The sequence below is a fragment of the Vigna unguiculata genome, chromosome 10 (genome assembly GCF_037176805.1).
Source record: "Vigna unguiculata cultivar grain cowpea cultivar isolate G323 ecotype 2 chromosome 10, ASM3717680v1, whole genome shotgun sequence".
In the NCBI taxonomy this organism is placed as follows: domain Eukaryota; kingdom Viridiplantae; phylum Streptophyta; class Magnoliopsida; order Fabales; family Fabaceae; genus Vigna; species Vigna unguiculata.
This window is the reverse complement of record NC_140801.1, coordinates 5172039-5244127: the sequence shown is the minus strand read 5'-3', so window position 1 is coordinate 5244127 and position 72089 is coordinate 5172039. Positions and strand designations below refer to the sequence as shown.

The 72089-nt window shown below is 32.9% G+C and overlaps 6 protein-coding genes and 1 long non-coding RNA gene across 13 annotated transcripts; 4 read left to right on the top strand and 3 right to left on the bottom strand.

The window, feature by feature from the left end:
• Nucleotides 1-8036: 8036 nt before the first annotated feature.
• Nucleotides 8037-10830, top strand: LOC146882036 (uncharacterized). 2 transcript variants are annotated; one of them, XR_014985322.1, is made up of 4 exons: nucleotides 8037-8621; nucleotides 8727-8840; nucleotides 9675-9723; nucleotides 9845-10830. It is a non-coding gene; the product is annotated as an uncharacterized LOC146882036 (long non-coding RNA). The 2 variants fall into 2 exon arrangements; XR_014985321.1 differs by having other exon boundaries at nucleotides 9675-10830.
• Nucleotides 10831-29774: 18944 nt separating this feature from the next.
• LOC114167595 (putative mitochondrial-processing peptidase subunit beta, mitochondrial) lies at nucleotides 29775-34271 on the top strand. Its single transcript, XM_028052698.2, has 9 exons — nucleotides 29775-30564; nucleotides 31118-31282; nucleotides 31688-31825; nucleotides 31920-32071; nucleotides 32180-32288; nucleotides 32468-32566; nucleotides 32925-32990; nucleotides 33158-33265; nucleotides 33382-34271. Exons 1-9 carry the CDS (start codon nucleotides 29935-29937, stop codon nucleotides 33466-33468), a joined length of 1554 nt encoding a protein of 517 aa, XP_027908499.2. The 5' UTR covers nucleotides 29775-29934; the 3' UTR covers nucleotides 33469-34271.
• A 6581-nt stretch (nucleotides 34272-40852) lies between these two features.
• On the top strand, nucleotides 40853-43590 carry LOC114189038 (uncharacterized). Its single transcript, XM_085667580.1, has 2 exons — nucleotides 40853-41515; nucleotides 41603-43590. Exons 1-2 carry the CDS (start codon nucleotides 41050-41052, stop codon nucleotides 43588-43590), a joined length of 2454 nt encoding a protein of 817 aa, XP_085523706.1. The 5' UTR covers nucleotides 40853-41049.
• A 1163-nt stretch (nucleotides 43591-44753) lies between these two features.
• Nucleotides 44754-58521, top strand: LOC114167629 (disease resistance protein RUN1-like). Of its 5 annotated transcripts, XM_085667597.1 has the most exons (9): nucleotides 44759-45320; nucleotides 46403-47504; nucleotides 47658-47933; nucleotides 48060-48821; nucleotides 49308-49956; nucleotides 50297-50594; nucleotides 51365-51453; nucleotides 51562-51771; nucleotides 58051-58521. In XM_085667597.1, the coding sequence occupies exons 1-5, from the start codon at nucleotides 44830-44832 to the stop codon at nucleotides 49776-49778; spliced, it is 3102 nt and encodes a 1033-aa protein (XP_085523723.1). In that variant the 5' UTR covers nucleotides 44759-44829; the 3' UTR covers nucleotides 49779-49956; nucleotides 50297-50594; nucleotides 51365-51453; nucleotides 51562-51771; nucleotides 58051-58521. The 5 variants fall into 5 exon arrangements, with proteins under 5 accessions (XP_085523725.1, XP_085523723.1, XP_027908543.2 ...); XM_085667599.1 differs by lacking the exon at nucleotides 58051-58521 and having other exon boundaries at nucleotides 44754-45320; nucleotides 48060-48677; nucleotides 51562-52060; XM_028052742.2 differs by lacking the exon at nucleotides 58051-58521 and having other exon boundaries at nucleotides 51406-51453; nucleotides 51562-52060.
• LOC114167630 (TMV resistance protein N-like) lies at nucleotides 51290-58263 on the bottom strand. The gene is made up of 5 exons (XM_028052747.2): nucleotides 57767-58263; nucleotides 56447-57545; nucleotides 55871-56152; nucleotides 55016-55780; nucleotides 51290-51862 (listed from the first exon to the last, which is right to left on the bottom strand). The coding sequence occupies exons 1-5, from the start codon at nucleotides 58261-58263 to the stop codon at nucleotides 51290-51292; spliced, it is 3216 nt and encodes a 1071-aa protein (XP_027908548.2).
• Nucleotides 58522-61916: 3395 nt separating the features above from the next.
• On the bottom strand, nucleotides 61917-62273 carry LOC146882035 (uncharacterized). The gene has a single exon (XM_085667247.1). It carries the CDS (start codon nucleotides 62271-62273, stop codon nucleotides 61917-61919), a length of 357 nt encoding a protein of 118 aa, XP_085523373.1.
• Nucleotides 62274-62883: 610 nt separating this feature from the next.
• Nucleotides 62884-66673, bottom strand: LOC114167395 (disease resistance protein RPV1-like). Of its 2 annotated transcripts, XM_028052485.2 has the most exons (5): nucleotides 66126-66673; nucleotides 64943-66026; nucleotides 64619-64849; nucleotides 63770-64495; nucleotides 62884-63434 (listed from the first exon to the last, which is right to left on the bottom strand). In XM_028052485.2, the coding sequence occupies exons 1-5, from the start codon at nucleotides 66623-66625 to the stop codon at nucleotides 62970-62972; spliced, it is 3006 nt and encodes a 1001-aa protein (XP_027908286.2). In that variant the 5' UTR covers nucleotides 66626-66673; the 3' UTR covers nucleotides 62884-62969. The 2 variants fall into 2 exon arrangements, with proteins under 2 accessions (XP_027908286.2, XP_085524452.1); XM_085668326.1 differs by having other exon boundaries at nucleotides 64619-66026.
• Nucleotides 66674-72089: the final 5416 nt, after the last annotated feature.

The following is a 72089-nucleotide window of genomic DNA, read 5'->3' as shown; positions in this document are numbered from 1 at the left end:
TTTATTTTAATTTCTTTCCTTTTTGTCTCAAGAATATTTATAGAGAAGTTTGTCTAATTTATTGTGTTAAATGGCTTTTAATTTTTAATTTTATTTAAAATAAGATATTATCTTTAGGTAAAGACAATTTTTTTAAAAGAAAAAAATTCGGTTGGGGAACACAGAGCCATAATATAAAATAATACTCGAGTTTATTGAAATAATTTAAGAACATAAAATAGAAAATATCTTTACATGGAAAATATTTAATATTTTTAAGATTTAAAATTACAAAATGAAATTACCTATTTTATATTTAACCATATTATTTTCACGTGTTTCACTAATTGTATTTAAAATATCAAATGAAAATAAATTATGTTAATAGGTTAAGTAAAGAAAAAATTTCTTTTAGATAAATGAAAAATAGATAGAAAAAAAAGTATTATGTCCTAGCAAAGACCGTAACTCTTAGAGTAAATTATGACAAACATCGAGTGTAATTCAATATCCAATTCACTTTCTTAAAATTTATATAACAAATAAGTTTTGACACCTGCACTTGAAATAAAAAGCATCCTGAAATTTAAGAAAGACAAGAAAAACAAAAGGAATATAAAAAAGAAAAAACAACAAAAAAGATTAAATTTTTTGATGTGCCTCAAAATTTAGGTTGTCAAAGTCATATACAGTGGTTGTAAGTTCAATTCCTGGATGTTAATGTATAACTTTTAATTCTCAATTTAATATAACATTAATCTTAATTTTATGGTTATAATCTACAATAATATATAATCCTTAAAATAATTATAATAACAACATATACTTAGAAGAAAAGCTATTTGAAAAAGACTCGTCAAGAAAAGAAAAAAAAACATTAATATCCCTACATTAAACATCTATGGAAAAATATATTCTATTAACAAATAAAAAGGATAAAAGTAGGTATCTATGCATGACAAAAATAATAGAAAACGATTTTACATATGTTTTTACACTTCTAAGTAAAAATAATTATTTAGTGTATTATTTTTAATCTTATTTGTTCTTAATAATGGTTAGGAAAGGGTAATGAATGATGAAGTGTAGTAAGATTGAAATCATACATACCTCAGTTTGGAGAATGAAAAGTGAGGCTAACTCCATTAGAACTCTCTAATATTTTAGAAATAATACACTTTAGATATTGAGAGAATATTTTATTAATCACTTTCATTTTACCATTTGTTTAAGGGTACGGGAAAGACTCAAATTTTACTCATGGAACCTTTGTCAATTATCAACAAAGTCTTTTCTCTTGTCCTTCAAGAAGAATGATAATTGACTGTTGGAAATAACAATATCGAAGGAAAGTAAGGTGGTTGGAAACAATCACAATAAGGGTCTTGGAAATCTCAAGGTAGAGGAACCAATTGGTGTGGACAAGGAACAACTAGAGGAAGAAATCCAAATCAAGGCAATCAATGTTCATATTGTCACAAGATGAACTATGCTATTGATGAATGCTATTCTAAACACGGATATCCCTCGTGGTATAAGCATAAAGGAGATTCTAATAATCAAGAAAGAAGAAATCAACAAGTGTGCAATCTCAACACAAGGGAAGATTCTTTACAAACTACTCAACAAGTTGCTAAACAAGAAACAATTTCTTTTACACCTGAGCAAATGCAAAATTTGTTAAAGATTTTAGAAAGCATGGATAATTCTCCTTACAAGATTAACCATGTCCAAAGAAATCCTAAAGCTATGTCTAAATCTGATATTCAACAAGGTAATATTTCTTGGATAAATGATATAGGGTGATGGATCCTTGACCACACATGATGCCACAAAAGCTCTCCCTAGAAAAGTTACAAGAAGCGTGACTAGAGGGGAGGCTTCTAATCCTTCTACTTTATCTTTGTTTAGCATTTCATTGTGTTGAGTTCCCTAACTTGACTTGGTTGACTTGACTTTAGTTGACCTTTGATTAGGGTTGACTAGTTGACTAGAGTTGACTTGTATTCTTTGCTTGTTTTATAGGTTGAGATTAATTAAAAGAGGATGAACACTAATTGGAATGGACTAGAGTATTCCTATGTGGCATGGTTTAGGTGGTGCATATGAGGTGGAAGAGAGAGGAAAGCATAAAGCAAAAAACATAAAGCAACATGTACTACCACGGTACATGTAGCTTGGTCATCCAAAAGCATGAAGGAGGAGGCAGAATCAACATGTCATCTTACACCAAAATGTGTCTCATTCTTAACCTAAATTCTAGAAGTTAGGGTTTCTTATTTGTTGACATGTCCATGTACACTTTTACTTTTGCATAGAGGCCATCAAAACTCATTTATATAAGGGGTGTTCTTTGTATTGTAAAATGGTTGATCAATTAAAGTTTGTTATACACATTGTGTAAACCGTTTGATGTGTGTTTTCCTCCATTGGAGAGAAGCTCCTCCTTGCCTTATCTTGAACAAGCTCAATGGTCGGCTTCACCACTCATCTTAAAGGTTGGATAGCCTTTTGGCCCCCCTTCAAGTGGTGGGCTCCCTTGCTTCCATTTCCATTTCATATCTTCCATTTATTTACTTATTTCTTCTCTATTTTTATTTGGAATTTATGTTCTTGTTTTGTTTTCTTGTTAAAATCCATCCCTTCCTTCTCTAGAACGTCTTGAAGTGAACCTTAACATCTAGATAACTTGCTCTCTTAATGTCTAGTAAGAATCTTCATTGGGTTTTCTTAATGAACTCAATACCATATTTTCAAAATATAAAAAGAACCTACATTATCCTACATCAGAGGGGCTATTGACCAAGTCACTTATGTAACATCCATACTTTTAATAAACTGTATTATTTATTTTAAATAAAATATTTAGAAAATCTTCTACTTTTACTAATGTTTCGTATTTTATTATGATGTAGTTTAAACATTAAAATATATTTTATCAAGATGTAGTTTTTACTTATTGAAAATAACAATAATAAGAAGAAAATAAAACTAATAAAATATGTATATATATATATATATATATATTAAAAAAAAAATTAGTTAAAAATATATAAATTAAAATATTATTAAATATGTGTGTATTAAAAAAAATCTTCTAAAGAGATAACAAGATAAGGAGAGAAGATAAGAAGAAGAAAAAATAGAAAAGAAAAAAAAAGGAAAAGAAAAAAAGAAGAAGAAGATAAGATAAAGAGATAAACATTATCTTTTCATTAATGTAGGTAATGATGATTTTGAAAAAAAAAAGAGCACATGCATGGCTTTTTTATATATATATATATATATATATATATATATATATATATATATATATATATATATATATATATATATATATATATATATATATATATATATATATATATATATGAGGGAAGAAGTTGTTATGTGAGAAAGAAAGAAAGAAAGAAAGGAGGGAGAGAGAAAGAAAGAAGAGAGAGAAAGAGAGAGAAAGTTTAGAACAAAGATTCAAAGACATCCTAAACCTTTACAAATATTTTTAGTGTGCCTTCAATCAATAAGGTAAGGGGGAAGTGATGTTAAGCTCTTTTTATATTAATCTTGATAAACTCATGAGTATTATATTAATCTCTTATTTATTTTGAATCATATATTATTTTATTTACTTTCATTTAACTTATTTTCATTTACTATTCTCTTATATTTATTTAATTTATCTTCAGTTATATACTAATTTTTTATTTATTTATTTAATTTAATTTATCTCTAGTTATGCACTATATCCTATTTATTTATTTTATTTAATTTATCTCCAGTTATGCACTGGTCTTATTTATTTATTTTAGTTAATTTATCTCCAATTATGTACTGGTCCTGTTTAGTCCTGTTTATTTATTTTATCTCCAATTATGCATTGATTCTGTTTATTTATTTTATTTAAATTATCTTCAGTTATGCATTGGTCTTGTTTATTTATTTTATTTAATCTTCAGTTATGTACTAGTCCTGTTTATTTATTTCATTTTATTTATCTTCAGTTACGTACTGGTGCTGTTTATTTATTTCATTTAATATATCTCTAATTACGCACGGGTCCTGTTTAATTTATATTTTTGTTATTATATTTATTTATAACGCTCTAATCCTTATCTAGTTATCTATTTAAAGTTCTTGCTTTGATTCTTATTTTATTAATATTTTATAATAAAAATAAAGTAAAAGTAATATTATTTTATTCAGTGAGCTTGGATAAAAGAAAATTACATGTACATTTTATTGTTATTTTATATTTTTTGTGTATAGTTTATACAATGACATGATTGATAGTCATCACATTTTATGACCTTTGAAAATATCCAAGTGTATGTCAATTAAGTAAGAGTTAAGTCTAGTTTCAATAAGTTGAGATTAAACTAGTGTTAGAGTGTTTGTATTTGGGAAGTCACAGTTTGTTACATTGCGAGATGAAAGACAAGGACCATGGTGGGGTCTAAGGAAGTTTTACCAAGTAGGTGAATATCTAGATAGTTCAGAATAGTGCGCTAGACTAGGATATTCATAGGCCAAACTTGGGACTATCCGATACCTGCTCGGCATCGCCAAGGTTAAGTAGTGAGTATATATCTCTTTTATGGGCCTATAAATGGCTAATATTCTCGAGAAAGAAATAATTATGATTGTACCAATGTTTTATGAGAAATACTCAACTACCTAATCACTTCCTAAAGTAACTTTTGATGTTCATAATGGATCATCAGATTTGGAATATGGATCCATATATCTGGTAAAACAAGATCAAGTTTTTTGGTTGTAGGTCTAATTTTAGGCCCAATGTCTGTATTGTTTGTTGAGTTTATTAAGATTGATATTTAAGGCTTATAAAGACCTCACTCCTTTCATATTTTTTCTTTCATATGTACCTGTTGCATGAGTAGAAGGGGAACCTGCTCAGTGAGAGTTGTTCAGAATATTATTGGTGGATCTTCTGAAGATTTATTCGGGGATAAATTATATTAATATCTTGATGAGATATTAAAAATATAGATAATCTTCTATTCTGATGTAGGACTCTTAATATTATACAAATATATATTTTTGTAATATTTCATGAATAATTACAAAGATGTAAATTATATATATATATATATATATATATATATATATATATATATATATATATATATATATATATATGAATATGAAGCTATGTTATTGTTGGTATCCTCTCAAGCAAAATCTTATTGTAAAAAAAAAGTAATTCCATTTTTTTGTCAAATAATAATTATTTAATATAGTAGTAGGAGCGTCACAACTTAGACTAAAGAAAATTATGTTACTTTTTACAAGATAAAACATGTGTGTGTTAAACTACCTAATAATACTTTTGTCACTATATATTATGCTGGAACAATTGAATTTTCAAAAGATTTAATTATTTTTAATGTTATTTACATTCTCGATTTTTCTTTAAATCTTATTTTTGTGCAAAATTTGATTAAGGATTTAAACTGCCAACTAATTTTCTTTTCTGAGTTTTGTCAAACAGTACTTAATTGAGGATGATTGGGCAAGCTAGCATGAAAAAAAGATTGTATTACTTGGATGATTTCACTTATATTCCTGATAATAATTTTTCTTTTATTAATTATGTCCTAAGCTCTAAAGAATTTGACAATAATCAATGACATCATAGATTAGGTCACTCGACAAATAAAATAGTTGAACAAATTTGTAAAATTTGTCCTTATGTTCAGGCTAGCTGTAAAAATGTTTGTGATATATGTCATTATTCCAAACAACATAAACTCTCATTTCAGAATAATACTAATCGATCATCTAAATTTTTTGATCTTCTACATGTTGACATTTAGGGTCCTATTGTTATACCTTATATATATGGGCATAAATATTTCTTGAGTATACTTGATGATTATAGTAGACACACATGAATTTCTTATGCATGCCAAAAGTGAAAACAAAAATTTATCGTTGAAATTCATTATTTATGCTAAAAATCAATTTGGTCAAAATATAAAAACTCTTAGATTTGATAATTGCCAAGAATTTCAATACGATAATTTATACAATAATGTTGGTGTCATATAACAAAAGGGCTGTGTTGAAACTCCCCAACAAAATTCTATTGTTGAGCCCAAACATCAACACATTTTAAATATTGCTCGAAGTCTTATATTTTAGTCTAACATACCTAAATCCTATTGGTCCTAGACTGTTATTCATTTAATTAATAGATTATCCACTGTTGTTCACCTTGGAAAGTCTCCTATAAGTTCTTTTACAAAAAACCTCCTACATATCTTGATCTAAAAGTATTTGGATTTTTATGTTTTGCCTCTATCCTTAAAAATAATAGGAACAAATTTGACCCAAGATCCAAAAAAGTGTATTTTTCTTGGATACAAAACCGGTATAAAAGGATATACTCTTCTTGACATTAAAACCAACGAAATTTTCATTGTCATTTTTTATGAAAACATTTTTCCTTACAAAGATGTTATTACTCAAAATATTTTTGACACTACTGATCAAAATTATTTTAGTTTTCCTTTTGGATATTTTGAGTAAATTCACAACAAAAATGAAATCGATAATAGTGATGATAATAATATTATTGAATCCTCTACAAATGAAAACTTGGATATTATGGCCACTAATCATGACAACAATGAAGAAGAAGATATTGAAACTGCTACCCTAGAAAATACCCAGGAAGATTATCAAAATCAAAGGCGTTCTAGTAGATTTAGAAGAACATCAAAATATTCGAAAGATTATTTTCACCAGGTCAAGTATTCTTATATTTTGTAAAGATAATTTTATTATGAATAGGAATATTTTAAAAACACCTTATCCCATTTCTTTTATTCTATATGATTCTCTATTTGAGAAACATTTACATTTTACCCTTACTATATCCATTACAAATGAGCCTCAAACTTATAGTGAAGCTCGTCAAAAATATGTATTGGTTGAAGCTATGGACAAAGAAATTAAAGCTCTCGAGGACAATAACACTTGGTATTTGACAGATTTACCAAATGGAAAATACCCATTGGATGTAAATGGGTATATAAAGTCAAACACAAATAAGAGGGAAGTATAGCAAGATATAAAGCGTGTTTGGTAGCAAAAGGATACACATAACAAGAGGGAATTTATTATCTTTATAGTTTCTCTCCTATGGCAAAATTAACTAACATGAGGATTTTGTTATCTCTTGCAACCATAAAAAACTGGTACTTACATCCACTGAACATGGATAATGCTTTCCTACATAGTGCATTGGAGTGGGAAATCCATGTAAAGAAAGCTAACTAATTTTTTTTTTTATCTTTGAGTATGTTTTGTTTGGTGATTTTATGGGGTTTATAAAAGAAAAAAAAATAATTATTGTTTGGACTATAATGGATAAGCAGTAGCATCGAGGTATACAAAATTATACATGTGATTTAAACCGATATGGTTTTTGTTTCTGATTGTTTATCCTAAAGGTGTAATGGCAATTATATTATAATAAACAAGTTTGGGAATTTTTGGGTATGGGTGTTGCGGAAGTGAATTGAAGCAATTCAAGCTTGGTGATTGTTTTGGTTTAGGGCTAGATGAAGAGTATAACCGGAGGTTTTTTATATGTATTGGACTTAAACCTATTTGAATTGTTTTCTAAAACTATTGAAAAGTTGCGAGATTGGTGGTTGATTATAAATGGTTGTTTTATCATATGAAATTGGTGTGATTCTATTAGCACAAATGTTTTGTTTTTTTCGTTTTGGTTCTGATATGCGGCATAACCAAATTTTATGTGAGAAAGAAAGTGGATATTGTATTTGTTATATTTTTATATTTTATAAATTTATAAAACACATATACAAAGTGTGATGGATATATCACCACAAAAAATCTTAATTTTACTGGGGGTCTTTTAAGAGAGGTTATAATAATCTCTGGGAAAAAAAAATTGTGTCAGGGGTTTTGTAAGCCCCAGGTAATTATCTGGTTTTTTTATTAAACCCCAGTTAAAATGCGTAGAATTTTGATTTTTCGCTTATCCCTTTCATCTTTTCAGACTTTTTACCTTTATTCATATTTTTCCTTACCTCTCTTCTCTTCGAATAGGTTTCATCTTCTCCGTGATCATTCACGATTCTTCTTCCATTTTCTCCGACCACTATTTTCATTCCTAAATCCTTCTTTCTCCATTTTTCTCCTAGCCCTAGTCTCACTATCTATTCACGAGCTTCATCGTCGCCGCTGACTTTGCCCTTGTCCATGTTCGTTATTCGCATCAACCATTGGTAATTCCTCCTCTACGAGCACCTCCTTGTTGTGCCTCACCATGAGTTCGAACTATTGAGTGTCTGCCCTCGTTTAGGTCTTCTTTCGTCTTCGGACGCTCACGTACTCCAAGTCTTCAATCTCGTTCTCTCATCGTTGGGATTTAACTTTGTGATTTTTTTTATTGAACATTTGCTTAGATTTAGGAAATAATAATTGTGATCGTTTTCGTAAGTACATAGCAGGATGGAGCAAATTTTGTGAACTCTAGATACACCAAGGGCGATGAATTTGGAGCTGAGATTATTGGCACTTTTGTTCTTGTCTGCATCGTTTTCTCTGCAACTGATGCTAAGAGAAACGCCAAAGACTCTCACGTTCCTGTATGTGTGCTCTTTACACTGCATTCATTCAATTAACTTGGTTTGTAAATGGGTGTGTTCCAAATTTGGCACCAATGTGGCTAATTTATGGTGATATAATTGCAGATTTTGGCTCCACTTCCCATTGGATTTGTTGTGTTCTTGGTCCACTTGGCCACCATTCCCATCACAGGAACTAACATTAACCCTACTAGGAGTCTTGGAGCAGCCATTGACCAAGTATGTTCCTTTCTTACATAATTCATTTCACACAATTCAAGGATTCATTTAACATCAAGCACGCCAAATTAAACCAGCGCATTTGACTCCAAATATAATAATATTTTACATATACTAAACAATTTTTTAATCAGTGCATTAGTGTAAAACTACGCAAAAGTGTGTATTTCACTCCTAATTGAAGTGTTGTTGTGTGCTGAATTTGACTCATCCATTAGTTTATTGAATTATGGACCAAAACTGGAACTTACACGGTGGCTCTATGTGAATGATAGAATTGGGGTGTCCATATCTGTAATAAAATAGTAAAATAATGCAAAGATGAAAAGAGTTGGAATCAACCAAATCACGAGATGAACAATAATAAGCCGTCTGGTAGTGAAGATCACTATTGAGATCATTTTCCTCTGCTGTTTAAGACATGTAGGGTCCATAAACACCATCGCTCTAGTGTCCTCCGTCTGTTTCCTTTCAACCATTGATAAATACCTCTCTTAGTTCAATCATTCATTCCTTCATTCATATACATTTCTGTCACTTTCTTTCTTCTCATAACTTACTTTCCACTCACTTCCTACCTCATCTTTTGCCTACCTATTATCTGCCTTGTAATGGATTGTCATCTCTTTGATCAAGATAAGGTAAAATTCATTGCCTAACTTGCACAAACATTCTTGCATGTGAACAATGTGAATCAATCACAATTGTTTGCTTACATTTGTCTCAACCAAATTCAGTTTCACTCACATATTCTATTTGTTGTCTTCGTGCATTAAGAACTTTACTGCTTCATATGTAGTTGGTTCATTTGAATCTTAAGTAAATTTATTACAGTTGAATCTTGGTTGTATGGAAGCATGCCACTGAATGTCTTCCACCATTGGTAATACCATTATCCCTTTGGTTTAACTTTTATTGATCTTATTTTGGTTCCATCACCAATTCTCGGTTGCCTTGTGATGTTTACAAAGGCTATGTTCTAACTATTTTTTTTTTCATCTCAGGACATGTCGAAATTAACACCAACTCAAGAATTAGTTGCTAAGGATCTTCGTGTATAAATTATTATCTTTTTTCTTAGTTTCCTTCGAATTCCAAAGACAAATCTTCGATATGGAAAATAAATGTTGGGGTATGCATAAAAAAGGTTACTTTTTTTGTTTTCCCAATGTGCATATCCACGACACGACCATGACCCACGAGTTGGTTGTGGAATTAAAAGCTTTTTGGTTTGATTTGTTCTTTTTTCAGTTTAGTGGGAATCGGAAGTTCTTAGCAGGAAAGATATTTCTTTTCTCCTCCTACATTATACCATAAAAGTAAGAACAAAGATATTAAAAAGTTTGTTTTAATCAGCGTTTTAGTTTTAATATTTGCGAGTTTAATTCAATCTCATTCTTTAATTTCTATTCTTTAATTTAGTTTCTATTTTGTTATTAAATGTTGTCTATTATGTTAAACTAGTATTATTATAAGTTTTGACATTTTTTATGATTTTTTTTAATTTCTTTTCTCTTAGTCTTTTTAATTTCTTTTTGGGAATATTTTTTATACTTGAGCCTGAAAATTAGTAAGATTCTAATTAACTTGTTATAGGAGATCTTGTTAAGCATTACCAAATTGATTGTCAATGACGACCACTTGTTTCTTTTCTCTCAATTTGCAGATTAAAGAGTTGTTGTTTATTGTCCAGTTTGGTGTACACATAAAAGTAGGTTGCAATATTCTATTATGATCTTTGTAAGAAAAAAAATGTACAAGCACATTTTTTACAAGTTTTAGATTTTTACAAACTTTGAAGAAACTCTCACAAGCTTAACTGGGTCAACTTGGCTAAGGAACATGTTGAAGAAAGGGATTTTGTGGATGATAACAATGTAATTACAAGTAGTGAGTGATTGAGTGATTCAATTGTTTTAGAATATGGTATAAGGAAAATATCGCTTGTATTTTAAACACTTGTGATATGTGTGGTCACTGTATCTTTACATTTTTTTTTGTAGCTATGATCTTTGATCATGAAACTTATTAGTGTAGCTATGGAAAAAATAAGGTAATAGAATTATTATAATTGTGATCCTGATTTGGTTGATTCATCTGCCACACAACACAGATATCTGAAATATATTTAAATAAATAAAAGAAAATTGAGCGAGCATTTAAGGAGCAAAGAGTAAAAGAGTGAGTGAGAGAAAAGAGAGAAGATAGGAAGGAAGAAAGGCAAATTAAGAACTACGTATAGATTGAAATTCCTAAAATAACAAATTGTAGTACTCATTAGAATAAAAATGAAACAGACTCTGGTACAACAATGCCATAATAAGCACTGGTAACAACACATGTTTTGAAACGCTGGTGTTAACGGGGGTTTCTAAAACCCAACAGTACTCGGGGTTTAAAACTGCAGGGAGTTATGGGCTTTAAAACCCTAGGCAGTACCACGGGTTTTTCTAAACCCCCAGTAAGTTGTGCGAGTTCTAGGGGTTACTAGAAATCCCCGATAATCTGTTAGCCACATTGGTTGTTTTAGGGGAATTTTAAACCCCTGATAAAGCCATTAGTGGGGGTTAAAATTTTCAGAAACACAAAAAATAACTCTTACTAAAAATCATTATTTTTGTAGTATATATATATATATATATATATATATATATATATATATATATATAATATAATTATAATATTATATAAAAGGGTTAGATTTAAGTTTTAAGATAGGATAGCAATGTGGTATATTTTATATTAACCATAAGTGAAAACATAAGAAATACAAGGTGCAATTATTTAAATCTAATTTCCTTCTTAATGTTATATCAAGATAATATAATATTTTATTTTGTATAGGAATTTGGGAGTTTTAGAATACCTTATTCGAAATCTTTAGATTGGTACCCTCCGTATAATAACGATAAGTGTACCGGTCGCAGTAGCAAGTAATAAATATCGTTCTCTCCACATGAACTTGTGCAACATATGAAAACTCTCACAATTCACAACTCAAATAGATAACAAAGCTCATAAAAACACAAAGAAACTATTTTTAGTATTTTATCAAACAGTTGGTGTGTAACATAAATTTAACATAGATTATATATAATTGTCAAGACTAGATTTCATTCACTTTATTCTCATGCATTCACAAATATCTCAATTCCAATTTCATGCCAAAATCAACTCACAAAAATACTCAAATCCTATTCCTAGCAACTTTGAGCTTATGATAACTCATCAAGTGCTAATTCCTTGAATCCTCAACAAGTCAAATCATGCATTAAGTTCAAGAGTCTTAAGATTACTAATAAATCATGTTCTATCCCTAGATACACGCTCCATTAGGCATTCAATTTCAGTTCTAGGTTCAAAAGAAATTTTCCAACACCTCAAGAACCACAAATCATGCATGGATGGCCAAACCAAAGCAAACATTAAGCATGAAAATCAAATGCTAACATAGAAAGGGAAAAGCATATGGATTAACATCACAAAATACACAAGAATTTAGTTTATTACATCTAATCTCAACAAATAGGTTTAGCTCTCCATGGTGGAGAACCTAGGTTTTACAAATTAGAGAGATAGGGAAGAGATGGAAATCAAAGAGAAGATGCAAGCCCTCTCCCAAGGTTCTTAGCAGCTGCTCCATGCTTCAATTGTGCCTCCCCTTCGCATCAACACCTCCAATTCGTAACCATCTTGCTCTCCAACCACAAAAGGGGTAAAACCACCATGAATGAAGGAGAAGACCCAAGGAGAAGTGGGAGAGCTTCCAACACCCCTAGCAACTCCTAAGAGGCTCTCCAAGCACCAAAAAGTGTTTCTCTATTGTGCAAAATGAGGAATGGTCCAAACCCTTGCGGGAAACAAGATTAAAAACCCATTTTTTGACATGTCAGCGAGCCACCGCTTAGCCTTGTCTCAGCAGCGCTCAATGCCAAATTTTGCGAACTGAATTGCACTTAACCCCACTTTCCACCGCTCAACCTTGTGGCGCTCAGCCCTAGTTCGCCACCGCTCAGCCTTGGGTAATTTGACAACATTATGTATTTGAAGCACTGGACATGATTCCAGTGGCGCCCAACGTGGGTATTTGCTTTAAAATCAATCTTTTCTTGTCCAATCATGCTCCCTTGAGTTCTTGCTTGTTTTCTTCCACCACAAATGCTTCCTATTAACTTATTTAACACACTTAAAAGAGAGATTAGAGGCAAAACAAGCATAAAACAACTAAAACAAAAAATAATACAATATATTAGTACCCTCCGTACAATAAACACATAAAAAGAGGTAAAAATGGACATTATCAGTACCCTCCGTACAATATAAGTTGTAAAAAATTTGGCTACTGTAATTGATTGGAATGTATATAATATATGTATTTATTATTAGAAATATTCAATAATATTATTTTATTCTACCAAAGTGTAAGATAAAAATGGAGACATTACAATAAACTTTGCGGTTTTGGATGTTAATCGTGGGTTTTAATGTAATTGTGGTGTGATTATTTGAATAATGCTGAAATGGTTTTTGACATGGTTTAAAATTGGTGAGAATACGTGAATATATACAATTGATGTATATGATTTGTGATAGTATAATTTTGAGTCACGTTGAAATGTGTAGACATGTAATTTTGTATTTTGGATGTGTGCCTGAAGTGATTGTTGTGTTAAAACTTGCATTGGAGTGCCTAAAACCAATAAATTTTGCGTTATGGTGTAGTGCTTGGCGGTGCGGATTGGACCACTAGGCGATGGCTACAAACACGGGGGTCCTACGAAGTGTGGCACCCGATGGTGTGTTGGGACCACCAGGTGGTCTGCATTACAACTTCCCCTGGTGGCGCTTAGGCTGCACCAGGCAATAGTGTTGTGGCAGTGTGTGTTTGTGTTGAGTTTTGCAAGCATCGTGGTGATAGTTCTTGGTTTGAGATACGCTTGCATGGATTACGAGCGGAGAGGTTAACAATGGAGTTGGAAACGTGTGATTAATATGGATGTGGAGCTTTGTATTGGATGTATTGCTGTGTGGGGATACAAATGTTTCGTGCTTACACTTGAGGCTGTTATGAGCGGGAAAGTTCGTAGAGTTGGAATCCGAACGGGGAGGCTCGTACAGTTAGACCATGAATGGGTAGGTTCGTGGAAGCATTGGACTCCCTAAGACCAAGGTTAAGTATGTACTGATCTTATATAGGTCAAGTTGATGATATTGAGAGTTTTACATGACTTATGGTAATGACCTTGAGTACAAGACATGTTGAGACCCATTTACAAGTTGTGGCTCGCAATGGATTGTAAACACGTGGGCGATCATGGGTGATAGGTCATTGATGTTGGAAATCTTGTGTGAGCATACGAGTGGGAGGCTCGTATTGGCTAGCTCCACTTGGTTGTCACTCACGAGTGGTAGTCTGGTGATGTTGGGAATCCTATATGATAATACATATGGTGGTTTGTATTGGTTAGCTCCACTTAGTTGTTACGAATGGCGGTTCATAACGTGATATTTCCACGCGTGTTGGTCTACAAGTGGCTGGCTCGTAGGGGTTGAACCACAAGGGGTAGGCTCGTGGCAACATGTGTCATCTTAAGGCCATTGTCAAAGTGTGTAGAATCTAGATGAACTTGGTGGGAGACCATGATTTCTAGTGCATAAGGATAAAAGTTCTTAGAAGGGGTTTCAGGATAAGTTAAAATGATTTGGGTGAAGTTTTATGATATGCCTTTTCATGTATGTTTAATTATATTGAGCTCATCCTTTCTACTTGTATTTGGTGATGATCGTGTAACTGGTTACATGAGAGCAAATGACGTTGCAGGTGACAATGTTGATGCATAGAGTCGGAGAGGGGCTAGCTTGGGAAATGCTTTAAAGACCATTTTATATATTTTGTAATCGATTTAATTACAATTTTGGAATTTTGGATTTTGTAACGTTTAAGGTTGAAGTATGGATTTGAATTGAGCGCGAATAATAAAGTTTTAATTTTCCCGCACTTTGGGAAGAATATTTAATATCGATTTAATTAAAATATTATTTTCTTTTATTAAATTAGTAATATTCGCTTAGGATGTTACAAGCTCAAGTACTTTCTTAGTTTTGAAGTGGCACGATCTAAAAAGGGAATACACTTATGGCAAAGGAAATACGCCTCAGATATTCTACCAAAAATAGGGATGTTGGCCATCAAACCTTGCTCTACTCTTATAATATGAAATATTAAAGATCTGTTGAATATAAGGATCCTCCACATAATGTTGAATCCTCGCAAACTGATAGGAAAGCTCTTATACCTAATTAATACTATACCATATATTAGTTTTGCTATACATTTATTAGGTCAATTTTTTCAGGAACCTACTACTTAACATCATAAAGCTATTCAACACGTTCTCAAATATCTCAAAGGAAATCCCTCAAGAGGCCTTTTTTTTTTACTTCAGACTGCATCATTAACCTACAAGGCTTTAATGACTTTGATTCAACAACTTGTCCAAATACCAGAAAGTTAACTATAGGCTATTATGTTTTCCTAGGGTCCTTTATGATTTCATGAAATCAAAGAACAAAACACTATTTCTTAATCATCCTCAGAAGTTGAGTATTGCACTCTTGTCACTACTCTCTAGTTGTTCTCAATCGTGATAACCAATATGCTCGTTGTATCGCACATAGCTCCAATTTTCATGAATGCACAAAGCACTTTAACATAAATTGTAACATCCCGACCAGATATTACGAATTTAAAATAATAAAAGAAAGAATTAATAAATAAACCTCATTTATAATACTGTCATTTCCTAAAAACACGGGAAATTTAAAACTTTAAAAAACATAAATTATAACTCCATTACAAAAGTCAAAGTTTAATAATAAGAGTTTACAAAATTATTCCAAATCATAAAAATTAAAACTCTGAGAAAACTCTTTATCCCCGTCTAGCCTGCTCCGACTCTATGCCTCACCAGATCCACCTACAACATCATCTGCTCTCGTGTACCGTGTACACGATCATCGCCAAACACAAGCAAATAGGGTGAGCTAACAGTTAAATAATTATTCACAAGAAACATACAAATATATATATATATATATATATATATATATATATATATATATATCAATACATCCACACCAAAGGGAATCCATCCTTTGATTCCATAACACATGGCCGCTACCATGTCAATCATGTTCTACGTCTTCTGATGAGTATCTCAAGATTTCTTGTTGCCACACCTACCAGCCACAACTAGTAGAACACGTGCATGAAACCTTGCTACGGATCACACACCGTAACGCCAAGTGGAGTTCCCAAAATGAATAACATTCGTAATGTCCCAAGACTACCAAACTCGTCAGCTTAATACTGAGAAGGACAATATACTGGACCCAATCCGTACATACCACAACGTGCACACTCACACCGGCAACACTCGCCAACCCGAGCCACAACTCAAGAGTTCCTCGTATTCATCCACCATCTCGAACCACAACTCAGGAGAACACCAGCAAGCCGACCTTTGAGATATCATAGAAATCTTGTAGACCATGCACACCAATGCAAGCAAAACACAATTCTACTACAGTAATATCGTCTGGCGTTGCTCTCGAGTCGTCAGGCGAACCATGCTTCTAGACTGCCTGGCGGGGAACGTGTGCCGCTAGGCGCCAAGTGCCACTACACATCCTGCCTCTACAAGTATCACCTGGCGGGACTACCTTTACCGCTAGATGCCACACGTTCTCATTGCCTTCTGTATTCACAATTGTCACCTAGCAGTTTCCATAATGCCGCGAAACGCCACACCAGTACTCGCGTAGTACTAATTCTAGTTTAGGTTCAGGTGTAGTCACTCACAAAGTCACTCAACCAATCCAATTGTTGTAAGACCCGAGAAATTTAAATAATTAATTAAATAATTATTTAATAAATGCGGGTAATAGGAGCTTTTAAGGCATTTAATGCGGAGTACTATGATGTGGAAAAGTACTAGCTTAAGTGGTTGATAGTACTTAATTATGTGAGAGGACATGGGTTCAAGTCTTGTGTATGCCAATTGTATGTTATTTTAACTTTTGTATTATTTTAATGTATATTTGAATGTGAAAAGTGATAATGTAATCCTAAAATTATAGGAATTATCATGAAACGTGAATTGGTTGAATTGGTTATGCATTGACTTGGTAATTAAGGGGTTGTGGGTTCAAACCTTGCTAAGAATGAATTTAACTTTCTTTTTGGCAAATTTTCTTTTGGCATGAATATGAAAGGCCAGAGAAAACCTTAGCTGCAAGAAGGACAACCTAGTGGGCTGGGAAGGCAGCCAATAATAGTCTTTCAATGATCATTAACACCTAATTGAAAGCATTTTCGTTTTTAGTGTTTTTTAGAGAAGAAAGAGAGGAAAACGTGAAAGGGTAGTAGGAAAAACGAATTTGGCAGTGGAAAAGAGAGTCTGAAGGTGAGTTTTCATGTGGAATTGATAAGCGCATCAAGTGCATTGGGAGAAGGCTAATGTGGGACTATTAGTGACGCAAGAGAAGCCTTGATTCTTCAAATTGAGCAAGGATTAACAGGTTAGGGGAGCTGGAATCATACCTTTAATTTTGTATTGTTTGATTGCATATGATTATTGGGTGTTAATAATCTGTTGAAATTGTATGAAAATTCATGTTTCTGGGATTTTTCCAGAAACCACTTGGCGTGTGAAGAAATGCCACCAGGCGACTCATCTACGTTGTGTTATTTCTGGGTTCCTAGAAAGGAACCGCTTGGCGGTAAGCTCCCGACCGTCAGGCGACGCATGACTTTGTACCAAGTTTCTGGGTTTTCTAGATGAAGGGCCTGGCGGTGTTGATTGACCCGCCAGGCGACGCAAGCCTTTTGGTTCGATTTTGATGTTCTTTGCGTTCTGGGAGGTTTCTGATCGGTGGAAAATCGCGTTCAAATCTTTCAGAATGATTAAACATCGTACTTCATTGGAAATTCGTGGAATTGGGGTTTAATTGAGAAGAAAAATGCATGAAGGTTATCTTAGGGTTGATGAATTGGGGATTTCGAAAATGACACTAATCTAAATGGAAAATGTGAATGAATTCATGAATGGGAAGCGTTAGGGATGAACCATAATCCCAATAACTAGGATCGTATCATATGGAGTCAGAAATTGATGGAAATCAGAGTTGTTATGAAAGGGGTAAGGTTCGTAGGTGCAGGAACCGCTTGGCGGCACCCCTTTGGCCGCCAAGCGCCATACCAGTGGTGTGTGGTGTTCTGATTCATGAAAAACGTTGTTTTTCATATTTTTACGGAACAGGAACCGCCCGGCGGTAGTTTTGTACCGCCAGGCGCTAGGCTACTGATTTTGGCACTAGGCGCCACCAATTTTTCTGGTTCGCGCAGTTTTCGTAAAACTGCATTTTCCGATTCGTTAACCGTCCGATTTAGGTGAAATTTTGGAAGGTGATTCACAACATGTTGTTCTTCGCTTTGAACGGTGGAGATTTAAATTGGATAACTGCAGAGGAAGATATACATTACGCATGATTGGTTGTTTGAATTCCCTAATAGTATGATTACTAATGGATGATTAAGTGTGCTCAAGTGCTGGTATGACCTTGATTGGTGAACGTAAATATATAAATATATAGATGTGTGATTGATGAGTATGTTTTTGGTAGTGCTTGTTGAGACATGTTGAATATATGAACCTATATATGTTAGCTCGAATGTATGATGTTATAAGTGTGTGAAAAAGGCCGCTATTGATGATATCACTATGACCGAGTGTTGCATGATCATGACGGGTTTTGGGAAAGTGTGGGAACATGATAATCATACTTTAAATGTAATGGAATTGTGAGGGCATGCGAAGTAAGTATATATGAATTATAAAAGAGAGGAATGTGTGCTTATACTTGAAAGATGCATATGTGTTGTGATGTTGTAATTTGGAATATATGAATATGTATGTCAATTTCTGGATGTTTGAGAATTGAATGGTTGAATTCTAGGAAATGAATTAGAGTACCTAAAACCAGTAGTGTCACATTACTGGTGTAGCGCCTGATAGTGTAGGGTGAATCGCCAAGCGATAATAGGAAATAGGGATGTCTTGTGAGTTGTGGTGCCCGGCGGTGACGTGGAACTGCCAGGCGGTCTGTACTGCCATTTCGCCTAGCGGCGCTTAAGCTGCGTTAGGCGATGGTGTATTGGCAAGGTGCGTTGTGATATGTTTTGCATGGCTTGTTGTGTTGGTCCTGGTTTGGGATATGCTTGATGTTTTCATGAGCGGGTAGGTTCATGACTGGTGATGAACACGTGATGATATGAGGGGGAAGGTTCATATCCTGTTACTCTTGTGTGGGGATACGAGCGAGGTAGGTTTGTATGTTCCGTGCTCACACTTGAGAGATGCTGCGAGCGGGGAGGTTCGTAGCTGGTGGATCACGTGTGTTGGACTACAGGCGGGGAGGTATGTAGAGTTGGACTACGAGCGGGGAGGTTCGTAGAGTTTGACCACGAGCGGGCAGGTTCGTGGAAGCATTGAAATCCCTAAGCCCATCTTGAGTATGTACCTTGTGTAGCGTATTGTGCTTTTCTTGTTTCGTTATCATGATGTGATGTGAGACTTGGATCAGGGGATGCTGTGCCATGAGCGGGTAGGTTCATGGATGGTGGTGAACACATGATGATATGAGCGGGGAGGTTTATATCATGTTACTCTCGTGTGGGGATACGAGCGAGGTAGGTTCGTATGTTCTGTGCTCACACTTGAGAGATGTTGCGTGTGGGGAGGTACGTAGGTAGTGGATCACGTGTGTTGGACTACGGGCGGGTAGGTCCGTAGAGTAGGACTACGAGCGGGGAGGTTCGTAGAGCAGGACTACGAGCGGGGAGGTTCGTAGAGGCAGGACCACGAGCAGGCAGGTTCGTGTGAGCATCATAAACCCTGAATCCGAGACTAACCATTTTGTGTGTTATGAAGGTTGAAAAGCCTTGGGGATTAAGGCCTTGGCCAAGAATTTAACTAGAATAAAATAGATGGGTGTATCTTGATTTTCTTATTAACTTATATGTTATCTGTTTATGAGCTCACCCTATCTGCTTGTGTTTGACAATGATCGTGTAATGCGTTACACGGGAGCAGATGATGTTGCAGGTGGTGCTGATGAGGCATAGCATCGAAGAGAGGGTTAGCTGGGAAAAGTTTTTACTGGAATTTTATCATTATTGTTTTTATGAACCTTGTAAACAATATTTTACTGATTTTTGAATTTGGATACTGTATTGGAGTTTTATAAATTATGGATTTTTGGATAACTTCCGATTAATAAATGTTTTAAAATTTCCCGCGTTTTGGGAAGCGAAGTATAATAAATGAGGTTTTCATCATATTTCTTTTATTTTATTACTTAAATTAGTAATATCCGACCGGGATGTTACAATTGTCATGTTATAGCTCAATAATAGTGCCCACAATACCCTACCTCCATTTTATTTACTACGTCAAAAGTTCTCACTTCAATCATATTATTATTAGAATCATTAATCACCTTTAACCTTAAGTTAATGCTATGCCTTATACCACTTATACCCAAATTAGTTTCCCAACCACCACGACACACCAAAACTCACAAACCCGCAACTCTGGTATGGCGCCTGGCGGCAGCCAAGGTGCCGCCAAGCGGTTCCTGCTGTCCGGGAACCCCAAAATTTTCCCTACACCTATGAACCTTAGCCCATTCCCAACGACCCTGATTTTTAATCAATTTACGACTTCATAGAATACATTCCAGCTTTTAGGATTACGATTCATCCCCAACACTTCCCATACACGAATTCATTCACATTTTCCACTTAGATTAGTGCCCCTATAATAATCTCCCAATTCATCAACCCTAATATAATAATCTTACGATTTTCATCCCAATTAACCCCCAATTCCTTGAATTTTAGGGATATATGCTGTTTAATCGTTCACAACCATTAGAACATGATTCTTCTCCGATAAGAATCCTCTCAGAACACGAAAAACATAAACATCGAGTCAACTTGACTCGCGTCGCTTGGCGGGTGTTTATCACCGCCAGGTAGTTCATTAAGGAAAACCTAGAATTGGGTTGCAGACTCGCGTCGTCTGGCGGCCAGGACCCTGCCACCATGCAGTTCCTCTTCAGGAACCCAGAATTAGCTTAGCAGTGATGTGTCGTCTGGCGAAAATTCATCACCTGCCAGACGATGTCTTTAAAAAATTTCAGAAACCTAGAAATTAACGTGAACAACAAAGTAATCATGCATAAATAGGATTATTCATCATGCCATTAATCTAAGCACGTAAATTAATGAGTAAAACTCCCCTAACCTGGATTTCCTTGCTAAAATTTGAAGGTTCTACGCTTCTTCTTTGATCAAAATGGACGCCCCTTGCTTTCCCACTTTAGCTCTCCTTCTCACTTAATTATCACAATCCACTCTCTGAATTTTCTCTCCTCATAGTACTCACTAACAACAACCTCTAATTCTCTCTCCTTTTTCCTCTTAATTGACTAATTACCAAGGCTTAATGATGGTTAATGACAAGGAAACGAAAATCACCTCAATGGTGATGTTAATGACCATTCAAGGATCATTAAGAGTTGTTTTTCAGCCCCTCTTGGTTGCTCCTTTGTCAGCTAGGGTTTCTATGCCTTTTCACATTCATGCCAAAAGAAATTTTGGCAAAAAGAAAGTTTAGTGTGTATTCACCAAGGTTCAAACCCATAACCATGCTAATATCAAACCAATGCACAACCATTTAACCAATTCAGGTTTCACGATAATTCCTTTAAATATAGGATTAAATTATCACTCATTATAATGAAGCATATTGTTAAAAATAATAATAATTAAATAGTACATAAATGGCATACATAGGACTTCACATGTCCTTTCACACAATCAAGTACTCTGAAGTATTTGAGCTAGTACTTTTCCATATCATACATGTCAATATTAAATGTCATAAAGACTCTCACTACCTGCATTTATTAATTATTATTTAATTAATTAAATTTCACAGGTCTTACATAAATTGTCATGTGATCTGAGAGAAGATCCAAGCAAACCTCTTTTGTCTCCTTTTGATCCAATCTAAGAAACAACTTGCTGATATCTTTATGAAAACCTTACATCATCGAGATCTATTATTTCCAAGCTTGGATTGATGAATATCCATCATCATCTTGATGGGAGCATATTAGATTCGTTAAGTAAGTAATCTAGGAGTTTTGCAAAAAAGCCTATTTATATAGGTTTTCCGGTGTATATGTATCAAGCTTTTTAATTAATAAGAAATAATAAAATTTACTTTCCTGATGTTTACGTGTTTCTTCCTCTTTGGTAAACGCTCATTTGTTCCTCTTCGCTTGAAGTTTTCTTCACGGCTACCATGGAAACCACTAGCTTCTCGCGTAGTTGATGTGCCTCTATTTCTACGTGGAGCCTCAAGACACGTTCTTTTCTTCTATTAGTGTGTTGTGCTGCTGAATAAAAATTACCAAGAAACTTGCATTTAGCATCCTAAGAAAACCCACACAATTAAGAGAAAATGGACGCTAACGGGTGATTTGCATTGTTCAAAATCTAACCTCCAAAGGTGGAAGCTTTAACGTTTTTTGGATCATCTAAAGATTGAACACAAATAGTGTCAACTTCAGGAACCGTAAAATGGATTCTATAAATTTAATATGAGTCTGGTTAAAGAGTGCTCTAAAGGAAATAATTAAGGATGTTTAATATACATTGAATCTTGTAAAAATTCATAGTTAATTGTGATGATAAATACAATCTGACCTAATAATTATTAATGAAATTTTATTCTATTTAAAGAACAAAAATACCCTTAAGTATAAATTTAAGAGTTCATTGAATTTTATTTCTCTAATTTGATAACCTTGTGCAACATTTATGTTAACTCAACAAAATCCCCTATATTAAAAAAACAAATAATATTTCAATATCTGAAATTATTAATTATAAATACATAAATTTAGCAATATAAAAAAATTTAATTACATAAACTTTTAGTAGACACCTTGAAAATTTCAAAGTGTTTATTTTGTATTAGTGTTGTTTAAAAATTTCAAAGGACAATTTTATCTTTATAAAATATTTTATATGCATTTATATTATTTTACTTAATGAACTTAATTATTCTAGTTTTTAATGTAAAAATAATAAAATCAATGCACATTAAGGACACTAGTTAACATTCTCCATTTAATATTAATTTATGGAGAATGCTAACAAGTGTTAGGCACTAGTTAAAGAATAATTAATGTGCATAGATTTTATTATTTTTACATTGAAATTTGGGATAATTAACTCCATTAATTACAGTGATATAAATGCATATAACAAAATTTATAAAGACAAAAGTACCATTGAAATTTCTAAGAAATAATGGAAAATAAGCATTTTGGAATTTTAAGGTCTTTACTAAAAAGCAAGAAAAATATCTTTATGGCATATTGCTAGCCTTATGTATTTATAATTAATAATTTCTGATATTAAAATATTGTCAGTTTCTTTAATACAAGAGATTTTGTTAAGCTAAGAGGAATATTGCAAAAGATTATCAAGAAGTCAAAAAAAGGAAACTCAATGAAGTCTGGAATTGATAGTGTAATTATTTTTTTTTGTAAACTTTTTATATCTTTAACACTATTTTTTATTAGTTGATTTGTTAATTTAAAATTTGTTATGTTTAATTATATTTTAATTTTTAACAATATTAAAATATAATTATTTTATTATTTAATTATTTTTGAACTTTGGTCGGTAAATATTAAATAAAGGAAATTGATAAAGTAACTCCTTATTTTGACACCTTTCATTACTCCATGAGGTGGCATGCGGATGTGACTTTTATTTTTCAAATTAATATATATATATATATATATATATATATATATATATATATAAATTTAGAGGCAAACATGACTTTTTACGAAGTTTTGAATTTGTAGGGTGTTTAAAAAAAAGTTAAACAGTTTTGTGGAGTGTTTCTGTGTTTGTCTCTCGCGCACTCATATTCTTTCTCTTCTCACCCCAACGAGAATGACTTTTTTGCGCAGTATTGAAGGTTCGTCTGACAAAGGAAGATAGAAAACGTCGTGAGCACACAAGATAGCACGTCGTGGTTTTGTTGAAAGGGTTTTCGAAAGGAGAAAATAGCCTGACGGAAAACGTCGTGAGCACACAAGATAGCACCTCGTGGTTTTGTTGAATGGGTTTTCGAGAGGAGAAAATAGCCTGACAAATTCTCTCTCGCGACCAAACCTTGAAAGGGTTAAAGAGAAGATTTTATTTTTGTTGACGAAGGGTGTTAGTCTCTCTCGTAGAGAAGGAAACGACGTTTGCTATGAAAAGGGAGTTTCGTCACAGTTTCTTTAATTAATGAGGTGAAGTGGCTCCTCCATTGGGTTTGGGTTGTTCAACCATTGTTTTCGAAGGTTGCAACTCTAAGAACGACGGTGGTTGTACAAGATTGGAGGTATGGCAATTTTTTTTTATTTGTTCTGTTAGGGTGTGTTTTAGTGTTTAAAAGGCCCAAAGTTTTGATTTTTTTTTTCATTTGAAGTAGATGATTGTTGATTTTAGGGTTTCTGTTTGTTGTGTTTGTGTCAGTATCTTTTTGTGATAGAGTTCATTGGGTTTACTTTGGATGTGAAATTAGTTGAAGTTTCTTTTTAATGAACCAAGTACTTTGATAGGTGCATGAATACCAGTTTTCTAAGTAGGTTAATTAAAAATGTCTGATTTTTTTGGTGATGACCTGTGTCCACACAAGTGATGACCTCTACTACAATTTTTGCAAGAATGTGATATTACTCAATTTTTGGAACTTTCATTTTATAGCAGTGACAACTTGTTATTGTGGTGATTAACTTTGGATAATCTGTGTTGATTTGTAATTATGTCATTCATGTTGTTGCATACCTAAGTTGATTAAACATGTCTGTTTTGTTGGTGATGACCTATGTGAACACAAGTGATGACCTTTGCTGCATTTTTTGTAAGCATGTGGTATCACTTAATTTTTTTAACTTTCATGTCATAGTAGTGACAACTTGTTAATGGGGTGATTAACTTTGACACATCTATGTTGATTTGTATATATGTCTTTCGTGTGGTTGCATACCTAAGTTGATTAAAACTGTCTAATTTTTTGTTCATGACTTGTGTGCACACAAGTGATGACCTCTGTTGCATTTTTGGCAAGCATGTGGCATCACTCAATTTTTTGAAGTTTCATGTTATACCAGTCAATACTTGTTTATGGGGTGATTAACTTTGGATAATCTGTGTTGATTTATAATTATGTCTTTTATGTGGTTTCATGCCCAAGTTGATCAAACATGTCTGATTTGTTGGTGATGAGCTGTGTACACACAAGTGATGACCTCTGTTACAGTTTTTGCAAGCATGTGGTATGACTCAATTTTTGAAATTTTCATGTTATAACAATGACAATTTGTTAATGTGGTCATTAATTTTGGATAATCTGCATTGATTTGCAAATATGTCTTTCATGTGGTTGCATACCCAAGTTCATTAAACTTGTCTGATTTGTTGGTGATGACTTGTGTTCACACAAGTGATGACATCTGCTGCATTTTTTGCAAGCATGTGGTATCACTCAATTTTTTGAACTTTCATGTTAAAGCAGTGGCAACTTGTTAATGGGGTGATTAACTTTGGCACATCTGATCAATTTACAATTATATGTGTTCCTTTGTAGATATGTGTTTGATGAATTTCAATGAACTTGGTCTGTTATTTAGGAATTGTAAGTAAGATGGCTAGTAAACGTCAACATAAATGCAGCTTAACGAGCAGCCCAACATGCAACCTACTGACACTGTCAATTTGGAGGATATAGTGTAGAGGATGGTTCCTCCATCCACCAATATTCCATGTTTTGAGGTTGAGGAGAGCTCCAAAGTTGAATCTTTTATTCTGGATAATATATCACTAACGTAAATCACGACTGTTTAATGGCTTTAATTTTTGTGCTATTTATTTTTAACTTTTGCATTTATGTTGTTAATTTTTACTTTTAATTTTCATTACTATGTATGGTATTAAAATTATTTTGTGCACTTTGGTATCCATGTAACTCATTGTCACTTCAACAACAAACGTTGATGAGCTTATTCCACACCTCCTACAGGGCATTGATTTCAACTCAAGAAATATTATATGGTTATGTATGTACTATTAATTGTTAACCGCCAATAAAGATTTTGCACACCCTCAAAATTTGTGTTGTATAGAAAGGGTTTCAATATGAACCTCACTTAGAGTCAATCACATAAATTGAATAAGATATAATGCATGATATTGACCATGATGAAATGAGCCGTGGGAAAATTGTTGTACAAGTGGAACATGACATACATGTCAACTATCGCAATAATAAATGTTTACCAATAAAGTATTAAGTGTTGACCTCCACTAAACATTTTGCACACCCTCAAAATTCGGGGTTTCTTCTAAGCCTACTATCTTTTAATTAATAAAACTTACTAACATATATTCTACGGATTAAAGCCTTACCAAACTAGGTGTGGGATAATTGGTAAACCATCACATACATCATAACTGTGGTAATTTTAAATAATGACCATTTCAGTATTAAGTGTTGATCTACGCTTCACATTTTGAACACACACATAATCTAAGGTATTTGGGTAAGGGTGTCAATAAGTAGTCCATCTTTAATGAAATATAACACCTTAATTACATATATGCAACGTATTCAACATCATCAAACTTTGTGTGGGATATTTCATCCACAACTTCAACATGATATACTTCTTATTTTTGCAAAAATTATATGACAACTGAAGAAATATTAAGTATTGACCTACTCCAAATAATTTGTGCATGTAAATAAAATTTGGTACGAGGTTAGAGTAAACCTTTTTTAAGAACATCAATTTTGGTATGGGATAATTGGTTCACAAGTCTTACATCACATATTACATATGAACTTGGTGTGGGATAATTGGTAAAACATGAAAGACATGATAACTTTGGGATTTTTAAATGCAGATCAATGAAATATTAAGTGTTGACATGTGAACAACATTTTGCACATAATTACTTATTTGTGGTCTATGTGGTAAAGGTTTAAACATGTTAACCAATATTACTAAATTGATGACCAGTTACATATTAACTGCTGACTTGCTATACACTTTATTTGCACTCAATCAAAATGAGGATAAACAATATTCAGCTATAACCACCACCATACTATTCCACAAACCAACAACTATATCCCACACAATAATTAAGTAAGGCAAACAATAACTTCACATAAACCACTCAGAATTTCATAAATCAATCAATAAGCTAAACAAAAACTCCTCATAAATCAGTTCCACAAAGTCTACACTTAAAAAAATACCAAAGTTAGCAATATAAATCCTAACTACAACAAACATAATTTTTCTAAATCAACTATTTATGGCGCTTCCTCCTGCTATATGTTGTAAAAGGAGTTCTTATTACAAAACTCTTGACACGCATCTGAGGAGCATCCCTTCGCCGCACATACATGTTGCTCTCTTCGGATTGTTGTGCTTCCTCATTTGGAATATGTTCTTCTTGGACAACTTGATCCGAGGTATTGTGAGGAAAATCAGCCTTGTCAACATGACCCCTCTCACCAGAATCGCCAAATTCAATAAAGCCTTTGGGGTGGTTGGAATGAGGTGTATGCAAATCACCAACACTTGGTTCACCCAACTCAGAAAAATTTAGTTCGCCCTCGTGTTGCTGGTGTTCGTTCTTCCCCTTGACACTTCTCTAACAAAACCTAAGCCAAATGTCCTTCTTCTCCTGTAATGATGACAAAAAAAAAAACAATTATTGATCACCACATATTTTATTTTTGTCTGAATTTGACAATGAAAGAAGAACTTTATTTTAAACGAAGGAAAAATGGAAATTTTAAACCATACACACCAAGAAATACTTCATTAAGATGAAATAGCCATTATCTGTAATAAAAAACATGTCCACTAGTTATTAAAATTTAACAATGAAGATTATAGTGCTACGACAATTCACCTACATAAGATAGATATCAATTTTTCCTTTAAAGAATGACTCCCATGACTATGCCACCAAAAAGAAACAAAAATCACAGTTCCTTAACCTAAAAATCCACAACGATGATTTCAAAAAAAATAAAAACCACCAACGTGTTTTGTGTATTACAGAAACAAAAAAAAAAAAAGAAACCAAACCTACCAACCACTAGGCTGAATCCAACAACAGAAAACACTAAAAACCCTAACTCCGCGAGGTTCGTCTTCTCCCTTTTTCTTCTTCGATTACAGTGTTGCGGCAATTCACTTGCTTAAGATAGATATCAATTTTGCCTTTAAAGAATGACTCCCAGGACTATGCCACCATAAAGAAAACAAAATCTCAGCTCCTTAACCTAAAAACCCACAATGGTGATTTCGAAAAAAATAACCACTAATATATTTGCGTATTACATAAATGAAAAAAAGACCTACCAACCACTGGGATGAATGAACAACGGTAAACACCAAAAACCTTAACTCCGCGAGGTTCATCTCCTCCCTTTTTCTTCTTCGATTTCACTTCAACACACGTTAAAGAAGTGTAGTTGATTTAAACAGGTACAAATTTGGGCACAGACAAATCCTTTCTTCCTTTCTTATTTCTTCCTTTCCCATTTCTTTCTTTTCCCTTTCTTCGTTTCTTTTTGGTAAATGCAAAGACAACACTTTCTCATTCCTTCAATTTTCACCTCTCCTGCGCATTGTGCCATAATGTCTTTCTAGAAAAGAATTTTTAATAAAAAAAATAAAAGTCATGTTTGTCTCTAATTTTTTTTTAAATTTATATTAATTTAAAAAATAAAAACCACATCTGCATACCACCTCATGGAGTAATGAAAGGAGTCAAAATAAAGAGTTATTTTATAATTTTCCTTAAATAAAATATTAAACACAATTGTATAATATTTATGGACATTTTTATCTTTTAAATAAAATAGAATTATATTAATAATTATGAAGTTAGATTTTATTTAATATCATAAAAAATATACGTATTAATTATTTTTAACCCGTGTCATACAGATAGCAAAACCTTTAATTTATTAAAAAAATGCAATTCATCTCACTCTTCTAAATATATATATATATATATATATATATATATATATATATATTTTTATTATTATTATTATTATTATTATTATTATTATTATTACCGGCGCCTGTCTAGCTGACGTTTTTCATGATTAAAGATAAAAAAATATATGCGAAAATCTCGTAGCTCGAAAACCAGAAGAAGCCAAATGACCGTCGGAGCCAAATGCCAAAAAATATCAATCGTGGGAGAGCTTTGGGCTCACCAAATATTTTAGTTAATTTAATTAAAATTTTACTTTTATTTCAATTCTCTAATACTTTGATATGTGTCATGTTATAGTAATTTTTAATTTTGAAAAGTATTAGCTTCCGTCTAGATTATCCTTAACCCACTTTAATATTTATGGTCAAAGTAGTGTTACTTTAAAGTCACTCTAATAGCTTCCTTCTTTAACCGACTCTTCTTGTAATGAGAAAGCTCAATGGGTCTTTCTTGCTTCGAGTTCACGTTGCATGCTTTTATTGCTATGGCATCACGTTGCATGAATCAGAGAAGCTGCACAACGTAAATAGTAATAATAATATAAAATTAATATGAAACGAGAAATTTGAATAGAAAATGGAGAGATATATCCTCCACCTTTTGGGGAAGGTAACTACCTAACGAACTCTGTGGCTTAAAAAAGAAACAAAATTGTGTGTTTGGCATTGGTCAAATGAATTCCGAATGAGATGCTACTGAAAGTGGAACACTGAGTGAAACTCATCCTTTCCCTCACATAAGCGAAAAACACACTCTTTTTCTTCTTTTCCTTCTTTTTCTTACATCTCATAACTCTCTCTTTCTTAACATTGTAATGTTATCATTATTCTCCTCACTGTGATCCAACCCACATACCCACCCGCCATGGCGTCCAACCACCTTATCACCCACACCCGCCGCCTCCTCCTCCGCCTCCCGCCCACCGCCCGCCCCTTCTCCGCCGCCCCTTTGACCTCCTCCCGCCCCTCCCCGCCCATGCTCTACGACCGCCTCGCCTCCGCCACTGTTGCCAAGCTCCGCCGCCTCGACCACCCCGACCCTCGCTTCCTCAAGCACGGCAGCCCCGTCCCCTCCAACACCGACCACACGCGCGTCCTCGCCGCGCCCCAGACCCGCGTGACCACGCTCCCCAGTGGCCTTCGCGTCGCTACCGAGTCCTCCCTCGCCTCACGCACTGCCACCGTCGGCGTTTGGATCGACGCCGGGTCGCGGTTCGAGACCGAGGAAACCAACGGCACCGCGCATTTCCTCGAACACATGATCTTCAAGGGCACGGCGAAGCGCACCGTGAGGGAGCTCGAGGAGGAGATCGAGAACATGGGAGGGCATCTCAATGCGTACACCTCACGCGAACAAACCACGTACTATGCTAAGGTCATGAACAAGGATGTTCCCAAGGCTCTTGATATTCTGGCTGACATCTTGCAGAATTCGAAGTTCGATGATAATAGGATTATCCGTGAGCGTGACGTGATTCTGAGGGAAATGGAAGAGGTAAAATGGTTAATGCAATCTTTTTCTTCTTGTTTATTTTGTGTTGATTTTGAATGCTAGTTTTTATGCGATTGTGTGTTTGTTTGCTTTGAATTGTTGGAGATGAAGAGGATAAAGGTTGTTGTGTATTCTGATATTGAATGTGTTGATTGTTCTTGATGTGATTGGTGTAGAGGTTTCTTACGAGTAAAATCTTAGGATCTCATGATTTGTTTTTTCTCTATTCTATGTTAATATGAAGGCATTATTTTCGGAAAAATTGAATGTAGGTGTTTTTTTGGTTTAATGAGAGAGTTGATGAACAGTAGAGTATGAAATTGAATTGAATTGAATTATTTTTTTATTTATTGAGATTTTTCATTAGAAGAAAGCATTGGACCATAAAAGAAATGTATGATATACTATATATTTCTGCGCGTCTTAAGTGCTATACAATATCACTCTTTTACTTATTTGAGTTTATCTAATTTCTTTCTATCTTCCTGTTTCTTTCATGATTTGGTTTATGAAAAGCTAACACAGTGATATTCTGATGATGTGCAACTGCTTGTAGGTTGAGGGACAAATGGAAGAAGTAATCTTTGACCATTTACATGCAACTGCTTTCCAGTACAGTCCACTTGGTAGAACAATTCTTGGACCTGCTCAGAATATCAAGACAATCACTAAAGATCATCTGCAAAACTACATTCAGACACACTACACAGCTCCTAGAATGGTATAAACTTTAATATAATTTGGTCTATATACACCCTTTTAGTCTCTAAACTAAACATTTTTATTGAAATTAGAATTCGTTCTGGTTTGGAACTTTTGATACATTTTGGTATTAAACTTTAAAAATGAATGTATATAATCCCTTTAATTCAATTATTTTAAATCTTTTTGATTTGTCGGTGTGTTGAGTTGGAGATTAAGTTGTTTGCACCATTTCATACATTCTATCTCAAAGTTAGTTTAGCACGTAAAATGAATTTGGATAAATAGAACTATATTCATTATTTTTAAAATTTGAAGACTAAAATATATCAAAATTTTAAAGAGTGACATTCCAATTTTGCGTTTTAACCCTTCTTACAACAAAATGGCGTGATACCTGTTTGGTTTGGGTCTGATTTCTTAGGTGGTTGCCGCATCCGGAGCTGTGAAGCATGAAGAAATTGTAGAGGAAGTAAAAACATTGTTTGCTAAGTTGTCAAGAGATCCCACCACAGCTTCTCAATTAGCTGCGAAAGAACCAGCCATTTTTACCGGTTCCGAGGCAAGATTATTAGAGTAAACATGTTTTGTGCAGAAAAAACTGTCTTGTTGTGTAGTGAAATTTAATGGCTATTTTAATGTGTTTATAAAAACAGGTTAGAATTTTGGATGATGATATTCCCCTTGCACAATTTGCTGTAGCTTTTGAAGGGGCTGCATGGACAGATCCTGATTCCGTTGCTCTCATGGTCATGCAAGCTATGTTGGGTTCTTGGAATAAATCCACAGGAGGTGGAAAACACATGGGGTACAACACTTGACCACTTTTTCAATCCCAAGATAAAAAAGAAAAAAAAAAACTAGGTGCTCTGCTTCTTCATGATCGCATAACAGAGTTAAATTTTACTTGTTACAGTTCTGCGTTGGCGCAACGAGTTGGCATTAATGAAGTTGCAGAAAGCATGATGGCCTTCAATACTAATTATAAGGATACAGGTCTCTTTGGTGTTTATGCTGTTGCTAAGGTGAGTCAGTGTGTAGATTCTGAGATTCACAATGCATTTGTTTTATTTCAAGCAGTTTTTTTAAAGAACATCATGCACAAGTTGTATGGAAAATACACTTTCTTCTGCAACCTCTGGGTCTACGATAATCTTTACATTTTTATTTAATGAAGAAGATCCATTCTTAATTTGTGCTTCAGAAGGATTGCTTGGATGACTTAAGCTATGCAATAATGTATGAGACAACCAAGTTGGCTTATAAGGTTTCACAAGATGATGTTATTCGAGCTCGTAATCAGGTGTCTGTCTACCTTTGCTCCTATTTTGCACAGTTTCTTTATCCTGCTAATTCAATGTCAAAATAGGATTTTAGCTTCTAAGACGAGGTTTACGCCTCACTTATATACTATATTGAAATTGTCTTATCTCTAGTCGATGTGGGAATTTCAACACACCTCCTGAGTTTTAAGTCTAACTCAACCTTACAAAACCGGCTTGTAAAGTGAGGTCTGCATCTCACTTATATACTATAAAATTGTCTTATCTCTAGTTGATGTGAGACTTCCAACACATGCAAAAGATATGTTGGATTAGTTGTGCTCAATTTACTTTTGTATTCTGTTCACTGGTAGCTACTAAAAATTGTGTTTTTCACAGTTGAAATCTTCACTCCTGCTCCACATTGATGGAACAAGTCCAGTAGCTGAAGATATTGGGCGCCAGGTACAATAAATCTTAACTCAACTTTCATGACACAAAAATAAAGAAAAGGAAAAGGGTATGATAAGAATAGTGCACTTTACCCTGTCCACAAATAATTGAATCTATACAATATTTTGTTGCTTCCATTTGATATTTTTATTTACTTTTTTATGTGGTCATCATTTCAGCTACTCACCTACAACAGAAGAATCCCATTTGCAGAATTGTTTGCTAGAATTGATGCTGTTGATGCAAGCACAATAAAACGTGTTGCTAACAGATTTATTTATGACAAGGTTTTTGCTTGAACCATTTATCTTGTTAATCTTTCAATAACACAAACGCCTGTTCATGTTCTAGGCATTTTGTTCTGTCAGTTGTCTCAGAACTGACATTACGTTTGGCATTTCAGGATATTGTAATTGCTGCTATGGGACCTATTCAACGTTTGCCTGATTACAACTGGTTCAGACGAAGAACCTACTGGAATCGATATTAATTTAGAAAAATGATTTTTTCACGACCAAAATTTTTTGACAATTTTTTATTATAACTCCAAATGACAGCCTTTTAAGTAATTTTTATTTTCTTTTATTCTCTATTCTTTTATATTTTAAAATTATTTAGAAAATATCATCTCAGATTTTGAAAAAAAAAATTATTGTTAAAATAACTTTGTCCTTAATTTTTAGCTTAGTTTACTTTTCTTCGACTTCCCGGAAGATGTGCCCAAGGAATCAGATTTACACCTTGTATTTCTCCAAATAGTTGTTACAACATTCATTATCAATTTATTCATTTATTTGGTACATGAATTTTTTAACATGGAGAAATAAATATGTTATTCTTCACAGCGTAATTGTGATTGCCTCCACAATTTAAGAATAACTCGGAAGTGTTTTTTGTAAAACCAACATAGGACAACCAATCACAAGTTTACACTCAGATGCTCCAACCACATCTTAAAAAACTTGAAGGAGCTCCTTGGTATTGGAAAATCAGGTTGAACACACTTCCATGAGTACCATTCAGGTGCATCCTCATTATAACGAAGACTTGGATGATCAGCGAGTATCTTGAATATGATTTCTCGATATATTCAATTCATTAAATTCTTTTGTTCAGTTATATGGTACATACTATTTTTAAGCTTCACATATTGATGTATCTTAAATTTCGATTTGCATGTCTTCACTTAGTTATGATTAATTGGATCTCGACTTCTCGTCCAATGCGACTTTGGCTTGGAACTCAAGTTGAATGTACTATTTAAAACTTCAATAATAGTATGATAATGAACATTGTAATAAACTTATGGATTAATGTAATCAAAACTACTTTCTAGTCGTATCTTTCCTTCCTTTATTGATTAAGACAATGAAAGTTACACAAAACTCTATCAACATTCATTTGATTTTGTTGATGGATTAATCCAACGTAAGTCTAAGTTTTACATTAGATAAAAATGATAAAATTAAATAATATATAAGAAAAAAAAATCCATAAACTTAATACATCGAGATTTTAGGTTAAAATCAACTTCGATCTCTTATTTGGATTGAACTAAGATCACATTTATACAATTTCTTCATAAATGAATTCCCTTGAAACAAAAAAATAAAACCATCACCTACCACTACGCAAGTAAAATATGCACCAGAGCATGTAATATCAATTAGCTCATTAGAGTTTACCAATCATGAAAATCAGAACATGACAATCTATAAGACGGTAGAGGAAATGACAACATTAAACTCACAAAAGAAAACAACAACGATGCTATTGCATACTAGACATATCCTACCAAAGAGTGCTACAAGTAATGAAGGATGTTTAACCATAAATACCAGCAACATTCAGAATATTTTCACTGCAAGAAAAAAATCGCTGAAATACATTTCCAAGAGGTGTGAGTAATCCTGATATGCAAATCATATATGCTAATACACCACAATATGGAACCAAATTATTGCTACAATTAGCAACACAAAACATTTTAAAGATCGAAAGAAGGAAGCATGTGAACTAGTAAAACGAGTAATAGGTTAGACAATAAAAATAATATGTGGCTTGTACTCCTTGATTGATAATAATCGTGATAATGTAAAATAAATAAACATAATCTCACTTATAGATATTACAAAATAATACAAAATAAGTAAACAAAAAATAATAAGTAAACATAAAATACATATAATAAAAAGATAATAACACTAAAATATTAGCGAGTCTTTTTCATCGTGTAGAAGTTCTTCACCGTGTAAGTGTTGTCCTTAATAAATATATTAAGATAAAAAATAGTTTGAAGATCTCAAATCTTATTGTCAAAGAATATATAAATAAAAAATAATATAAATTTACAAGGATCATATATGAAAAAGACACAAGGATTATATATATATATCAAAGGTGATGTCATAGAGTTAGGATGATTGAGTCTGGTTACCATAGTTTGAGAACTATTATTACATGTGAGAGGAGTCATATGCTCTTTAGAGGTAGAGTTATTTAAGGGAAGAACAACATGTGTGAAACTAAGCATGTTAATGAAGATGAAATAGTAGTCATATAGAAGAGTTGTGGAAAGACATGTAACCCATCAAGACCCAACGAGCATTATTGGTTTATTGTGATTTGACAAAACAATGATCAAGGTGAAATTCAAAGAAGTTGAATATCTTTGGGAGGAGGAATTTTAACAATTTTAATAAATTACGATATGTGCTAACAATTGAGTTCCTTTTATTTATTAAATAGTTTGTTTTATAAAGTAATTGAAATATTTTAGATTTTCAATTTTCTTAGATGGATAAAGCAATTTAATTTCTTTTTTAAAGTAAAATTTTATTTTAAAAATATTTAGATAAGTCGGTTCTATTTTTCAGCTCAAGTTAACTTAATTCGACTTACGATTTTTGTAACATCCCTAAGGAATATTACGAATTTTTAATAAATAAAAATAGAAAAGAAGATTAAATACCTCATCTAGTAAAATATCATTTCCCAAAAACATGGGGAATTTAAACAAAATTCTAACTGTAACATAGTCCAAATGTTCACAATTATTCTATTACAAAATTCACCAAAAATTCAACATAATTAAAGTTACATCAAAATCTTAAAACAAAAAAAAAAAATGCTTTCAAAAGCCCAAGTAGCCCCTGCTCTCCGCCTCTAGACATCTCCTGGCCCACCTGTCAAATCATCTGCTCCCGGATAACGAGTTATCCGATCATCGCCACACACACAGAGAAAGGGTGAGCTATGCACATTATAAAAAAAATACATGAATATAAATATGTTCCCCAACCCAAAATAACATAACTAAAATTCTCATACTTTTCAAATCACCCAACCATGACCTCATAATCCTTCATGAGTCATATGCATTAACTAGGTCTTGGGACTTCCCTGTGCTCCCACGAAACTAACTCATTCGTGGTCCAACCCTATGAGCCTATCCCGCTCATAGTCATGCCCTACAGACTCCTCGTTTGTAGTAAAACATCCAAGTCTCATACTTGGACCCTGGCACGCACGCAATCACCATACTATGGACTCCTCGCCCAATAGTAGCCGACGGGAACATAACAGTTCCTTGCCCATCGTGCGCCCGACACATGCAATCACCATACTAGGGACTCCTCGCCCACTAGTAGCCGACGGGAACTCAACCAGTTCCATGCCCATCATGTGTCCAACCATCAAGCACATCCCAGACCCCTATTGGACTTAGTCCTTCAAGCCCAAACGCCACACCACATGCATATAATTCCTATACTTAAGATAAGGTAGCCAAATCACACCCACAAGCAAATACAACATGACATAATCGCATAAACTCGCTTAAGCCAGGGACACTCGCCCAAGCTAAGCCCTCAGTCTCGCTTGGGCTAGCTCACCTCGCCTAAGCGAGCTTAAAACAGTAGCAACAACACGTCATCTCGCTTAAGTGAGATCCTCTCGCCTGGGCGAGCCACACATTCGCCCCATACCTCACCAAAACCTCGCCTAGACGAGTATTCAACAAAACACACAAGAACACACTTCAAGAACTCGCTTAGGCGAGAGTGTTAGTCGCTCAAAACTCAAAACCCCTCGCTTAGGCGAGATATCGCGCTCAAAACTCCCAGGTTCTCCTCGCGACCTCGCTTAGGCAAGTGCCTCTCGCCTGAGCGAGAGACCTTGTCGCTAAACCCTTTTCCTGGTCGCCTAGGCGAGAACCACGAACCAGGACCCAATGTGAGACTCTGCAACTCTCGCTTAGGCGAGGTGGACCCGCTTGGACGAGACTTGCAAGTTTTCGAGTCTGTTTACGCACTCAAATCACCCAACTTTGCCCAATTTGCACCACCAACAATACCAAAACACAATTAACACATTACCATGCACAAATAATGGCCACAATCTACAATCATCAGAACATGTCCTATATCATCCATTCATATTACCCAACTCGAGATTAAATCGACAGGACCCTTGATTCACCACTCACAATGTAGCACAACCACTATGCAAATTCACATTTATTGATACACTCCAATCAATATAAGTTTACATTACCAATTCCATACTCATACATATTATTTAAAATAAATAATAAAACAACACACATAATTGGCATACATAGGACTCGAACCTAAGTCCTCTCACACAATCAAAATACTCTCAACCACTTGAGCTAGTACTTTTCCACGTCACATTAAACAATAATTAATGTCATAAAGGCACTTTCTACCCGCATTTATTAATTAATTAATTATTTAATTAATTAATTTTCACGGGTCTTACAATTTCAGGATGACTCATTTTCATCTTCGTCACCTACCATCTTGATCTTCGGCTTGAATTGACTTAACTTTTAACCTACGCCGACTTGTTTTGACATTCGCCCTACATCAAATCAACTTCAACTTTGACTTGTGCAAACTCATCTCAACCTTCAACTTAAGCGATTCACCTCGACCTATGGCCCAAACCGACTTGTCTTGACCTTCAATATAATTCAACATGTATAAACCTTTGGCCTAAACTGACTCGACTCAACCTTCAGGGTTGACTCACTTAACCTTTGGCCTAGGTTGACTCGGCCCAACCTTTGGCTCGTACTAAATTTGCTCAATCTTCGGCAGGCTCAATTCGACCTGACTTTCACATTAGGCCGACTTGTCTTGACCTTCGTCCTGACTAAATAGTCTTGACCTTCGGTTCAAGTTGACTCATCTCAATCTTTAGCCCGAGTAAACCCCAAGTTGGCTCATCTTAACCTTTTGCCTAAGTCGACTCATCATGACCTTCAACTAGGTCGAGTTTTCTCGACCTTTGACCCAAGTTAAATCGTCTCATTCGTCGACCTAGGCCCTCTCAAATTGACCTTTGGCTCAAGTTGAATTTGCTTGACCTTTGGCCTATGCTGAATTGACTAAACCTTTGATATGTGCCGAATTGACTCAACCTTCGACTTGTGTTAAATCAGTTCAACCTTTAGCCTGTGCTGACTCATCTCATCCTTCACCCTAAAGGACCCATTTTGACCTTTGGTTTGGACTGGCCTATCTCGAGCTTCAATTCATGTCAATTCGTCTCAAACTTTAGTCCAGGCCAAACAAATTAAATTTTCAAACTCAAATTGACTTTGTTGAGACTTCAGTCCGAATCAACTCGACTGAGCTTTCAACCCAAGCCAACTCAACTAAGTCTTCAACCCAAGTTGACCCGACTGATCCTCTCGCCCGAGCCAATTAGACTCAAACTTTGTGAGTGGATCAATAGTAAAGTGAAAATTAATGAAATTTTAAATTTCTTATATTCTTTAGAGTATTTGAAAATTTTCTATTTATTCATTTGAAATACCTTCCAAAATTGTTTAAATTTCAAGTTTTTCTAGTTACTTTATCTAAATAAGTCATTTTAGTGTAAAGAATTTTAAATAGAAATTACATGCAACAGTTGTTTTAAAACACTTGAGATTCAAAGAGAAAAAAAAAATAGTGGAACCTGAAGAAGATTAGATGGAAAGACGTTGACCATTGTCTATGTAAATTTGACCAAGATCTTCAAATGTATCCAATTGTAGTGGGATTTTGATTTTGATTTTCAAAGTCAAGCAACATATAATTATTATTTTGTGACTCATTTGGTCATGCATTTGATGTTTTTTATAAATCATTGGAGAATAAAGGTTATTAAGTGTTGAAAGATGAATTAAGTTGATAATTAGAGTCAAATAATAATGACATCTCCAGACTTAAAACAAAATTTGTCATTGAAAATTAAGTTATGTGCTACTATCACTATTATTACCATCCAAAATCACCAATTCCATAACCAAAATGTGGTCAAAATTTCTAGCTCGATTGAAATTACCTCTATTGCTAATGAATTTGTCATTATGATACTAGTTTTGTGAGCTAGAACTATTTGAATTGACATAGAACACTAAGCTATAATTAAATCCTTCTTTAGGAATGTTATTTGAAGAAGATTCAGTTAACTTTTTTCTAAATTTGTTTTTACTCAATGTATATGCAAGAAATAATGCCTTAATTTCATTTATTGGAGTACAATTAAAATTGCTTTGAATAGTAGATATTGTCGAACCCTATTTTTCTTTTAAACATTCCTGAATTACATATAAGTGTTCATGAGGAAGAATAGGATTACCGAAATAACTAAGGGCGTTGACTACACATTTGATGCAAAGAAAAAAATAAATTCACATTTCGTCATCTGTTCAAGCATCATGGTACAAAACTATGATTGTAATTGTTGCGCTTTCGCCCATCTATTTCTAAATATACGGGTGAAGTTACTTCCAAATTTGATAAATAAACACAACCTATTATATGATGAGAGAGTTTATCAAAGACACATTAGAATATCTAATCTTGTTTCCAATTTCATTATGCCAAAATTTTGTTAGCATTGTGGTGCTTGATTTAGTCCCACGCTTAGTATTGTGAGATGTGATTTTCTATTTTGCTATATAAGCAACTTTATGTAAAACTTGAGATACATACATAGATAAATTACTTCGTAGTGTAGTCGTAGACATAAACATACACATGATACACTGAACCATATTAAACTCTTGTGTCGTTTATTATCCACTTTTATTCTCTCTTTTATTGTCTTGTTCCTAAAAATTTTACTTCCTATTTCACAATCTTCTTAAGTAAGAAACCCCATGTGAAAATAATGGAGTTTGCAACAAAAAGTAAGAAAACAAAATTTTGAGTTCTCTTCATGCAGGGGCGGATCTACTGAGGGACAGGGGGGAGCCACGGCTCCCCCAACCGTTTTTATTTTCATTTTTTTATATATATATAAAAAATAATATTTAAAAATTATTACTTTATTTATATTAATTAATTTTTATTTTATTTTACTTTCTATATATTTAAAAAAAATATATTTATATATTACTACTTTATTTATATATTACTACTTTATTTATATATTATTACCTTAATTTATATATTACTACTTTATTTATATATTATTACCTTAATTTAGTTTAAAAAATCTGTTTTAAAATTTAAAAATCACGTTTTGTTCTCTATTATAATTTTTTATACTTTTCTATTTGGTTTCTCTCTTCCGTGCCTCCATCTCTTTCTCCCCTTTTATTTCCATCTCAATTTTCACCATCAATTCCTTATTATTTTCAAAATCAAATTGCACTACGGCAAAATTGAAGAGTTAAGGAATATTTTGAACCGAACAATTTCTTCTTTTGAGTAAGTTCATCTTTTCCTTTTTATTTTTGAAGCAATATGTTTTCCTCTTGTATGTGGCTTTTCTACGCTCTAGGCATATATCTATCTGTTAGAGATCATAAAATCATGCTTTAATTGTTGATCAAACTCTCCTTTGTGTAGATAGAGCTATTTTAAGCTTTGAAGTTGTGTAAGGGAAGAACAAGATTAGGAATCTACTCTAAGGTAAGGGAAGCTAATCATTTAGAAGTTATTAGTTTTCTTAAAATATTGAGTCTTGCTTTTAAGATTTAATTTGGGGTATTCATAATTTTATATTTTTGTAAATAGGTGAGAGGTGAAAAATTTATATTAGAAAAATTATGATAAAGAGTAAAAGAATTGATTCTTTTTTCAAGAGGAAGGCTTGTGATGAAGATGAAAAAAATGCATCTACATCATCTAAAATTGAGAAACTTCATGAGAATCCAAATATTGAAGAAAATGAAAAACAACTCTCTAAGGTTCCTAAAGTTACACATAATGAATTTGAAAATACTTTAGAACGTGATCCGGGAAAGCGTCTTCAAATTTGGCAATACCCACCAAATCAAATTGATGAGGTACGAAGGGCTTATCTAAAATGGGGTCCATATCAAATGCGTCTAGAAAATTATCCATTTTCTGGTAAAGATGATCATCCAAGAAGATTTCAGTACACATGGTTTAGCTTATTTCCTTCATGGTTAGAGTATTCGCCATTAAAAGATGCTGCATATTGCTTACCATGCTATCTTTTTAGTAAAAAACCAAGCGGACGACCTGGCTCAGATGTTTTCATTGTTACAGGTAATTGAGTTTATTTTCATTGAATTCTAATTGGCAATAAGTTTATTGTCATCAACATGTTTTAACTTTTTGAATGTTATTTTATAGGTTTTAAAAATTGGAGGAAAGTTAATAATGGAAAAAATTGTGCTTTCCTTAAACACATTGGGAAGGATCCTTGTTCACCACACAATATTGCAGTGTCTGCTTGTCAAGACTTGTTAAATCAAAATTGTCACATTAGGAATGTTTTGGAAGTGCAAAGCTCAGATCAAATAATGAAGAATCGATTACGTCTCAAGACTTCAATCGACACAATTCGTTTTTTATCACTTCAAGCTTGTGCTTTTAGAGGTCATGATGAAAGTACTGAATCGAGGAACCAAGGTAATTTTCTTGAGATGATAAAACTCATAGCATCATACAATGATGAAGTTGCAAAAGTTGTGTTGGAAAATGCTCCATTCAATTCCAAATATACTTCACCCAAAATTCAAAAGGAGTTATTGAATATTCTTTCTAGTAAAGTGAAAAATCATATTCGTGAGGAAATTGGGGATTCCAAGTTTTGTATAGTTGTCGATGAAGCTCGTGATGAATCAAAAAAAGAGCAAATGGCTCTTGTTTTGAGATTTGTTGATAAAAATGGTTTTATTCAAGAGCGATTTTTTGATATTGTGCATGTTAAAGACACTGCAGCAATAACTTTGAAGAATGAATTGTGTGTTGTACTATCTCGACATAATCTTAATGTTTCTAATATCCGTGGTCAAGGGTATGATGGTGCTAGCAATATGAGAGGAGAATGGAATGGATTACAAGCATTATTTTTGACTGATTGTCCTTATGCATATTATGTTCATTGTTTTGCTCATCGGTTACAACTTGCCTTGGTTGCTGCATCAAGAGAAGTTATTCCAATTCACCAATTCTTTTCAAAATTGACTTTCATTGTCAATATTGTTTGCTCTTCTAGTAAACGTCATGATGAGTTACAGGCTGCCAAGTTAGATGAAATTGCATATTTGTTAGAAATTGATGAGCTTGAAAAGGGTAAAGGGGCAAATCAAATTGGTACTTTAAAACGAGCTGGGGATACCCGTTGGAGCTCCCATTTCTCTTCTATTTGTAGCTTGATCAATATGTATGATGCAACTTGTTTAGTTCTAGAAAAAATTACTGTTGATGGATCTACTTATTCACAACGTGGTGATGCTGATAATGCTTACAAAAGCTTGACCTCATTTGAGTTTATACTGATCTTGTATTTGATGAGAGAAATTATGGGGATAACAGATGTTCTTTGTCAAGCATTACAACAACAATCTCAGGATATAGTTAATGCTATGCGTCTAGTTTGTTCTACAAAAGGACTTATTCAAAACTTGAGAGAAAATGGTTGGGATAAGTTATTAAAAAATGTGACTTCTTTTTGTGAAAAACATGATATTGAGGTGCCTAATTTTGGGGCTTCTTATGTAGCAAGGCAAGGACGCTCTCGTCACCAAAAGGATCATATTACAGTGGAGCATTATTTTAAAGTTGAAATATTCTTTGTTACCATTGATAAACAATTACAAGAGTTAAATAGTAGATTTAATGACCAAGCAATGGAGTTATTAATTCTAAGCTCTGCTTTGGATCCTAAGGATGCTTATAAAGCTTTTAATATTGATAAAATTTGCACTCTTGTGGAAAAATATTATCCCATGGATTTCAATGAGCAAGAGAAGATTAATTTGAATTTTCAACTTCAACATTTCATTATTGATGCTCGTCAAGATTCAAATTTGAAGAATTTATCAACAATGCAAGAGTTATGTACATGTTTGGCAACAACAAAAAAGTCTGAAGTTTACTACTTGATAGATAGATTACTTCGTCTTATCATGACTCTTCCAGTTTCTACAGCTACAACTGAAAGATCTTTTTCTGCAATGAAAATAATCAAGAACAAGTTGAGAAATAAGATGGAGGCTGAATTTTTAGCAAGCACTATGATAATCTATATTGAAAGGGATATTGCAACTAGCTTCAGCTCTGATTCAATTATTGAAGATTTTAAGTCATTGAAAGAGCGTAAAGGAGCACTCTGAATAAAGGTAACTTTTGTTGTATTTTTTTATATTATTGTTGATGATAAACTTTATGTTACTCTTTCATATATATTATTGTTATATTGTTTAGATTCTATTGTCATGAATGCTTATTTTGAATAAAAAAAATGATGTAAAAAATTAATTTTTTTTAATTAAAAAAAAATTATATATAACAAATATAATTTGGCACCCCTACAATTTTTGGTCTAGTTCCGCCACTGTCTTCATGGATGCATTTTTAAGCTCTTGATACCATGACATATTTCAAGCAGTGTTAGAAAAAAGAGAATATTAGAATTCAAGAAGTAACGATAAATAGAGAAAATAAATTTGTATTTGATTATTTGAAACTTATTCTTACAATAAGCTCTAGTTTTTTATTTAGAAGTATGTTTACATACGAAGGTAACTCTAGTATAAAAATTATAGCTGTTCAAAACTTTAATAATTGTCCCATTCACTTATACACCAAGTTGCTATATGAAGAATGGCCATTATCTTAGGAAAAGTGTGAAAATAACAATGAAATAATTGTATGATTTTTTTGTAAGTTACTCTAAAGTCAAAGACTAAATAAAGGACATCAAAAAGCAACATAGAAAAAAGCGTTTAAAGGTGATAAAGAAGGTGGGTTTCCAACTTTAGAAAAGTAGCTAAGTGAGACTAACAAAAATACTTGAATCTAATATTTTACTTAATAGTAAATATTATTATATATTTTATTTTAACCATCTTTTAGGTATTCGAGTCATATTTATATGCGATCAATTTATATTACATATTTAAATTAAATTTAAAGTTGAATTTTTAACAATATTCATTTAAAATTTTATGAATTTAGTATTATTATATTATTTAATACAATCTAATTTAGTTATTGTTAGATAAAAGATTAATTTTTATTAATAATGGTTATATATATATATATATTTTAAATTGTTACAAAAATAATCTTAATTATTATAACTACGAAGAAACATAGAGTAAAAATAAAAAGCATAATAATAAAAAAAATATAAAGATTAGAATCAATATTTAAAAAAAATATCAATTACTACCTTATATATGGAAATTAACAATAAAAAAGTAAGTTGTAATAATGATAAAATTCTTTTGTTTTCAACTTCATTCAACACTTGAGTAAGTTAAGTTCATCTGAAGTGAAACGCGCTTCTCTTTAAAGCAACTTTTGCAAGTTTCTGTGTGTGTTTTTGCATTATTGTTGACCCTTCACCCATGTCTTCTTCTTCTTCATCATCGAAACCCCAATGGATCTACGACGTCTTCATCAACTTCAGGGGAGGAGACACTCGCAGGGACTTCGTCTCGCATCTCTACTGCGCCCTCTCCAACGCCGGCGTCAACACTTTCTTCGACGACGAGAATCTGCTCAAGGGAACGCCGCTGGAGGAGTTAACGCGAGCGATCGAAGCCTCTCAGATTGCGATCGTCGTTTTCTCCGAAACCTACACCGAATCTACTTGGTGCCTCACCGAGCTTGAGAAAATCATCGATTGCCACGAATCCTACGGCCAAATCGTTGTGCCCATATTCCACGGCATCGAGCCGTCCATTCTACGCAATCCCAAGGGTCGTTTTCGTGATGCTTTGGAAGCTGCTGCGCAGAAGAAGTATTCCGCAGAGCATAGCGAGTACGGGTTGTCGAGATGGAAAAACGTGCTCAACAAAGCTGCAAATTTCTCTGGTTGGGATGTCAAAAATCACAGGTAGATCACATGCTTTATTTCATCATTCGTTGACAAACCATGTTTTAAGCTTAATACTGCAGTTTTAAAATTTTTTTAAAATATTTCAAATTTTTAATTGGATGATGTTGTCAATTTTCACTTGAATTTTTTTTTTCTCTAATTTTCCCAAATTCGTCTCCACAAAGGTATTCACTAACTTTACTTTTTCAACTCACCAATGAACTCTCTAATCTCCTCAAACTTGCCCGTTTCTTCATTCTTGAAAAGAGAAGGAACAAACTAATCGGATAGTTGAAAGAGATTAAAGTGAAAAAAAGTAACTTGAAATTGGAAGAGGACAGTGAGGATAACAATAAGTGGATCGCGAACAGTAGAGTTCTTAACCAAAAATAAAAGATATTTTTGAGACTTAATATTATGAATTTTTTTAATAAAAATCAATTAAAAAAATGAGATACTTAAAACTTAATTCATTCAAAATTATTTTACGAAAATTGTTTTAAAATTTGGTACACACACACACATAATTTCCGTGTAAAACCTTAAGTTGCCTTTAAAATATTAAATTACAGTAATTTGTAGAACGTACTTATGAAATCAAGGATATTACAGGAAGTTTCATAACATTCTTATTTAGTGTAAAATTAAGTTATTTGAGTTTAGTAGTAATTTAGAAATGTATCTTGCATTAATTTTTCACTCAAAATTTTTCTTAATTAAAACATACCTGCTTTAACAAATAATGAGTGCAATACCTAACTGTCTTGAACTCTTTGGAAGCCTAACTTTGCCTTGTATACTAAACAGATTTTGGGAATCTTCCATGCTCACATGCCTATCTAATAAAATTAGAGTAATATATATGAGAGATTACAAGAAATGAAGCCAATAAAAGTATTTGAAAAATGAACATGTCTCGTTATTACTGAAGTAATTTTGGAAGAACATCTAAATTTGGGACAGATATAATGCTACTAAGTAAATTAATTTATTTTCTTTGTTTTTGTGAAGAAGTTAATATTGGTTGTTATAAAAAACAAAAGAGTATCTTTCTAATACATCATCATTTTGACTGTTTATACTCGTTATTGAATTTGAAGGAATACAGCTAAACTAGTGAAGGAAATTGTCGAGGACATACTGACAAAACTAGACTACGCACTCTTGTCTATAACTGAATTTCCTGTTGGATTGGAATCCCGTGTGCAAGAAGTGGTTGGAATTGTAGAAAATCAATCCGCCAAGGTTTGTATCATTGGAATATGGGGAATGGGAGGGTCGGGCAAAACTACGATGGCCAAAGCCATCTACAATCAAATCCATCGTAGGTTCAATGATAAGAGTTTCATTGAAAATATTAGGGAGGTTCGTGAAATAGATGGAAGAGGGAATGTTCACTTACAAGAACAACTTCTTTCAGATGTCCTAAAAACAAAGGTCAAGATACATAGTGTTGGGATGGGAACAACTATGATCGAAAATAGACTTTCTAGAAAGAAGGTGTTCATTGTACTTGATGATGTGAATGACTTTGGCCAATTAAAAGACCTATGTGGAAATCAGAAATGGTTTGGTAAGGAAAGTGTAATAATCATTACAACTAGAGATCTACACCTACTTGACCTACTTAAAGTTGATTATGTTTATAAAATGGAGGAAATGGACAAAAATGAGTCCCTTGAGCTTTTTAGTTGGCATGCTTTCAGAGAAGCAAAACCAAGAGAAGATTTTGACGAGCTCGCAAGAAATGTAGTTGCTTATTGTGGAGGTCTACCACTAGCTCTTGAAGTCCTTGGTTCTTATTTAATAGAAAGGACAAAGAAAGATTGGGAAAGTGTATTGTTAAAACTAGATAGAATTCCCAATGATAAAGTTCAAGAGAAATTAAGAATAAGCTTTGATGGTTTATGCGATGAAATGGAAAAGGATATATTTCTTGATGTATGTTGTTTCTTTATTGGTAAAGATAGAGCCTATGTTACAGAGATACTAAATGGTTGTGGGCTACATGCTGACATTGGAATAACAGTCCTCATTGAGCGTAGTCTCTTAAAAGTTGAAAAGAACAACAAACTTGGAATGCATCAATTGCTGCGGGACATGGGGAGAGAGATAATTTGTGAGAGTTCAAGGAAGGATCCTGGGAAGCGGAGTCGATTGTGGTTTCATGAGGATGTACTTGACGTATTGACAAAGAATACTGTAAGTACATTCTTTATATACAGTTTTGAAACCTGAAAGTTTTCGTCTTTCTACATTCAATATATGTGGTTAGGCTGAGCTTTAAGTATAACCTTATAGTGTGCTAACAAAAGAGGTTTCCGTTTTTCTTTTTCTTTTTTCTTATCATCACAGGGAACTGAAACTATTGAGGGATTGGCTCTGAAATTGCATTTCATCGGCAAAGATTGCTTCAAAGCTTATGCTTTTGAGGAAATGAAGAGATTGAGACTGTTGCAACTTGATCATGTACAGCTTACTGGAAATTATGGTTATCTTTCTAAGCAACTGAGGTGGATCTGTTGGCAAGGATTTCCTTCAAAATACATACCTAAAAGTTTTTATCTGGACGGTGCAGTTGTGATTGATTTAAAACACAGTAATCTGCAACTTTTCTGGAAAGAACCTCAGGTACGTATTACATGCCGTCTTCTTTTAAAACTCAATGTTTAACTAATCTAGTAATTGTTTCCAGTTACCACTGTTTCAAATTTTTTCCTCTCTAATCTTTTCCTAACTAAAACTATCTTCTTGTAGGTTTTAGGATGGCTAAAAATCCTCAATCTTAGTCACTCCAAGTACTTGACTGTAACCCCTGACTTTTCAAAACTACCGAAACTTGAAAAGCTTATTCTCAAAGATTGCCCACGTTTGTGCAAGGTACACAAGTCCATTGGAGGTCTCCGCAATCTTCTACTGATAAATTTAAAGGACTGTAAAAGTCTTGAAAATCTGCCAAAGGGAGTTTATAAGTTGAAATCTGTAAAAACTCTCATCCTTTCAGGTTGTTCGAAGATTGACAAATTAGAAGAAGATATAGTGCAGATGGAATCCTTGATAACACTAATTGCTGAAAATACTGCTATGAAACAAGTGCCCTTTTCAATAGTAAAGTCAAAAAGCATTGGTTATATATCCCTATGTGGATTTGAAGGATTTTCTCGTAATGTTTTCCCTTCTATCATTCGTTCTTGGATGTCACCAACAATGAATCCCCTATCTTATGTTCGTCCATTTTGTAGCACATCGTCATATCTAGTTTCCATGGATATGCGAAGTTATAATTTGGGTGATCTTGAACCAATGCTTAGCGGCCTTTCAAATCTACGAAGTGTTTTGGTTCAATGTGACAGAGAGTCTCAAGTTTCTATGCAAGTAAGAACAATTTTGGACGACAGTGTAAATTTTACACAATTTGAAATAACATCACAAATATCAAATCATTACCTTAGGTCTTATTTGATTGGAATTGGAAGTTATCAAGAAGTCTTCAATATTCTAAGCGCTAGCATATCTGAGGTTCCTTCCCTTTTCCTTTGTCTACTTACCTTCACTTTTCGGTTTAGCTATTAATTAAGTGAACATGACATATCTAAATGAAACTTAAAAGTTCAGGTTCTTTTAGTTCTTTTTCCTTCTATAATCAGACGGCTTCATTTAAAAATACCTTATTTTAATAGTCAACAAGCCAAATGATCATTCTCATATGAAGCACTAAGAAATTGATTCCCGCTTTCTTCCTGCTATACTTGCTTCATGTTTCTTATACTCCCAGAGAAAAAAAGGTTGAAAGACCTGTCAGAAATGCATCCTAATGATCTGCTATAACACAACAAAACTATTATCCAAATTTTTCAATTAATTGTCATAACAATGTTTTAATTTATGCATTATGATGTAATTTTCTTAAAAACGTCCTGGGAGGACAAAATAATGATTGTAGGAGACCATTTTTAATATTACAATTACATAAATAGCTAAACTTTTTGCTCATGCCACATACAGGGATTGGCAACCAGTGATTCTTGTGATGCTTTTCTCCCTGGTGACAATGATCCCTTTTGGTTGGCCCATATGGGTGAGGGAAATTCAGTGTATTTCACGGTGCCTGAGGATTGTCGCATGAAAGGAATGACTTTGTGTGTAGTTTATTTATCAGCCCCTGAAATCACAGCAACTGAATATCTTATTAGTGTTTTGATGGTTAATTACACAAGGTACACTATCCAGGTATTCAAGCGAGAGACGGTATTTTCCTTTAATGATGTAGATTGGCAGGGCATAATATCACATTGGAGCCCTGGAGACAAGGTGGAGATTTTTGTGAATTTTGGCCATGGATTGGAGGTCAAGAAGACAGCTATCTATCTGATGTGTGATGAATCAATTGACAAGGAAGTCAACCCTTCTCCTGAGCCAAAGAAGGAACCAAAGAAAAACGTCTTTGAAAGATTTATAAAGAAAATTTTAATATAAGATTCCAGGAGGGTAGAGGCTTCAGCCAATTTGCCCGGGCAGCCAAAGTCAGTCTGGGATTCCTATTCTTATTTGTGGGGACAGGAGGGATGTCTGTTACATTGATACATTGGAGATATTCATTAATAACATTCCTCAATCTTTCTTACCCGTTGTGCTAGCCTCATGGTTTCTCAAGGTATGATGCATAAGAATCGTAGCAAATAATATTAAGTTATTGTAGTATTTTTTGTGTAAAATTTAAAAGATGGAAGAAAAAGAAATGCCAATGTTTTTTTTTTCTCTATTTTGCGAAGGAAATTTTCGTGCATGCACATAGTTGTATGTATCTAATTTTCAGCAGATTCATTTGCAGGATGTGTGTATCCTCAATTGTTTTCTAATTTCAAGTACTAGCAGTTGGGTATACTTGAAAAAGTATACTTAGATTAGAATGGGCTAAATTTTACATTTTAAAATGATATTTTTATTTTTACCTTTTAAATCTGGACTGATCCGCAAAACTCTGAACGATGCAGGACGAGCTTGATCAGTTATGAGTTTAGCTGCTTACGAAAACTAGTTAGCATTGTCGGCTGTTTATCCATATACCTTCGTCTCTACATAGAGATACCTCAGCCTGTGTGTGCATACATTACCAATTCACAAGACAAATTCCTCAGAATCCGATTCTTCAATCTTTCAAACTTCACATAGGAGAAATGGCTATAATACCCAACGAACCAGCTTTTCTATCCTAGACTTGCACAATAGTATCATGTTGTATCAAGCTTATCAGAATCACAAGTATCAAGGGGGTTCCAATCTAAATTTAAGGTACTTCCGAAAGATCCAAAGTCTTCAAATGACAATAAAAAGTAGTTCATTGATAAAGACTTTTACGTACAAATATTGTTTTATTTGACCCTTTCGGTCTGTATTAGAAAATACACAAAGATATTAGAAACTTGTGCTTGAAGTTAGAACAGCAGTATATTACCCAAAATTTTCCAAAAAATGTAAAGTCAATTTAGATAAGCGTAGTTTTTGTTAAATCTTATACTTAAATAGCTAAAAAAAAAAACGAATTTTTTTTATCTAATTGTTAAATTATAATTTCTATCATTATAAATTTTGTCAAATTTGAACAAAAATAATAATGATATCCATATCAAATTTTTTCTGAAATATCAAATTTTGAAAAGTATACATTACATTACACTGATTTTGATTTGATTTATTAAGTGAGATATCAGATTAGTTTATATTGGTATAGAATTTTGTATATGTAATTTGTAAAAAGAACTTTCAAACTAATTATGAATTTAGAAAAAAATATGATTTAATAGATTAAACGATGTAAATAAAAGTTATGTAGTGTAGTTTGATTCATTTTCATATATATATATATATATTATATATACAAAACAATGTTTTTTTCTTGAAAAAAAAAAATTCAATAACACATGAGACCCTAAACACTTAAATCCCACACGATGACTGTTTAATGTAATGTCCAATAAAAAAAAGTTCTACCAGAAGCATATACATGAGTTTTTTTTCTTTGCACTTTTTGAAGTTCTTTTTTTCTTTGGCTTCTTTGGTAGCTCCATTTGCATACTATGAGATGGCTCCATTTGTATTTCAGGTGATGATTGCGCACTCCCTTCTCTATATGCCTGTGTGCTCTGTTCAGGTGATGGCATTTGTGTTACAATTGACTGGCTAAGAATTAGATAGACACCTGCTTTCTTAATTGTTACTCCATGCTCAAAACTTACGAAAATCTCTACATTGTCACCAGGTCCTAAATTTGATATTATGCTTACCCAATCTTCATGACTAAAGGACATTGTTGCCGTTTGCTTGTATATCTGAATGGTGTTCTTTGTGTAATTAAAGAGGAATATACTAGCAAGACTTTCAGTTGCCATGTTATCGGGTGTTGATGAACAAATAACACACAGAATCATCCCCTTCATCGGGAAATCACTACCATCAGGCACTTGAAAAGGTATTGAATATCCTTCCTCTGTATAGGCTAACCAATAAGGATAGTTGCCCCCTGGAAGGAGAAAATCACTGGAACTATGGGTTTCCAAGACCTATATCATGAACGAAAGCTTAGTCATTTACGTATTTAAGTAATTATGCTATTCAATTCAAGTAGATATTTCGTGCCATTATAGATTCTGTTTAAGAACAAATGTGTACAGCATAAAAAATAGATCATGAAACGGATTGAAATACATTTGTTTGGAGCATATATATTTCCTCCCGAAGGTCTTCATGAAGAAAAACAATTTTTTTATCAAATTGCTCAAGATGTAGATCAAATGCAGCACACATGGCTAAAACAACTTATATTGTTAACAATTGGATTTTAAAAACGTTTCACTAAAGTCAATGCCTTCTTTCTAAGCATATCTCTTAACTGCCAATCTAACATGATATCATTCCATTTGATCATTGTCAATTTGTTTGATCTTATAGACCCATTTTTAACCAATGACTTATTGACATTTTAGAAGTGCAACCAGCTTCCATGTGTTATTTTTGTAAACGGACTCTGTCTTCTTGCATCGCCATCATCCACAAAGAAACATTTAAACCACTCTCAACCTCTTGAAAAGTTGAAGGCTCTCCTTCATTCAAAAGACAATACACATCATGGCCTGTCATAACATATTGTAAATGCTCAAATGGTTTAACCTTTTCTCATGTTGATAGTTGGAGTCCTCCATTACTAGCCTCATTTGGCTTTTGTTCTTCATGCTCTTGTTCTTACTAAGAAGAATCATCCAAAGGCTCTCTATTTGTACCATGGTACTATCCTTTGTAAAGTTGTCGTTTTTGTACTTATTTTTCAATTAATTGTCTGCAAAGCCCACATCCCTACTAACAACAACCTTGTGGGGAATGGGATCTCACAAGTGATACCCTTTCACATTGTCAGCATAAACCAATAATATATATTCTAAATTTTTGATCTAGATTTTCTCTTTCTTGGGAGTCGTATATCACGTATAGATGACAACCAAATACATATAAAAAGAATAATGAACCGATTCAAAATTTCTCATCTCTATTGGGGCCTTCAAACCTATCATGGTTGACGGTGTTTGATTTATCACCTAAGTGGTGATTTTAACTACTTTTTCCCCAAAAGACATAGTCACTCCCACTGTACTCAACGTAGTTCTTGTTCTATACATGAAAGTTATATTCATTCACTTTATCACACCATATTTTTGAGGTGTATATGAAACATAAAATTGTCATGTAATAGCTTCTTACTTGTATAATGGTATTGAAAACACATTTGACTTCCTCTTGATAGGGTACACCCATAATCACTACAATCACTTAGAGTAATCATCAATTTATGATACAAAATATTTTGCTCCTCCAAGGGATAATATCGATGATTCTTTCTCACACATAAAAATGAATCATGTGCAATATGTGCTCATTTCTGGTAGCTGTAGCAAACTTCAATCTATGTTGCTTGCTTATCATAATGCCCATAAATGTAAAACAACTTCTTTGAATCTTTTTGACCTTGTTCTAAATATGATCAAGTCTATGATGTTGTATCATTTGCTTCTTGCAACAAATCTCCCAAAAGCATGTATAAATTTGCCATGATATTTTGCTTTCATCACTACTAGATGCACCCTCACCTCTTTTAAGATTTCACTTTTAGCATGGATCTTACAACTGAGGTCATTTAATTTCCCAACAAACAATAAATTCTTCTTCAAGTCTTTTTCATGTCATACCCTTGAACTGTGTGTATACTTTCATTGTCCATTTTTATTTTGATAGTATTGACTCCAACAATCTCTAAAGCATGATCATTACAGATCCACCTGAGGTATAGGTAGGTTCATAAAGTTAAAACTAATCCCGGTGTAAAGTCATGCACAATGTTGCACCTAAATTCACTATTCACCTATCATGTCATTGTTTTGCACTATTAGAGTTAATTATTGCTTCACTCACTAGAATATCTCCCTCTTTTGAGGTACTTGCAACATAACCTTGTGAGGTTGATGTTTCAAGTTCTTTCCTCCGCTCTTCTTACGCCAATAATCTTTCTTTGCATGTCCTCTCTTGTCACAATGGTAGCATTTGAGATGCTTCTTACATAGAAACTTTGATCTACCATGAGTTTAACTCCCACTAGAGTCATGTCCTATTGATCTACCTCTCATCATCCTCAAAGCCTCTGCTTACTTTGAACTTTCTATCAACATCCTCAAAGTGCAAAGTGTAGGTGTCCTTTAATATTGTTATTTTTTATATTGACGATGAATTGATCATACAAATTAGGTAAATTCTGAAGTAGAATCTCCATAAGTTCATTTTCAACATTGTTGAAATTTTCCACTCATACAATTTGACAAGTGTCCCAAATCTTCTTCATAGTAGTCTTCTCCGTAGTGCTAGATAGCATTGCGGTTAATTTCTTTCCACCTTTGATTCGTGATACCCATGGGTCTTTCTTCAACTGCATCTGCACAATTGTCAACTTCTCTATCTCATATTTTGCTGATTATGCATTTTTTGCTAGGACTAGTATTGTTTACTAGAATAACAATGAAAATAGACCGTGAACCAATATATTAGGTATGTTTCCGGTGGGTCACCAATGGACACTTAAATACAAGGTAGGTCACCAATAGACAACTTTCTTAGACATGAACTTTCACACTACTACAATCTATATCCAGTAACAAGAATAATTTTGTTCTGATGCTAAAGATCAGACTAGCTACAATCACAGTACATTGATTTTTCTATAACGCGGTGAAATACAATCCGGCACACAACAATATTCTAGTGAAAATAACAGCGAAATACAATCAGGAAGACACCCTCTCCTGGAAATCAGAAAAACAGTTACGAGGACAAAATATTTTTCTTCTTTTCTCTGAAACACTAGAGTTCTGAAAAAATGGAATAGGTTTTGGTGTCTTACAAAACAAATATGTGCTCATTCTATAGCAAGAAAAGTAAGCATCAAAATGAAATTTTCTCAATGTGGGACTTCTCTACTGGCAATTTTTTATTAGATTCAATTTGTAATACAAGTGACAGAGCAGTGTTCCCAACCAAGCTAAATGCCAAACAAGTGAAGCATATGCAATTTTTCCATGTAAAGGTTATCCAATTCTCTCTAAAAATGAAACGTAAGTATAACTCACACACACAAAAAAAAAAGAGAGGCGAGAGATTAGAGAGATAGAACCGACCTCTGTCATATCATTACTAAGCATATCCATGACTTGGTGGTGACTTCCAATTCCAATTAAACGAGATACCACAGAATTTTCTGAAATTTGTGGTGCATATGTGGTTTCCATTGCAGAATATACTTTGTAGAAGTCATCCACTATTCTTCTTAATTCTTGAGTTAATTGAAGATCTGAGTTACATTGCACACAGATGCTTCGAAGTTTTGAAAATTCAGTAAGCTTTGATAGTAGGTTACCCAAATTATTATCCTGTATATGCACAGAGACTAAAGATGTTGACGTGCTTCCAAATGATTGCATAGAGGATACACGACCTGTTGTTGGCGACATCCAAGACCATATGATAGAAGGAAATAAATCACCTGCTAATCCTTCATATCCACAGAGAGATATAAATCCAATCTTTTTGAATCTTATTATAGAAAAGGGCACTTGTTTTAGGCTAGTATTGTCTGCCTTTAGAGTTGTTAATGATTCCATCTGCACTATGTCTTCTTCTAACTTGTCGATCTTTAAACAACCAGAAAGGATGAGTACTCTTAAAGACTTCGATTTTATCACTGGGAGATTCCGAAGGCATGTACAGTCCTTCAAATTTAAAATAAGAAGATTAGGCAGATCTCCAATTGAATGGTGCACCTCATACAAGTTTGGACAATCTTTGAGAATGACTCTCTCAAGATTTGGTAGTTTTGAAAAGTCAGGGGTCTTTGATAACAACTTGGAATGACTAAGATTGATGAACTTTAGCCTTTCCAGCGACTACAAGAGAAATTTTTTGAAGAGTATTAGTAAAGTAGATGGGGAAAACAATTAGTGTGGTCACCATAGAAAATTTTATTGTAGATATACCTGTTGTTGGGGCTCTTTCCATACTAGCTTAAGATTACTGTGTTTCATGTCAATAGCAACTACGTTTCCCTGGTAAAAGTTGTCAGGTATGTATTTTAATGAAAATCCTCGCCAATAGACCCATGTCAAGTGTTTGGAAAGATGCCCATAATCTCCAGCAAGTTGGACATGATCAAATTGCAAAATTCTCAGACTTTTCATGTTCTCAAATGTTTCTGCCCTGAAGTGAACTCTGCTAGGTCTATGCAATTTCAAAGCTAATCCCTCAATGGCTTCTGTTCCCTGTAATCAAATAAACACAGGAAAATTTGAGAATTCAATGAAGCTAACCCTTTTCTGTTTTCACAGCAGAAAGTTAATAAGCAATGCAAAAAAGCTAGAGCTTCAGCATGCATATAGTGTGCGTTACCAAGATAAAAACATTCAAAAGCCAAAATTGACAGTCCTATGGATTTCACCCAAAAGATTAAGAAAAACAATGAATGATTGAGAAAATAAAAACAGAATGTGTTACTATGATCCTGATAAGATCACAGTGGATGATTGAAATTTTAAAATAGTTGAGAAAGTTCTTACGGTATGTTCAGTCAATATATCAAGTACGTGATCATGAACCCACAATCTACTGCGCTTTTGTGGTAGCGGTGAACTTTGACGAACAATTTCTCTTCCCATGTCTCGTAGTAAATCATGAATTCCGAGTTTGTTATTCTTCTCAACTTTGATGAGGCTCCTTTCTACTAGGACTGGTATTCCAATATCAGCATGAAGTCCACAACCATTTAATATCTCTGTGACATAGCCTCTGTCCTTACCAATAAAGAAGCAGCATATGTCAAGGAATATGTCCTTCTCCATATGATCTGCTAAACCATCATAGCTTATTTTCAGTTTCTCTTGTATTTTATTATGGGGTATTTCTTTTAGTTTTGATAATACACTTTGCCACTCTTCTTTTCTTCTCTTGTATAAGTAAGATCCAAGAACTTCAAGAGCTAGTGGTAGCCCTCCGCAGTATGTGATTACTTCTTTTGAGAGTTCAAAGAAGTCTCTAGTTGGATTTGCTCTCCTAAAAGCATGCCAACTAAAAAGCTCAAGGGACTCAATTTTATTCATTTTCTCTATTCCATACACACAGTCAACTCCAATCTCTCTGAGTAGACATGCGTTTCTGGTTGTAACGATTATTACACTTCCTCGACTAATTTCATTACGATTTCCACATAAAGCCTTTAATTGATCAGAGGTGCTCACATCATCAAGAACAACAAGTACCTTTTTTGTGCAAAGCATTTCCTTGATCTTGCCTTTTCCCCAATCAATGCTATGCACGTTCGTCTTTGTTGTTTTAAGGATATCTGAAAGAAGCTGTTCTTGCAAATCAATTGGGCCCCGATCTCCTCCCCAAACTTCTCTAATATTTGCAAGAAAACTTCTATATTTGAATTCATGACGAATTTCATTGTAAATGGATTTGGCTATGGTTGTTTTGCCAATCCCTCCCATTCCCCAAATCCCTAATATACAGGTTCCTATTTTTTTATTTCTAATGAAGTCAATACCATGCTGCAGACGGCATTCTAGTCCAACTGGAAAGTTTGTGATAGACAAGTATGTTCTATCCAGTCTTTTCAAAACTTCACAAACAATTTCCTTCATAACATCATTTTCATTTCTGCAACAAAAATAACCCACAATGAGAATGGATACAAATGGTCAAAAGATTATAAGCTTAGCAGAAAATTTCAGTTGTATACAACCTCAAAAACACTTTCTGCCGCAGTGTTTGCAGCAGAAGCACGTTTACTAAATCTTTTACAAGTACATCAGAAATCTTGCACATAGAAGGTTAATGTATGTGTGGTTTCATAAACTATGCTGGAATAGATTGCTTACCTGTAATTTCTCAAATCCCAACCTGCTAAATTTGCTGCTTGTGTCAATGCTTTCTTCCATTGTTTTATCCTGCTATGTTGGTCAGAAATGACTTCGAAAGAAATATGTTGGGTGTCACGCAAAAACGAGGGGCCAATATCATAAAACACTGGCATAACCACTTGTCCTCTAAAAGCATTGCATTCCATGATTTTGTGGAGTTCATCAAGACACCATGTAGAGTGAATGTAGTTTTGGGAGAAAACAACGATGGTTATTTGAGACCCTTCTATTGCATGCAACAGTTCAGACTTCAGGTCTCCTCCCTTATCAAGCTTCTCATCGTCCAGAAAAGCGTTGACTCCACTGTCTTTGAGGGCAGAATAGAGATGGGAAACGAAATTCCTGCGAGTGTCTTCCCCCCGGAAATTGATAAACACATCATATGTCCACTGGGATTTTGATTTTGGTTTTGATCTTGATTTTGAGAAGGATGACGATGATGAATAAGAAGGCATTGGTTGACTGAATTCGATGAAAAACGACCAAGTCAGTAAAAGTGAAAAAGCATGTTTCATTTTGGTGTATTTTTTACAACTTATTATATGAGCTGGTGAATGCTCTGTAACTATGGCTGTTAACGAAACTACAACGATGTTTCCGAAGCATAACACCAGAAGTTCATTTTTGTTTTTCTTGCTCTTCGGTTTCCACGAGGAAGCAAAATAACAATCACAGAGCTAGAAAGAAATAATAGCTCGCATAGTTCAGTTTCATTTTCGCTTGTAGATATTTGGTGTATAATTATTAGGAAGATTAGAAAAGTAACAACGGGAAGCAAAAACCACACCACTTCTTGCCAGTATAAATAATAGTAGGATACTTACAAATATCAAACAAAAAACAATAAGAATAATAAGTAAAACAATAGAATGTACCCTACACAAAAGAGGGAAATTATAAATTTTAAAAGAATAAAATCTCAACAAGAAGGAAAAACCTACCTATCTAATCTAATAAAAACTTTTAGCCTCTAATAAATAATGGATAATACTATGAAACTCGGACACTCTAGATTTTCCTGTGTACAACACATATTGAACACATATGGATAAAGTATTCGATTTGAAAGACATTTTTTTTGTCTTTATCATAATTTAACACCATTTTGATAAAATATTAATAATCACAAATTCAATTATTTTTAAAAAATTCATAAACTCTAATATTTATTATAATTTTTTATTATGATTATAAAAATAATAAACAAATCTTACATGATAATTACTTTTCACTTTTTAGATATTAGATAAATAAATTAAATTTATTTTATATTAATTGAGAATATATATATATATATATATATATATATATATATATATATATATATATATATATATAACTCATATTTTGTGTATAGTTTCGATGTCAGTATTCGGACATTGTATACCAAAGTTTTCGTCAAGGTCTCTAAGGATTAATAGACAATTTTCGTTTCATTAATAACGTCAATACTAACACAAAAAAACTCTAATGGCTTGGACAATAAAAATAATAACATACATGAAATAATTGGTTTAAAATTTCTTCTTCAAATGTATAGACACATTGGTTACTATTTTCTTCCCTTTCTCTCTTGTGATTACCAGAGGCATAGTATTTCTGTTCTTACATTAACAAGGAAACATATGATAAAATTCATTACTATTTTCGTTAATTACCTATTAATCTAATATAAAATATTTATATCTTAGATTATTTAGTGTAATGTCAGCATGCGTTATTAAAATACGTTTTGACTCGCTTAATTCTGTAGCTCACATTTTTGTAGAATAGAATGATAAATAAAGATATATTTTATGTAAAAAAAGTAAAAATAATATTACTTGAATTATAATTTTAAAAGAATAAAATCAATTAAACTTCTACGAAATTCATGGTTAAATTACCCTTTTGGTCCCTCTATTTGTTATGAAATTTCATTTTGCTCCTCACGTTTTTCGTTATCTCAATTTGTCCTCATTTTCTTAAAAATGACTCAATTTGGTCCTCACCATTAACTTTGACTAGACGGTATTAAAGTCAACGCCACGTGTCAATTTCTTTTTTTTTTATAATTTTTTATAATTTTTTTTCTTTTTGACACGTGTCACTTCACAGTCGTGCCACGTTTCAAAGTGATTCAATTTGGTCCCTATATTTGTTTTTAGTTTCAATTTAGTACCAATTTTTGTAAAAATGAAACAATATTGTTCTTCCTCAAATTAACACTAAATTTACTTTTTTATAAATTTTATGATGATATTCTTACTAAAATTAACGTTTTTATTAAATATTTCTATAAATATTTTAAATTAACTTTAAATTTTACACAAAACATTAGACTTTGATTTTGTTTTGAACTTGAAATTTAGTTCCTAAATTTATGTGTGACGAGTTATTTGATTTTTAATCTTTACCAAGTTTGTATAATATGATACACTTGATGCCTTTATATATATGATGACAAAATTGTTAATTTTTGAAATTAAGTTTGGAGTTTAACTTTGTTTAATAATAAAACTAAAAAGAATTATTTAAAAATATTTCTATAAATATTTAATAAAAATGTCAATTTTATTAAGAATATCATCATAAGTTATATACAAAGATTAAATTGAGTCTCAATCTAAGAAGAGACAATATTGCTTCATTTTTACAAAATTGGAACTAAATTGAAACTAAAAACAAATATAAGGACCAAATTGAGTCACTTTGACACGTGGCACAACATGAAATGGCACGTGTCAAAAATAAAAAGAAAAATTCAAAAAATATTAAAAAAATTCAAAAAAACCAGAAATTGACACGAGGCATTAACTTTAACACCGTCTGGTCAAAGTTAACGGTGAGGACCAAATTGAGTCATTTTTAAGAAAATGAGGACCAAATTGAGACAACGAAAAACGTGAGGATCAAAATAAAATTTCATGACAAATAGAGGGACCAAAAGGATAATTTAACCTAAATCCATTTTTTTTTCAAATTTTATGATTTAATATTTTAAAAAATTTAGAAATAATATAAAATCAAATTAAAAATTTCTGATCATAAATTTTTCTACGAAAATCTTCAAAAGAAATTATTACAGTTTTAAAAAATCTTTCAAAATCCACCAACTTTTTTTTGTGTAAAAAAGGATTTGAAAACCAAATTAAATCCACCTAGTTGTGGAGTTTGAATCATTTGCAAAATATTACCGCACAATTGTGTCTAAAATTCATGAAAACTATACAACCACTGATACCCACTAAAAAGCCCCAAAATAGTGCACAGTTGCCTATATTCCATAACCAAATCCCTTCAGAAACAAGATTCACTAAGACAAAGGTAACAAAAAACCCTTTGAAAAAAGAATAGAAAATGTTCTACGCATAACAAATATATGGGAGAATATATAGGCCATGTAAATATACGTTACAAGCCACAAACCAGTCCATATTCTGAAGCACCATTGTACACATTCCTGGTTTCTCTGTGTTCCTAGCACTTCGTGATGGGTGTATTTTGGAAAATATTATGAGAAAGTGATTATATAAATGTAGTCCAACACACAAAAGATTGACATTATTTCTAATCTAAAATCTCGAAACACTAAATTTATGAATTTTTTTCTTATATAATATTTAACATTATCATTTCTATAGATTGTAGGACTAAAACTCACAATTCTATACATATTTGAATTGCCTACAAAATTATCGTCCCACTAATAACAAAAAAACATCCCACATCGAGGCATAACACAACAAAACCTTGGAATCAAATTTGTCGCCCACTCGTTAGCTCAACCAACTAGAGGTTGAGCATTGCAAACCTCGTAAAGCATACCCCTCATGAACTTAACTACGTACAAACAACCACTCGATCTAAATATGCAGATTGCATAAACGTGCTTCCTACATGAGTAAAGAATCAGCTATATTTGATAGTAAAATCAAACAAGCGCAAGAACATAGGAAATTTTTAACATGTCACAATTCCAACTCTGAGGAACTAGTATCTCCTACAACTTAGTATAAAAGGCCAACACATAGCATAAATGATGAATGCTGCATGAAACTAATTCTAGTCAGAACACCAGCCTACCTAAGCTGCATAATTATGTTCTGTAAATCATATCATCAGTAAACTAGAGAAGTTCAATTTCCACACGTCCATCACCAACCCTGTAAACACCGAAGAGTCTTTTACTTATAACTTCTAACATGAAACCACTCAAATGTTCTACCACAAAGTGAGCAAGGGGATCCCCTTGTTTGATGCCTCTTTGCATACCAAACTCCATAGTAGGGCTTCCATTGACAGAAATAGATACAGAGCATGATCCAAAACAACACTTTTCATAAAAGTCTAGTCTTCTAAGCATGTAGAGAAGAAATCTCCAAGAAATCAAATTGCAGGGTTTCTCATAATCAACTTCTAATGCTAGACATTCCTTATGTTGCCTTCGAGCCTCATCTGCAACCTCATTAGCCACCAAAACCATGTTCCCCTCATGCAGAAACAAAATTTGTCTTTTATCAATGATCAATGGTAGAACTTCTTTTAATATATCAGCCAACACTTTATATATCATCACTTTATACATGCAGCTTACTAGAGATATGAGTCTGTAATCATTAAGTCTCTAGGGATTCTCCCCCTCAGGGATGGGTGATATGAATGATGAGTTGCTTCCTCTTGGCAGAGATCCATGACAGTGAAATTCAACTAAAAGCTTTTTAAGATTGGTAAAATTACTTGGCAAAATTTGATATATTTAATTATATATAAAACAAATGAAAACAGAGTAACAACGAGAACTGAAATTATAATTTGGTTTATTTAGTCTTAAATAAAGGGACCGGGCTATGATGCATATAGCAAATAAAAACACATAACAAATTATCGAACAACATATGCGTTTAATGCATATCCTTTTTTTTTAGAGGATTTCTTAATGAGATATTATATGCTAAAAGGGAAGAGAATTGACAGAAGTAACAAATACAATTAACAGTTCAAGTGAAACCAAGGAAGCACAAAGTGAGGAGTGAGAAACAGGGCTAAAATAAACATGCATTTCCTAACTATAAGCTATATGAAAATCAAGGAAAGGATTGAAAAATATGAATTTCAATGAAGGACACAGATTAATTCCATAACTAAAGGGATTGTGCTGTTCTCAAAGAAGATAAATGACTTACCAGAAGTCGCACATTACAATTTTCGTTATGAATCTAAGGAGACAATTTTTCTTTGACTCTATCTCTTTTTTCAAGTAATTTGATTCACCACATATAACATAGAGTATTGTGTTCTTTACCACCAATTCATGACCAAAAGTAACAAAAATCTCCACCTTGTCTTTAGGTCCCAAATTTGACATTATACACTGCCAATCTATATCATTAAAGGAAATTATTGTGTCATAGTTGTGTATTTGCAATGTGCACTTTGTGTAATTAACAATTAAGACACCTCTAAGACATTCAGTTGCCACAATTTCAGGGGTTGATAAATAAACAACACTCAAAGCCATTCCCTTCATGTCACGATCCCAAGGCACAGTGAAAGAAACAGAATTTCCCTCACCCATATAGGCCAACCAATAAGGAAGATTATCACTTGGAAGAGAGACATCACAAGACTCACTATTTGCCAATACCTGTAACATGAGATAAAAATTACAAAAATGTAGTAAATAATTAAAATATATCAATTGTAATTAATTTAAATAAATCTGATCAGTAGTTTTGTTGTGTTATTTCACCATCATGTCGTTAGGGACTAAGAATGCATTTCTATTTTCTTCTCTTTTAGTTTTTATTCCACGATCATTGAGAATAAAACAATCACGAAGTTAGTAAAGCAAGAAAGTGGAAGCGAAGGGGGTGCTAAAAGTTTAGAATTGATTTCTATTAGTTAGTTCATTTGGACTATTTTCTGTTCTCTTAATTCATAGCTAAAATGGTGGTCAAGGTCAGAAAGCTAGAGAAGAACCTCAGAGATGTTATCGCTGACAGCATTGAAGAATTCATGGTATGTTCCAAGACCGATCAATGAAGACCTGAATTGCTGCTTTGAAATTCCTGATTCTGTAAAATTTGTGAAATATTCGACCATAATACTTTTTACTTGCTTAGATAGTTGAAACTCGATGTCACATTGCACCAAAACACTTCGAAGATTTGTCAGATTGCTAAGCAATGGCGCAATATCATCCCAGTTATTGTTGATATCCATGCACAACGAATGAATATAAGATACAGGATTCATTATGGGCGACATCCAAGATCGAATGATGGAAGGAAAGAGGTTAAGTGGTAATTTCTCAAATCCACGTAGGGATATATGTCCAATGCTTTTGGAGCTTAGAATCGAAAAAGGCACATTTTTCACAGTTGTATTTTCAGCAATTAGAGTTATCAGGGATCCCATTTGCACTACATCCTTTTCCAAAAGGTGAATCTTCGAACACCCAGAGAGAATGAGAGTTTTTAAGGATGTCAACTCATATATCTCTCTAGGGAGATTTCTTAAACTTGTACAGTCCTTCAAATTTAGTAGTATAAGATTGCAGAGACATCCAATAGATTTGTGTACTTTGCGCAAGCCTCTACAATACTTGAGAATGAGCTGTTCAAGACTTGGTAGTCCAGAAAAGTCAGGGGTTTCTGTTAAATTCTTGGAGTGACTAAGATTAAGGACCTTCAGCCACCTCAAAGCCTACACCAAGATAGTATTTTTGACAAACATTAGAGAAGAAAGAAGAAATGAAACAATAGTAGGTTACTATATTTATTTAAGTTAAATGTTGTGTTTTAATGGAAAATGGCAAGTAATAAAAACCTGAGGTTCTTTCAAGACAACTCGAATATCATCGTGTTTAAGATCAGTGTGTTTTAAATCAATCGCTATGACATCATGAAGATAAAAGTCGCCGAATAGGTATCCAAAAGTAAACCAATCCAAACTGATCCATCTCAATTTCTTAGAAAGGTAATTAGAATTTCCTGTGTGTTTCAGCAGTCTTGATGGTTCTCTTCTGACTGAATGCAATTTCAAAACCTCTTCCATACCCTGTGATGAAAAGAAGAAAAACAAATGTATTGAACATGAGAAAGCAAACACTTCCAAGAGAAGTTTCAAAACATATGTAAAGAATGTTCTTACTATATTATCTATCAAGACATATTCTGCATCATCAAACCGCCGTCGCTTCTCCCTCAAAAATTCCTTTTTTGAAATTTCACGAATAATTTCTCTTCCCATTTCTTGTAGCAATGGATGCATTCCAAGTTTGTTGTTCTTTTTAATTTTTATGAGACTACATTCTATGAGAACTCTTATTCCACTATCAGCGTCTACTTCACATCCATTTAGAATCTTTGTAACACAGGCTTTGCTCTCACCAACAAAGTAACAACATATATCAAGGAATAAATCTTTTTCAATTTGATTGCGTAGTCCGTCAAAGCTTATTTTCAATTTCTTTCGAACATTGTGCAGGGGAATTTGCTCTAATTTCAACAATACACTATTCCATTCTTCTTTTGTCCTTCTAAATAAACAATTTCCAATGACTTCAAGAGCTAGAGGTAATCCTCCACAACGAGTAACTACACTTTTTGCAAGGTCATTGTATTCTTCTTTTGGTTTTGCTTCTCTAAATGCGTGCCAACTAAGAAGCTCAAGGGACTCGTTTGCATTCATTAGCTTTATCCCAAAAACAGTATCAACTTTAAGAATCCTGGGTAGGTCTATATCTCTTGTTGTAATGATTATTACAGTTCCTCCACTTAACCATTCACGGCATTCCCATAGGTCTAACAATGTAAAATCCTCGGTCACATCGTCAAGTACAATGAGCACCCTTTTCCCACTGAGTATTTCCCGAATCGTTCTACTTTCCATATAATCGCTAGGTATCTCCAGCTTTGTTTTTAGGACATCTGAAATAAATTGTTCTCGTAAACGACGCTGCCCTCGGGTTTCACTAACGTGTCCAATATCTTCGACAAAACTTTTCTCCGTAAATGTCCCATGAATTTTATTGTAGATGGATTTGGCAAGGGTGGTTTTACCAGATCCTCCCGCTCCAGTTATCCCTATTATACACACTTCGCTGGATTTATCTTTTATTATTCGAATCAGATCTTCCACGTTGGATTGTAATCCAACAGGAAATTTAGTAGCAGACAAGATTGGTAGATTAAGAACGCTCTTAACGATTTTGTCCACTAGTTCAGCATCACTCCTTCAAATTAAGTAGCATTTAGCGATGAAATCATGTATTAACAAAGTTAAATCACAAGCCTGAAATATGGTTGAGTGAGTGAGTGAGTGAATGGTTTACCTGTGATTGCTCTCATCCCATCCAAAGAAATTTGCAGCTTTGGTGAGTGCGTGGCTCCACCTTGACATGCCATGTTCCAGTTGTCGTGCTGAAAATGTTTGGTGTGCAGTTGTTTCGAAGGCTTTTCCAAAATCACCCTTCTGAAGACGTACATCAGATGGCTCAATTTCGTAATATACAGGCAGAACATGTTTGCAATAAATTTCGTGCCATTGAATAATTTGTTGAAGTTGATGAAGACACCAAGCAGATTGGGAATAGGTTTTGGTGAAAACAACTATTGCTACCCCACACAGATTGAGAACAGGTTCGTGCGTTGGTTTCACTCCATTGTCGTGGTGAAGGAAAGTGGTGAGTCCAACAGCAGAGAGGGCAGAATCGAGATGAGAAACAAATTTCCTGCGGATGTCTTCTCCGTTGAAGTTGATGAGCACATCGTACTTTCGTGGGAGTTTGGTGGTTGAAGAGGCGACTTCCATGGAAGGAATTGGTGACGTCATGAAGTGTTGGAAGAAAAAGCAATAATGCAACACCGTCAAGAGATATAATACTTAAAGACACAGAAGCTTTCGAAGTACTTTTTAATTATAAATTTAATATCAATGGTATTGTAATTTTATTGGAATTTTTAATTTTATTCAAATTTTTAAAAAGAATCTTATTCTAATTTTATTCGAATTTTTAATTTTATTCACATTTTTTAAAAAAATTATAATTTTTATTTATTCAATATAATTTTTTAATTTTTTAAAAATATTTAATTTAGTCTTTGTTTAATTAATGTTAATATCGTATTTATATCACGTGTTATACTATTGTTATATGACAATGTTTATTTTTAATTTAATTTTATTATTTATATTTTTGATGCAAAATATTTTTTTTTTAAATAAAATAATTTGATCTTTTTCCGATTTGAGACTAATTATCTGTGGTGGAAGCGCGATAAGACCATCTCGAACTTTTTTTACTTTGAACCACAAAAAAATATATTACACTAATTACTATGAATTTTTTTATTTTATTTAAAATTACATATTAACTTTACTTTTATTTTAAAAACATCGGGTCTATTCTTATATCGTGCAAATATCCCTTTAAAATTTTGAAAGCTTATAACACCATCATCTTTCACATTACACCATACACTTATACCTCTGTAAGAGGTTATTGTTATAATGTAAAAAAAAGTATATATATATATATATATATATATATATATATATATATTCTATTTTAAGTATAATTAAAAAAATTAAATACAATAATTTTAATTTTGTTAAATTTTCTTTTAACTAATGATTAGTATAAATTGAATACTTATTTTGTTTTTACGAGAATTTTCACTACATTTATTAATAAAATTAAATTTATTATGTGATTAATCTTTAAAAAATAAGAAAAAAAATATTTATAAAGTAAAAAATAAATGATAAAATATTTTTTTTCAATATTAAAAACAACTAATTTTTTCTTTAATAAACACAACTAATAATTGTTAAAAACAAAAAACATATGTTCAAAAATCTTAGTAATTAAAATATTTCAAATAAAAATAACAGAATTAAAATTTTTGTACTAAAGCTATAATTTTTTTTGTTCTAAAATTGAAATGTAGTAATATTTATTGCGTTGAACCAACTATTATCTATTTAATTTTAATTAATTTATAGCATTATTTCAATATTATTTTGTTATATATATTAAATAAATATTTCTTTTCGATTTTATAATTAATACTGATTTTGAATTTTACCTTGTTAGTCCAGCATATCGAAAGTCACGAAAAAGGAGAAAAGTTATATAATTTTCAGCAATTTAATATTTTTTCATTTACTAAGTTAATTTAAGTTAATTCAGCAGTAAAAAAGTACTTACGATGATCTCAAATGCATCTTTGAACTCATAACAATTGCGCCTCACACCTCACCTCTATTTTATTTCACACAGTGCAAAATTATTTTTTAACAACAATATATTATATCAATTTAGTTAAAAACTGATATAATAGAAATGTGGTGGCAATTTTGTAATTAAAGAATTATAGATTACATCGGTTGTAATTAAGACTGATATAACATTGGATTAAAAATCTCAAAAACACTCTCACGTAAACGCAATCCCTATTTCTTTCTTCTTCAAATCTTTTCTCTCCCATCAAAGTCCCAAATCTTCTCTCACAACTAAATATCTTTCCTCATCATATTTCTCTTCAACTTCAATTCAATAGTGGTTTGTTTAGTGCTGGTGGTGCTTCACTCTACTACGCTCATCGCCCGAGTTGCTGGATCTGTTTTGCTCGACCCCGCTTGCTAGATTTGTTCCGCTCATTGTCGTCGTTGCTAGATCTACTATTTTCATTGTCACCGTTGCTGGATCTACTTCGCTCGTCGTCGCTACTATTGGATCTATTGTGCTCGTCACCACCGTGGCTAGATCTGTTCCGCTCGTCTTTGTCGTCGTCATTGAAACTGCTTCGTTTGTCGTCACCATCGTTGGTTCTACTCCGAGCGTTGTCGCTGCTCCGCTCGTCGTCGTTGCTCCGCTCGCCATAGTTGCTCTGTTCGATGTCGTTGTTGTTCTGTTTGACGTCGATGCTTCTCAGTTCAACATCATTGATGCTTGGTTCATCATAAGTGCTAGTTTGCCATAGGTATTTTTTTCATCTTAAAAGACTTTGAGTGAAAGTTGTTGCTGCTTTCTTCATCATAACTGTTAATTAAAATATTAGTTAAATTTTAAACATTTGATTTGATTATCTTCTACTAAAGAGTGTCCTTTGTAAATGTTTTCCTATGAATTCATGTTGAGAATATTTGGATGGATCTTGGCTCAAGCTAGATGGATTGCTCTTCTATTTAATATGAATATATTTATAAGTACCCACAGTTCAATTGTTTTCAGAATTTTAGGTCTCTAATGTTTTCTTCTTCAAACTATGTGATCATCTCTTTTGACTCAATGTTTTGTTTTTTCTTCAAATTCTGCGAGATGCGATCCTTCCTCATAATTGCTTGAACTGTTTAAAGGCCATTCCCTTCCATTGTCGCGGTTGTTATCTTCAGGTAATATCATTCACATTCTATGCAATAATCTACGTCTCTTTTAGTTTTGAAAAACCTAATGCTTCTTTTTCCCAAGTTTCTTTCAGATTTCTTCCTTTTAATTTTACTATATCTCTTTATTACTAACAAAGTATTGATTCATTGGTTTTAATTTTGCATTAGGGCAAATAGTAAATTAGGATGATCGTTCTCTATGTTCTTGAAGATACTATGAAGGTGAGTTATATAAGCTAATATGAATAATATGCTTGTGTTAGCCGCTAATGTGAATAATATGAATTTCGTTGGGTGAAGGCATCACAAATTAGGAAGTTCATTCTCTACGTTCTTGAAGATATTGTGAAGGTGAGTTATATATGCTAATATGAATAATATGCTTGTATTAGATGCTAATGTGAATAATATGAATTTTGTTTTTAAAACTTTAGAGAAGAACTAGTTAAATAAAGTAGCTTTGCTAATTATAAATCTTCATGTATAATAAACAACTGGTTTTGGGATTTTGGAAAATGTTAGTTTGTTCCTGATTGACTTGAAGGCTTTGAACATTTAAATATATGGTTAAAATACCTTTTTGATCTCAATTTTCGTCAAGTTTTGTCAAATAAATCCTAATTTTTGTTTTGTGTTCAAATAGGTCCCAATTTTCGTCAATTTTGTTCAATTGGGTCCTTTTTTGCTAACACCGTTTAAATCATTAACGACCATGAACAGTGACTGTCATGTGTCACTTCGTGGTTTTTTTGGATTTTTATTTTTTTGATTTTTTGATTTTTTTTAATTTTTTTAAAATGTCCACGTGTTAACCTACCAACATGTCACGTGTCTAAGTCAATGTTCTAATATTCAATTTGGTTCTTATATTTGTTATCTTTGTTCAATTTAATCCCAATTTTTGTTCTAATATATTTTTTCAAAATGTCAGAAAAGAAAATAATAAAACAAAGTGATTTGTCAGATCGTGACCCTCTACATGGTAATGGTTACTGAATCTTTTGGATAAACACCCTCGCCTCAAAATTGGTCTAATCTTTTCTCAAAAAGTTAAAAAAAGGAATATTTCGGATCGGAACCCTTTACATGGTAATGACTACTGAATCTTTTGAATAGACCCTCACCACGGGATTGGTCTAATTTGTTTTTTTCAAAAAAATAAAAATAAAATTGGTGTGTCAAATCGAGACCCTCTACTTGGTAATGGCCACCTAGTTCTTTTGTTTCAGATAGAGACCATCTCCTTTGGAATGGTCAAGTTTGTCTTCAAATTTGTATTTTCTTTTAAAACCCGAACGAAATTAATGTTTTTATCTTTACTTATATTTTATTATGATAATATGAAAAGGTCAAATTTTCATATTATCCAGTAAAATCTAAGTAAAGAGGGTAGCTGTCAACACCTAATTTCGTCCGGGTGAATAAATTTATTTAAAAAATAAATAAAAATGTGAAACAAAATTTTCTTCAAAGATTTTCAAACTTTAATTTTAGAAAAAAAAAAAGAAAAAAAGAAAAAAAAAGAAGGAAGAAAAAAAGAAGGAAGAGCCCAATTTGTTTTTAATTATCATATACATTCTTGATAAAGAAATTAGTGATATGATTCTAATAATTAGAAGTAATATCTCTTCAAATGGTAAGAATCAATATTACTAATTGGGATTGGTTAGAATCAATATTACCGATCTTATTGATATTGTGTTCTGATTTGTTGTGATTTAATTCCCATAATGTGCTGCTATCATAACCAATTCCTTTCTTATATTGTTAATTACAATTAAGGCTGAGATTACATTGATATTGTAAGATATAAGTATAAATACACACTTTGTCATATGAAAAAAAAGAAATATTCTGTACATTTCCTCCTTCTTTCTTAATACCATTCACACAATCACACCTCCTTTCTATCTCTTTTGGGGGAGAAAAGCAAAATTCTTATTAGAGGAGGTAGGAAAAATAAGAAGAAGAGAGAAGATAGTTATAATGTAGGGAACAAATAAGAAGATTGATAAAGAAGGAGAGGAACCGAAAAATTTAATTTATTCATTCCCAAATTTTCACTATATTTTGTTTTAATATTATATTTTTTTCACCTACTTTTGAGATTCTTTTTTTTTTATCTTATTCTAAAAATCATAACAAAAAATAGTTTTTCTCATTTCTTTAGTGTTTGTCTAACACAAATTTTCAAAATTCTTTTTGTCTTCAGAAAATATAAAAAAAAAATAAAAAAATCAAATAAAAAAATAATTTTTTTGTTTAATTTTCAGTGTTTGTCCGACCGCTTGTGTCGCGTGACACCTATTTCCAAATAATTCAAATTTCCAAAAACAAACATAAAATAAAGTTTTCAAAATTATAAAAAAGTTTCTCAAATACTTTTTCATAAAGAACTACGTAACCCTGATTCTCCATTCACATGGAGATACGTAGGAGTGAAGTTAGGGAAAATTAAATATTTTGAAAATAATATCTTTTTGCATATTTAATTAAAGATACCATCTTACGACGGACGTTGTGGGGTTAGATATATGAGTTTTAATAACATTTCAAAAATGTTGCTAAAGCCTAAAAAAATGTTACCATTTGCAAAGGTAACATTTATACACATGTTGTGTATAGTACATGTTACAAAAAGGCTTTAGCAACATTTTTATGTATATTTAGCATCATTTTAAAAATGTTACCAATTAGTGTCTTTACTAACATTAGAAAAATGTTGCAAATTTAGTTTTTTTGTAACACTTGGAAAATGTTACCAATACATTTTCTAGCAATTAAAAAAATGTTACCTATATATTTTCTAACATTTCAATAAATGTTACCAATAATCTTGTTTTGTAACAATTAAAAAATGTTACAAATTGGGTTTTGTAACATTTTAAAATTGTTACTAATTTAT

Bases quoted from the DNA above. Each gene is read 5' to 3' on its own strand.
- LOC114167395 (XM_085668326.1), bottom strand. From the start codon at position 66,625: ATGACGTCACCAATTCCTTCCATGGAAGTCGCCTCTTCAACCACCAAA. The intron at 66,027-66,125 runs GTAAACCATTCA...CTTAATTTGAAG, and splicing joins TGGGATGAGAGCAATCACAG to GAGTGATGCTGAACTAGTGG. The intron at 64,496-64,618 runs GTTTTTATTACT...ATCTTGGTGTAG, and splicing joins TTGTCTTGAAAGAACCTCAG to GCTTTGAGGTGGCTGAAGGT.
- LOC114167595 (XM_028052698.2), top strand. From the start codon at position 29,935: ATGGCGTCCAACCACCTTATCACCCACACCCGCCGCCTCCTCCTCCGC. The intron at 31,826-31,919 runs GCAAGATTATTA...TTATAAAAACAG, and splicing joins CCATTTTTACCGGTTCCGAG to GTTAGAATTTTGGATGATGA. The intron at 32,289-32,467 runs GTGAGTCAGTGT...TTTGTGCTTCAG, and splicing joins GTGTTTATGCTGTTGCTAAG to AAGGATTGCTTGGATGACTT.
- LOC146882035 (XM_085667247.1), bottom strand. From the start codon at position 62,273: ATGGTTTTGGTGGCTAATGAGGTTGCAGATGAGGCTCGAAGGCAACAT.
- LOC114167630 (XM_028052747.2), bottom strand. From the start codon at position 58,263: ATGCCTTCTTATTCATCATCGTCATCCTTCTCAAAATCAAGATCAAAA. The intron at 56,153-56,446 runs GTAAGAACTTTC...ATTTGATTACAG, and splicing joins ATATATTGACTGAACATACC to GGAACAGAAGCCATTGAGGG. The intron at 51,863-55,015 runs GTCGGTTCTATC...TTCATGATATAG, and splicing joins TTAGTAATGATATGACAGAG to GTCTTGGAAACCCATAGTTC.
- LOC114189038 (XM_085667580.1), top strand. From the start codon at position 41,050: ATGATAAAGAGTAAAAGAATTGATTCTTTTTTCAAGAGGAAGGCTTGT. The intron at 41,516-41,602 runs GTAATTGAGTTT...GTTATTTTATAG, and splicing joins AGATGTTTTCATTGTTACAG to GTTTTAAAAATTGGAGGAAA.
- LOC114167629 (XM_085667597.1), top strand. From the start codon at position 44,830: ATGTCTTCTTCTTCTTCATCATCGAAACCCCAATGGATCTACGACGTC. The intron at 47,934-48,059 runs GTACGTATTACA...ATCTTCTTGTAG, and splicing joins TTTTCTGGAAAGAACCTCAG to GTTTTAGGATGGCTAAAAAT. The intron at 48,822-49,307 runs GTTCCTTCCCTT...TGCCACATACAG, and splicing joins TAAGCGCTAGCATATCTGAG to GGATTGGCAACCAGTGATTC.